The sequence below is a fragment of the Vipera ursinii genome, assembly GCF_947247035.1.
Source record: "Vipera ursinii genome assembly, chromosome: 3".
Classification (NCBI taxonomy): domain Eukaryota; kingdom Metazoa; phylum Chordata; class Lepidosauria; order Squamata; family Viperidae; genus Vipera; species Vipera ursinii.
In genome coordinates, this window is record NC_139516.1 from 86357388 (window position 1) to 86429476 (window position 72089).

General features: G+C 41.0%; 1 protein-coding gene and 1 long non-coding RNA gene across 3 annotated transcripts; both read left to right on the forward strand.

Moving 5' to 3' along the window:
- Positions 1 to 11633: 11633 nt before the first annotated feature.
- ALG14 (ALG14 UDP-N-acetylglucosaminyltransferase subunit) lies at positions 11634 to 49186 on the forward strand. Of its 2 annotated transcripts, XM_083359432.1 has the most exons (5): positions 11634 to 12546; positions 14087 to 14238; positions 22623 to 22754; positions 42336 to 42422; positions 48279 to 48472. In XM_083359432.1, the coding sequence occupies exons 1-4, from the start codon at positions 12408 to 12410 to the stop codon at positions 42381 to 42383; spliced, it is 471 nt and encodes a 156-aa protein (XP_083215558.1). In that variant the 5' UTR covers positions 11634 to 12407; the 3' UTR covers positions 42384 to 42422; positions 48279 to 48472. The 2 variants fall into 2 exon arrangements, with proteins under 2 accessions (XP_083215558.1, XP_083215557.1); XM_083359431.1 differs by lacking the exon at positions 42336 to 42422 and having other exon boundaries at positions 11833 to 12546; positions 48279 to 49186.
- Positions 49187 to 56720: 7534 nt separating this feature from the next.
- LOC310637371 lies at positions 56721 to 60326 on the forward strand. Its single transcript, XR_014491921.1, has 3 exons — positions 56721 to 57033; positions 57423 to 57573; positions 59409 to 60326. It is a non-coding gene; the product is annotated as an uncharacterized lncRNA (long non-coding RNA).
- The last annotated feature ends 11763 nt before the right edge of the window (positions 60327 to 72089 follow it).

The following is a 72089-nucleotide window of genomic DNA, read 5'->3' on the forward strand; positions in this document are numbered from 1 at the left end:
AGAGAAAACTTTTATAAAATGTTTTATAGGTGGCATTTAGATCCCAAAAAGTTAGCAAGTATGTATCCGGATTACCAGCCTAAATGTTGGAGGTGTGGTGGCGAAGACGCAACGTATTTTCACATATGGTGGACCTGTAAAAAGGTTAAAGCATTTTGGATTAAAATCTGGTGGAATATGCAGAAGATATTTAAGAAAAGGATAAAGTTTTGTCCGCAATTGTTTTTATTGGGCATTATTACTGATACTACTGTTGTGGACTCTAAGTTGATGTTGAACTTAATTACGGCAGCAAGACTTTTAATAGGGCAATACTGGAAGAAGGAAGAACTGCCGACTATAGAGGAATGGACTTAAAAAGTTTCTAACCTGGCGGAAATGGCAAAGATTTCGGCGTATTTGAAAGACCATTCGCAACAACGATATATCGTGGAGTGGAAAAAATGGATTGATTACATCCAGAATAAATATGGGACTAAAAAGTTTCATTTAGCATTTGAATAAGTATTGGTGGGACATTTATATTGCTTGTAGTCATTTTATATGAGCTAAAGTGCGATAGACCTAATAGTTTATTGTTGTTAGCATATGGTAGTTTATGATTGTTTTTTACTTTTATACCTTGTATTTAGCTCTGGGAAGTCGGGGAGGGGGGAAGGGGAGGGGGGAGGGTTGGGTTGGGTTGGGAAGGGGGGGAGGGGGTGGGGAGGGGTTGTTTTGTTAAAGATAAAATGTATTGAAAAACTTTTCAATTAAAAAAAAAGGAACAGGAAACAACCTCAAGAGCCCCAGAAGGTATAAAAACCCACCACTCCCAGCAACATGTGGTCAGCTTTCCTAGTGCCACATTGCTGTCTGGCTCTGCCCTTCAATAAACTACAACCTTCTTTCTAAAGCAGTCTCCATTTTGTTTATTCCCAGCTTGGACTGGATCCTGAAGAAGATTTTTCTTTCAACAGAACCCTAAAAAATAAATCACTATTCCTGAGAACAGAGCCAAAAATTAAGAGTAGCGCTACAATAGGAAAGAGTGATCAATCCTTACTAAGCTGTCGCTCTAATAGAGATTCTTTTTTTCCTTGCACTGCTACTTGCATGAGAAAACTATTATTCCTACTGCCAAGACAGCCTTTCTTTCTGAATGTAGATAAAGATATGAAATCATTTATTGTGAACATAGCAGTGGAAAAAGAGTAAATTTCATCCTCCTCAGTCTTAATACCTCTTCCCTTCCTTAAAGTGACAAGCTACACTTAAAAAAATAACCTGCATGATGTGTGTCTCTAGAATATTGTTGTTGTTGTTGTTAGTTAAGAAGTCATGTGCGACCCATCACGACCCCATGGACAAAGTTCCTCCAGGCCTTCCTGTCCTCTACCATCTTCTGGAGTCCATTTAAGCTCACACCTACTGCTTCAGTGACTCCATCCAGCCACCTCATTCTCTGTCGTCCCCTTCTTCTCTTGCCCTCAACCTTTCCCAGCATTAGGCTCTTCTCCAGTGAGTCCATCCTTCTCATTAGATGGCCAAAGTATTTGAGTTTCAACTTCTGGCCTTCTAAAGAGCAGTCAGGGTTGATTGACTGGTTTGATTGCCTTGCAGTCCAAGGGACTCACAGGAGTCTTCTCCAGCATCATAGTTCAAAAGCCTCAATTCTTTGGCACTCAGTCTTTCTTATGGTCCAACTTTCACAGCCATACATTGCAAATGGGAAGACTATAGCCTTGACTATACACACTTTTGTTGGCAGGGTGATGTCTCTGCTTTTTAGTGTGCTGTCTAGATTTGCCATGGCTTTCCTCCCCAGGAGCAAGCGTCTTTTAATTTCTTGGCTGCAGTCCCCGTCTGCAGTGACCTTGGAGCCCAGGAAAATAAAATCTGTCACTACCTCCATTTCCTCCCCATCTATTTGCCAGGAATTGAGAGGGCCGGATGCCATGATCTTGGTTTTCTTAATGTTAAGTTTCAAGCCCACTTTTGCACTCTCCTTCTTTACCAGCAACAAGAGGTTTAGTTCCTCTTCACTTTCTGCCATTAGAGTGGTATCATCTGCATATCTTAGGTTGTTGATATTTCTCCCGGCAATCTTAATTCCAACTTTTGATTCATCTAGCCCTACCTTTCTCATGATGTGCTCTGCATATAAGTTAAACAGGCAGGGCGAAAGTATACAGCCTTGCCGGACTCCTTTCCCAATTTTGAACCAATCAGTGGTTCCGTGTCCAGTTCTCACTGTTGCTTTTTGACCCACATATAGGTTTCTCAAGAGACAAATAAGATGGTCTGGTACACCCATCTCTTTAAGAACTGGCCACAATTTGTTGTGATCCACACAATCAAATGCTTTAGCATAGTCAATGAAGCAGAAGTAGATGTTTTTCTGGAACTCCCTAGCTTTCTCCATGATCCAGCATATGTTGGCAATTTGATCTCTAGTTCCTCTGCCTCTTCGAAATCCTGCGTGTACTTCTGGTAGTTCTCGATCCACATACTGCTGGAGTCTAGCTTGTAGGATTTTAAGCATAGCATGAGAAATGAGTGCAATGGTGCGATAGTTTGAACATTCTTTGCCACTGCCTTTCTTTGGAATTTGAATGTAAACTGATCTTTTCCAATCCTGTGGCCACTGTTGAGTTCTCCTAATTTGCTGGCAAATTGAGTGTAGCACTTTTACTGCATCGTCTTTTAAGATTTTGAATAGCTCTGCTGAAATACTGTCACTTCCAATAGCTTTCTAGTTGCTCAGCTTTCCTAAGGCCCACTTCACTTCATATTCTAGGATGTCTGGCTCAAGGTCAGTGACCACCTCATCGTGGTTATCAGGGATGTTAAGCTCGTTCTTGTACAGTTCTTCTGTGTAATTTTGCCACCTCTTCTTAATCTCTTCTGCCTCTGTTAGGTCCCTGCCATTTTGGTCCTTTATCGTGCCCATTTTTGCATGAAACGTTCCCTTAATCTCTCCAATTTTCTTGAAGAGATCTCTGGTCCTCCCTGTTCTATTGTTTTCTTCTATTTCTTTGCACTGTTCATTTAAGAAGGCATTCTTATCTCTTCTAGCTATTCTCTGGAATTCTGCATTCAATTGGGTGTATCTTTCTTTTTCTCCCTTGCCTTTCACTTCCCTCCTTTCCTCAGCTATTTGCAAAGCTTTCTCAGACAGCCATTTTGCTTTCTTGCATTTCTTTTTCTTTGGGATGGTTTTAGTTGCTACCTCTTGAATAATGTTGCAAACCTCTGTCCATAGGTCTTTAGGCACTCTATCAGATCTAATTCCTTAAATCTATTTGTCACCTCTACTGTATATTTGTCAGGGATATGATTTAGTTCATACCTGAGTGGCCTAGTGCTTTTCCCTACCTTCTTCAGTTTAAGCCTAAATTTTGCAACGAGAAGCTCATGGTCTGAGCCACAGTCAGCTCCTGGTCTTGTTTTTACTGACTATATAGAGCTTCTCCATCTTTGGCTGCAGAGCACATAGTCAATCTGATTTCTGTGTTGACCATCTGGTTATGTCCATGTGTAGAGCCATCTCTTGGGTTGTTGAAAAAGAGTGTTTGCTATGACCATCGTATTCTCTTGATAAAATTCTATCAGCCTGTGCCCTGCTTCATTTTGTACTCCAAGGCCAAACTTGCCTGTTATTCTGGTTATCTTTTGTTTCCTACTTTAGCATTCCAATCCCCCATGATGGACATCATTTTTTGATGTTAGTTCTATAAGGTGCTGTAGGGCTTCATAAAACTGGTCAATTTCATCCTCTTCAGCACTGGTTGTTGGGGCATAGACTTGGACTACTGTGATATTGAATGGTTTGCCTTGGATTCAAACTGAGATCATTCTGTCATTTTGGGGATTGTATCCCAGTATTGCTTTTCCTACTCTTTTATTGACTATGAAGGCTACTCCATTTCTTCTAAGGGATTCTTGCCCACAGTAGTATACCTGATGGTCATCTGAATTAAATTCACTCACTCTTGTCCATTTTAGTTCGCTGATTCCTAAGATGTCGATGTTCAGTCTTGTCATCTCTTGTTTGACCACGTCCAGCTTTCTTTGATTCATGGATCTTACATTCCAGGTTTCTATGGAGAAAAAATCTTTACAGCATCGGACTTTCCTTTTACCACCACACTGATCCACAGCTGAGCGTCCTTTTGGCTTTGGTCCAGTTGCTTCATTCTTTCTGGCGCTACTAGTACTAGCCCTCTGCTTTTCCCCAATAGCATATTGGATGCCTTCCGACCTGAGGGGCTCATCTTCCAGCGTCATATCGTTTTGCCTTTTGGTACTGTCCATGGGGCTTTCATGGCAAAGATACTGGAGTGGGTTACCATTTCCTTCTCCAGTGGATCACGTTTTGTCAGAACTCTCTACTATGACCTGTCCGTCTTGGGTGGCCCTGCACGGCATAGCTCATAGCTTCATTGAATTAGGCAAGCCCCTTCGCCATGAGAAGGCAGTAATCCATGAAGGGGGTCTCTAGAATACAGGTCCCCAAACTCTTCAGCTCATCAACCCCAACAAGAAGCTTCAGATTGTTCACCAACCCCCAAACATTCATTACAGGAAAATATTTAACAAGCACTAATTCATAGAATTATGAATAACAATAATAACAACCGATAGTCCAATCAACTCTTGGTGGTCCAATCACTTTGGAGAACCCCGCTCAAGAGAGAGGAGGAAAGGGCATTGGAAGTTGCCAGGACAGCTTAACGTTGGAAACAGAAAAGAGTGAAAAAACACTCAAGTTGCATGAATATGAAACAGCCTAAGTGTGATTACTGTACTGCTTTGTGATATCAACTGTGATAATATATTTAATTTGAGAAATACTGTACATCTGCTTGCAAAAGGCTCTCCCTGAATATTTATAAGCAGTCCTTTTTTTGTAAAAGAAAAAGGTGCCGGAACTCACACATGTCATACAACTCGCCTTGCCTACCCTACAAGGTTCCATCCAAAAAAGGTGCCGGAACTCCGTTTTGAGTGTTCTATGAGAAAAAAGCCCTGTTTATAAGTATGCTGGGAGGATTAGCTATAGGCACATACCTCCCAGTCAAGCAAAGAGACAAAGGCAACGGATCTTCTTCAAGTAGAGTCACACCAGGTTGTCATACCAGCTGACTACTTTAGACTATTCAATCAGCATGGGCAGCCCTGATACAAAGGCAGCCTTCCAGGAAGCCTGTGCTTGAGAGTTCACAACCATCTCAGGCAGCAGACTTGTTGCAAAGGTTGAGATCTGAGAAGGGGAAAGGAGGTGTTGATCCAGCCACTCACAGCCAGGAATGGAAAATGTTTGAAGCTAAGATCTAAGAACCCAACCGGAGGTGAACCTACAGGACATTTTGGGGGCTTTTGCAAGATTTTATATATCTATATATATATATCTATATATATATATATCTATATCTATATATCTATATCTATATATCTATATATCTATATATCTATCTATATCTATATCTATATCTATATCTATATCTATATCTATCTATCTATCTATCTATCATCTATCTATCTATCTATCTATCTATCTATCTATCTATATATGAGAGGCAATACACACAAGAAGACAGTTTTCTTACAGTTTTGGGAATCCTGCTTTTAGCTTTTTTTTCTTTTCTTTTTTTGGTATCTGAACATAATTGAGCTTGTACTATATATGCTAAGCTTCTAGGACTGAACTCAGCTTCCTCCCTGGAATCAAAGAGGCCAAGGCCTGAGAAGACAACTATATCAGAATGCCTTCGTAGCTTTGGGATCTCAACCCAGGATGGTTCCTAGGAGCAAAAATAAAAATAAAAATAAATTCCAGGCATCTCCAAATATTCCAAAAAGGGCATAGTGATCAGTAGTCAGGTTTTTTTAAGTAAAAACTAAAAGACAGGACAGGTGGTTTGTAGCAAGGTTGAGACATCAGGAGCTTGCAGTATAAGAAAAATGGATATGAGAGTATGCCAGTACTCAGAAAAGTATTTTCTGACTAAAAAAATAAATTACATTTTCCACTCAAAAGGCAGAATTAGACAAAACCTGACCATCTGACAAGCAGAGTCAATGGGGAAGCCAGATTCATTTAACAACTGTGTTATTAACTTAATATCTCCAATGATTCATTTAACAACTGTGACAAGAAAGGTTATAAAATGGGCAAAACACACTTAACATTTGTCTTGCTTAGCAACAAAATTTTGGGCTTAATTGTGGTCATACATTGAGGACTACCTGTACTATTTTTCCTGAACATTATGTAGGATTGGACTACATCAGTGTTTGTAGTTTGACAACTCAGTTTGACAACTCTCGTTAAAACAATTGAAAAAAAGGAAAAACAAACGAGATCTGTTTGAGAGATAAAATCAGAGAACAATATAGTCCCAGGTTCATGAATGTTAAATGGTTTATAATTAGGCTTGATTGCTAGGCACAAACACTCTGGTACCAGAAAAAATTAAATCCACCAGATGGTCAGTAAGTGAGAGCCGCATTTTAATTACCAAAGAGGTTGGATGTGGTTGGTACATTTATAGCACAGATAAGGAAAGAAGCAAAGCAGTAGGGGCCAGGCCTTAGGGCTGAGACAGAAAAGCAGGAGCAGAGGAACTGGCTGAAAGCACAGCGTACTCGTATTTCTCTGCAAATAACATGCCAGGTTTGAAGGAACAGATCACTTTGAAGATGTGGATCATTCTCATCCATCATTTATCAATGCTGCCTGCTGTCAGGGAGCTGTGGGTACTGTTAAACCCCCATATTGTTAAAACTACTGTTGCTCTGTCTATCACAATCGAAAGAAATCTGTGGAAAGGGATCAAAGTTAATGCAATGGGCAGGGAGGGGACTTTCTTCAGACAGGAACTACATTTAGAAGCATCAATCACATGCTGCATATTCAGTTTGATCAAACACGTTAACTAGCAGGGGTACTAAGGTAGCTTTTAATCAATCTGAAGGAGGAAAAAGAGAAAAGTATCAAAAGCTGCCTGCAATTAGTGCAGGTTTGAGTCCCACCAGGCTCAAGGTTGACTCAGCCTTCCATCCTTCTGAGGTAGGTAAAATGAGGACCCAGATTGTTGGGGGCAATAAGCTGACTTTGTAATAATGCCACTTGGAGGGGGGGGGCGAAAGCCCTAATAATAAGCAGGCATATACATAGAATGAAGGCTATTGCTAAGCACATTGATTTGTGCTTCTTAGATTGTAAGCCGCCCTGAGTCTTCGGAGAAGGGCGGGATATAAATGGGATTAAAAAAAAAGAAAAGAAACCTTGGTTGGATGCTGGTTTTCCTTTTAATGACATTCTAATATCCATAGATCACACCACGTCTGAGCATGTACAGACAGATTCGTGGCAAAGCCTACCTACGTAGCGCTATAGGCAGTTGCACTGTCAACAGACAAAATGAAGAAAAGTTGAGATAGTGGATAAATAATAACATTCCCCTATTTTAAGATCTGAAACATTGCTACTGGCATCATAAACTGCTTAATAATAGATTTCTATAAAAATTGAGCCTACCCATGGTTACTCTTATCATAGTGAGTAGGATTTCAATATAGTTTGCATAGGTCTGCAGTTCAAAGCATACAATTTATGAAGATATGAGATCTGAAATGCTCAATACATATCAACAGGTATATTAACACACTGCACAGTTTTCAACTCTTGTAAGCATCACTAGTGACTCTAGAATCTAAATTATGAACAAAGAATTCATGTCTCTTCACAAAGACAAAATAGCTCCCCCACCTTCATGCTCTGTTGGATTAAAATGCCTGAAATTTGCACTCAATCTTGGACCATGTTGAGTAGCCATTATAGAAGTTTTAATGCAACTCATCTGTAAACTACTAGATATGGGAGGAAGACAATTCAACAATTTTAGTTTGGGGAAAATAATAGAGACAGTAGCCGTAGAAAAAGAGAGAATGATTTGAAAGCAGTAACAGCCACCCAGAGTTGCCCCAAACAGCGAGATGGGTGGTATATAAATTTAATGAATGATAACAGTAAATAATAATAACATACACCCTGCAACAAATGAATGGAACATGCATTTTTAAATAACATTTTTACCACTTTATATTAATTTTGTGCATAAAAATCTACTGGCAAATTCGGCCCTTAAATAATCATGTAGACCAGGGCTTTTCAACCGGTGGTACGTGTACCACATGTGGTACTTTGCCACAAGGCAGGTGGTACATGATTGCTAGCCAAGTGTAGCAGGGGAGGGGAATGTGCCTAAGGAGCCAAAGCTGAGGGAATGGGAGCTGCAGCTGCAAGACTGGCTGGGCTCAGCTGATTGGCGCTTCCAGAAGCAGCTAGAGCTGGAGGTGAACTGAAAAAAAAGGGGGGAGGGGAGAGAGGAGAGGCTATAAAAGAACGTAGTTTGGGTGGGGGAAGGGGGAAAAAGACAACAGGAAAGGTTTAATCCCTTTAAACAAATGTAATTAGTTTTGCCCCCTTTAATTGAGTCTGTCTGTGGCTTTTAGAAAGTTTTCTTTGAAGGTAAACTGTCTTAATTTAAAGCTAAAGCTTTTTGCAATTGTCGCAGCCTTTCTGTCTGGAGGATTACAACTGAGGCAGCTGAAAGAGAAAAAAAAACCCAGAATTTGTGTTTCTTTATTTTCTTGCTTTGCACTTGATTACTGTGTCTTTAAGGGTACAGGGAAGGGATTTTTTTTGGGGGGGGGGGTTGCATTCTTACTACACTGTGGAAGAGCTCACAAGGGCCAACCAGCTAGCTCAGGAGTCTACCAACTTAGCAACTTTAAGACCTGTGGACTTCAACTCCCGAATTCCTCAACCAGCCATGAGGGCTGAGGAATTCTGGGAGTTGAAGTCCACAAGTCTTAAAAGTGCCAATTTTGAAGACCCCTGAGCTAGCTGGTAGTGGTGCATATTAATAAACATGGATAACATAGGAGCTGTGACCAAGGGGGCCTTCTCCCGGGTTCGACTAGTGCGCCAACTACGACCTTATCTGGACCTGGATGCCTTACGTACAGTCACCCATGCCCTTGTGACCTCTCACCTAGACTACTGTAACGCTCTCTACATGGGGCTGCCCTTGAGATCCACTCGGAAGCTTCAACTGGTGCAAAGTGCAGCGGCACGGACACTTTTGGGGGCCTCCCGATACTCCCATATCACACCTCTCCTCCGTGAGCTGCACTGGCTTCCGGTTGCCTTCCGAGTGAAATTCAAGGTGCTAACAATGACATACAAAGCCCTACATGGCATGGGTCCGGACTACCTACGGGAGCACCTTCTGCCAATGTCAACACCCCACCGTCCTGTGCGCTCCCACAGAGAGGGCCTCCTCAGGGTGCCACCGCTCAAGGAATGTCGGCTGGTGGCCCCCAGGGGGAGGGCATTCTCAGTGGGTGCGCCAGCCCTCTGGAACTGCTTGCCAACTGAAATCCGGATGGCCCCCGACCTCCGCACCTTCCGGCGCGACTTACAAACTTACCTGTTCCAGCAGTCCGGCCTGGCCTGATAGCTCTAATTGGGGTCCCAGTTTGTTTTGACTATTGTTTTTCAGTATTGTTTCAATCTGTATACCTACCTTACTCTGTACACCGCCCCGAGTCCCTCGGGAGAAGGGCGGTTTATAAAAACAAACAAACAAACAAACAAACAAACAAATAAATAAATAAATAAATTCATCATACATTTGTCAGTGCAAAGGGAAAGTGATTCAGCAAAGGGACAGCCACTGAAGAAATTAAAACTGGTACTTTTTCTTTTTTTCTACAGTTTGTAATAGTTTACTAGATTATAGAATAAAATACAAAAATACAAAAGCAAATAGTAGCACACAGTGGGGAGGGAGAAGGGGGGAGAAGCGAAAAAGAACAGAGTTCCCCTGTTGCAGTAGAAGGAAGCATTAACACTGAACCTCAACTTTTTACTTTTCCATAATATTATAAACTAGCCATTTCTATAACAACAAATGAATCTAATCAGTAAAACCCAAAATCCCCCCCCCCCTTTTTTTTAGTCATCAAGTTTTTGACACTGCTAAGCACTGGTGGTACTCGAATATTGTCATGTCCTAAAAGTGGTACAATCTGTGAAAAGGTTGAAAAGCCCTGTAGACAAGCAAAAGTATCCTCTTTCGGTAGCAGTGCTCTTTGTGCTACACCAGGGGTAGGCAACCTCGGTTCTTTTATGACTCATGGACTTCAACTCCCAGAATTCCTGAGCTATGCTGACTCAGGAATTCTGGGAGTTGAAGTCCATGAGTCATAAAAGAGCCGAGGTTGCCTACCCCTATGCTACACCAACAGAAACTGGAACTTAAAGTCAGCCTGAAAGCCTATTTCTAATTTTCTAGTCCCTATTTTTTCAAGATTATTGAGAGAAGGTACAAATTAAGCCTCACCCAGCATTTCAGACTCAGTTAAGGATTTTCAACTGAAAAGTATAAATTACAGGTTCAGGGAAAAGGTACATTTGTTCTTTGAGCCAAGGGTGGCCCTGAACCTTGAAATAGAAGACTGAGAGAAAAAAGTAGAGCAGTCCAAACAAAAGCTAGGCTTAATTAAAACAATATTTCAATGCATTAATTACAATGGAATGTATTTAATTTTAATTAAATTTATTTAAAAGATTTAATTCTCTCATATTTAATAATATCTGGGTTGTGTAACTTAAACATAACAATTCAATAGCAAGTGTTGGAGAGCTCTGGGGCCACACCTGAGGCTTTTGAGGCGGGTCATGTAGCTTCGTAGCATCAGTTATGGGACCCTGTTTTAAAGCTTAGAATGCTGTACTAAGATAAAAGTATATAGTTATGGATCATTACATCATTATACAATCATCATTTGGCTATGGAAGATAGTATAACATGACTCTCTCTCTCTCTCTCTCTCTCTCTCTCTCTCTCTCTCTCTCTCTCTCTCTCTCTCATTACAATATGATAACTCCTCTCACTAACCTGGCTAAGAATAAAAATCCAACCTAACACACCAAAAAACAGTGGTAAGAACTACATTTCAGTCATATAGTTTAAATTACTTCATTTGAAATGTTCATATGTCTAGCAAAGCTTTCACTGATCAGCTATTAAGATGTATTAAAATGTCTGCTTTCATACCTCTGTATGTTGTGGATTTTTGTGAAGAAGAGATACTAAGTAGAGATGTTCTGAACACCATAAAGCACTTCCTGTTCTAGATAATCCAGATAATTTTGTAATTGCAAGCACCACTGCTGAAAGATTTGGAGTGGCCCAAAAGTTCTGGGGTTGGATTGCTCTGTTTTATATATTCAGAGGAAGGTTGTTCCTTAAACATATTTGAATTTATTACTGATTTATTTTAATGTCTAAACAAAAAGAAGAAAAATATTAACCAGACCAAATTTTGATCAGATTTTCCACAAACTTGATAGAAAGCCAATTTATGGAGAGGAAGTGAACGCATGTCTTCCATCCAGGCTTTTAGATCAGATACATTTTTTATCAATATAAAATCAGGGCTTTTTTTCTCATAGAATGCACAGAATGGAGTTCCAGTACCTTTTTTGGATGGAACCTTGTAGGTTAGGCAAGGCGTGTTGTATGACATGTGTGAGTTCCGGCACCTTTTTCTTTTACAAAAAAGCACTGTATAAAATAATATTTTAGTGGCATCCCAAACATCAGGGTCTACTTTATAGCAAATCACAATGGTGCCAAAAATAACACACCTGGAGTGACATTATGATTCAATTGCTACACATGTATTTGGAACACGGTGTTTGACACAAGTATGTTATTTATGATATTTGTGCAATATCATGATGAACTTTCATCACTGGCACCTTGGCATTATATTTTTAAAAAGAAGTCTATGTATCCACAATCCATTTCATGTAACTTGTAAATTACAAATAATTTGGGATACAACAAAATATGCAGTGTTTAATATATGTCAATATTGCCTAGCAAAAAAACAAAACGACACACTAGGAAGGTTCAACTCTCTTACATTTCTAGTAAATGCACCTTCTTCAGTCTTATGTTCTTAACTAGGGTTTTTTTAAAAAAAAATATTCCATTAAAATACCACAGAACACAAAAGTGGTCATTGCCATTCTCATCATAAGCTAACAGAAAAGCACATCTGTCGTGCACCTTAAAAAAAAAACCCAAAACCCTAAGGTCTGCTGTCTATTTATTAATTTAGGAAATATTTTCTTTTTCTTTTTTTGGGGGGGGGGGAAACAAGCATTGCAGCTACATACAATCAACGCTTGCAAAAACAAAAACAAAAAACGAGAACGGCGACGAAAACACTCCGCTGGACGAGCAGCAGAATGTTTCTGCAGTATTTTGAACTGCTTCGGCTCCCGTAATTCCCCTCCTGCTTCCTACTACTGTAGAATTTTATCGAATGACAGCCTGGATATGGAATGGTCGTTTTGGGCAAAGCTGGGCGTCTCGATCATCTGTTTCCCTTTGCTGATTCTTTTCGTCCTGCGGTTTGTGAAGCGACGCCCTGTCTCTCTTAATGCTGATGTCAAACTCCTGGTGGTTGCCGGTTCTGGTAAGACAAAAAAGCTAGAAACAGTCAATTAACACAGGGTAGGCTGTGGCCATCCGCACTACATTACCCAGAAAGCAAAGCAGCCGCTACAGAAAGGAGGCGTTCTTGCTGCTGATTACTGTGCTTGCTGAGACATGCTGGACGTTGTAGTTTCTTTGAAGAAAAGTTGCTTGGAATTGGGTGATGTGTTTAGAGAGGATTCAGGGGGTTCTCCGCCTAATATTGTAGAGGCACAATATCACAGTTACATTCGTGATTTTAATTCTTAATTCCAATCGTAAAGCTTAATTCTTCCTTGACAATAATTGTTAATAGCGTGAGATTAGCGTGAACCGGGGTAATCTGAACCTGGATGTCCCCAGTTTTAGACCAGCCCTGGTTCTTTGGTGTAGTCTGATGGAAATATTACAACGGCATCTTAGTAGAAGTATCTCTACCTGCCTAAGTATTTGAAAAAGAATGTTTAATATAGCCACTTCTGTTGTAAAAGAGAGCAGAGTGAATCCCAGTCTGCTTTTTCTTTGCTCTGCAGCCAAAATTATAAAAACAGTAAAGCCCCTGAAAACGGTTACCGTTGCCTTTCCCTTGAGGTTGGGAAGCAGGAAAACCCATAAGGAAAAGACAGCCTACCTCTACTCTCTTACATTGAGACAGGGAGAATTTTTAGCAAAACAGTGTTCTGGCTGGTATTTGGTCCTCTTCTTAATGGGGAGGGGAAAAAAAGCTGCTAGCTCTTTCACACTTGCTAGTAAAATTCACACCCCATATCAAAAATATGGTTTGTTTGATTTTCATTCAGGATAGCTAAACCCAGATGTTGCCCTTTGTAAACCATGGTTGATGGTTTTGTTTGTCACACTAAGCCAACATAATTTACTCAAACTAATTAAAACAAACGACAGCTTAGCACTACGCTGGCATTCACTTGCGCTGTCTCTGCAAAACAAATTACGGCTTAGTACTACATGGCCATTCGCTTGCCCTGCCTCTTTGAATTGACTAGTGTTCTATACCACTTAGTAAGTTGATGGTGAGCAAAGGAAAATCTACTTTGCCATCTCTTCCTTTCTCTCCCCCGTACCCCCACAGTGAAATAAAACAGGAAAGGTGGTCAACTTCTCCATTTCCTGTGGTGCAGATATTCTTGGCCCAGTCATCCTGCTCCATTAGCCCAAAACAACATGTTAGTAAACAGAATTGGAGTGGAAAGGGACAGGTGAGTAACTGGAGACAGTGGCAACTATTACTTGCTTGGTCTTGTTTTTCTAGACATTGTAGTAAAACACAAACTAACCAACAACATAGTTTAGCTTGTACAAGCCCTTGTGGTTAGTTTACAGTTCAGTGGTCAAGCAAAAGAAAGAATTGGGTTATTAAGGAAACTGTATTTAAGTCAATTGTGAATAAGTATGGTTTGTAAAATCCAGCCTACAAAAGGGGTGAGCTTGTTTGGAGGTAAATCGACAGAATGATGAAATCAAATTCTCACGCTAAAGTCAGTGTAACTTACAGAGGTTAACTCTGATTGTGTATTTTTCAGGAGGACACACTACAGAAATCTTAAGGCTGCTTAATAGCCTCTCCAAGAAATATTCTCCCAGGCATTATGTTTTGGCCGATTCAGATAAGATGAGTGAAGAAAAAATCTGTTCTTTTGAACAAAAGAGAGCTGCTAAATACCCCAATTCCTCGGTGAGTTTTTATACCTATTTTTCTAATTGCTCATATTTTATTAAATATTAATGTCACATTTCTTGCTAAAATACTGTAAGTTTTCCCAATTTGCACTAAAGTTCCATCCCTAAATTTTTCACTTTTCTCATTATCTTGGGGGCCTTCCATGCAGGCCAGAGAAAGCTTCACTAAGCACTAACTCCAGAGGAAGGGACCCGGCTTTGAGATAATCTTGAAGCATCTGTATCCTCCAAACATAAAATAACACTGTACATCTGTCTTTAAAGAACAGGGATGTCCAGCCTTGGCAACCTTAAGACTTGTGAATGATGGATTCCCCCCCCCCCCGCCCATGGCTGATTGAAGAATTCTGGAGTTGAAGTTCACAGGTCTTAAAGTTACCAATGTTGGACTTTTGGCTCTGTCGTATACCTCTAATCTGTTCTGTCTGCATGCATTGGGATAGGATATGTCTGATCTCTAGGCCAAATGGAGTGAGGTTTCTTATTTCTTCTGAAGTTCATGAGAACAGATCATTTTCTTGAAAAGGTTGCTAAGACAAATCCTTTTCTCAAGGATCCCCTTTATTCTTCCACCTTTCACTGTGCAGTGAAGCTTCCAAACAGCAACAGTCAATACTCATGGGAGCTATTTAAAATACTCCCTAAAGCCTAGAAGATGGGAACAATTTAGAATAAGCTACAGGTGAAACTTCAGACAAACATGTTAGGGGGTTACGTGCGTGAACCTGGCTCGTGGCACGAAGCCCTGTAGCATAATTGCTTGAAAACAATGTCCCTACCCTTGTTCAGAGCTAGACTGTTTCTAGCATGGGACATGTGCCAAGGATAGATGTAGATCTTTTGCTGACTCATCAGGAAGATGTGGGAATGATCTTGGGAGACAGAGGAAGACCCACAGATGAGGTGAGCTGTATGATAAGAGCAATAGCAAAAGCGCTTGCACTTATATTCCACTTCACAGTGCTTTACACTACAGCACTCTCTAAGAGGTTTACAGAGTGAGCATATTGCCCCCAACAGTCTCATTTTACCGACCTGGGAAGGATGGAAGGCTGAGTCAGTCTTGAGTGGGTGGGGATCGAAATCCTGGCAGTCAGCAGAAATAGCTTGCAATACTGCATTCTAGCCACCGTGCCACCACAGCTCAGTCTACAGGTGGGGGGAAGGGAACTGGCCCTAGTTTTCCAGAGATTAAAAATAGAGCAAAGGTGAGATGCCTTTTCAGTCTTGCAAGATTCTGTGTAATGTAACCTTACAATAAAAATAGTGCTGATGCTTCTGGTTGTGCTTCTTGTCCAGACTACTTTATAGGACTAACAGATGTTTCACTGTCAGCTATCTAGTATAATAATTATGAAGGGGGAAAATAGTAAACAAAAGTAGAGTTATGTAAGGAGAGACCTTCAGTTCTGTCAGTCCAGTTATTCAAAATAATTTCCCGGGCTTAATACTACATAGTTCCAGTGTATATCTTTTTTTTTATCAAACTGCTGGACAAATCTTGGGTTCTCTTGAAAAATAAATAAATAAATAAAGATTCCACAAGCCTGATATATACTTGCCTTTATTCTATCAATTTTTTTTTAAAAAAAGTTAAAAGTGGCATAGCCTGAGCATCAGAACAGATTGGTTAAGCATTGGGGGTTTGCAATGTCTTGCATTGTTGAACTGACTCATGAATAATTTCCATTAATTGCTCATTGCTCTTTTATCATTATGTATTTAAGATTATTGAGATAATCCATTAAACATATTTCAGATTTCTTTTTTTCTTAAAATTTCCCAACCAAAGTGAAACACTTGCAGGAGCTTAAATTGCTCTAGTTTTGGGGGGGGGGGGTTAGGGGTGGATTGGGGAACAGGATAGAGAGACTGTAGCCATAATCTTTTATATACTTCAATTTGTTTCCCAGTGGTATTTCATTATTCATGGGGAAGGGAAGGGAACTATTGGAAGTATTCCAAACCACAAGGTTGCAACCCTATAGCCATTTCTTGGAGATAATGTCCCTTTGAACTCAGTGAGTCCAAGTAGACTATGTAGGATTATTCTCTGGCTCTGTTCAAACTTCATGATTCACAAGATATATTAGCATAATGTGCAAACCCAAAAGCACCAGAGCACCAGAACAGGAGAGTTCAGTTTCCAATCCAAAACAACCCCACATCTGTTTAGGGCTCAACTATCCTGTTCAGCCACAGAACATAAAGTGAGCCCACTCTTGCGGCGGCTTTATATAAAGACAAGGGCTTAGAATGTTTTCCCTCAAATAATGATTTTCTAGCCCTCCCAAATTCATTGTTTAATTTGTTTGGATTACTCACCCTGGAGATGCATAGAATATGCCTGCAGCATAAGCAGAAAATTACATTAGTGTCCTGGCATTATGATTTATTAGCAGTAAGATTAGTAGCCACATTTCAAAATTATGTTCTCTGGCCTGATGCTTCATAGAAGCACTAGACATTTATAATCCACCAGCATGGCTATTAGCATATGTTTAGCCTAAACTACTGTAACCTGATGAGTTCCAGATGAATTAGATTCCAACTGCTATAATCCTTTGGGCAACACGCCCTTTGGCTATTCTGGCTGAAGACTACATAAAGCCTTCAAACACATTTCAAGACTGATAGATTGAGAAACTCTTGTGTGTATTTATCTAGCAGGCCGGTGGAATAGGCCGGACAGTTCTAGTTTTGTACCTGATTCAGCACACATCCAAGCTTGTTCTCCTTACAGTTTTGCCAGCACTACTTTCTTGCTTGAATTAATATGGGACATAGCTAACTTCCAATTCTGCTTCTACGGTGAAGATAAACTGGGAGGTTTGGAAGTGGGTGGATTGAAGATCCAAAAAAAAAATCCTTTCATCTCTTTCCGTGTAGAATTATAGAAAAACATACTCTTTTCATTTCTTCCTTTTTATTTTTGTAAACTCCCTAGGGTAGCCCCATGGTGAGATAGGTGGCAAATAAATTTAACAAATAAATAAAACATCAGGAAGAAGGGTGGAGTTTAATGTTATGTGTATATTACAATCCTGAATATATGAGCCCAAAATTTAAGTTGCTAAGTGAGAAATTTGTTAAGTACCCTGTTTTATGTCTTTTCTTGCCACATTTGTTAAGTGAATCATTGCCATTGTTAATAACATGGCTGTTAAGTGATTCTAGCTTCCCCCTTGACTTTGCTTGTCAGAAGGTCACAAATGGTGATGACTCCAGGACCATGCAACCATCATAAATGTGAGTCAGTTGTCAAGCATCCAAATGCAAATCACATGATGCTGCAATGGTCATAAGTGTGAAACATGATCATAAGTCACTTTTTTCAGTGCCTTTGTAACTTCAGTCACTAAGTGAACTGTGTTGTAAGTCGAGGACAATCTGTATTCTGTCCTAACTATCTAACAAGTTCGAGGTAACAAAAGGCGAAGAACATTAAAGCTACTGTATGTTTCTATTGGACTGACTTCTAGAGCAGACATGTCAAACACAAGGCCCGGGGGCCGGATCCGGCCCGCGAAGTGGTTTCATGCGGCCCGTGAAGCCATCCTGGAAACTGAGGGAACGGCCCCCACTGTCTTGGCCCTGGCCCAGAGACCCTCCTTCTGCCAGGGACCCTCAGATCTGTCCCACTCCTGCCCAGGCCCCCATAGGCACCCTTGATGCGAACGATGTAGAGCTGGCCACGCCCACCCAGTAGGCCATACGCACTCTAGCCACGCCCACCAAGTAGGCCACGCCCACCCTGGCCATACCCACCCGGCCCCCTGAGGGCAACCGCAGTGCTGATGCGGCCCTCAATGAAATTGAGTTTGACACCCCTGTTCTAGAGTTTCCATTTTTACTGAAACACTTTTGTGTTTGCTTTCTGTTTAGCAGAGATTGTCTCTGACAATTGTCTTTTGTAGGATTTTGCACTGCATGAGACTGCTTTCCTATTGCCACCCCAGTTACTTGTCTACTCTAATTACCTGTCAAATTCTAAGGACTGTGATCCTGATGACAACTTAAATAATTGATCCTCATTACACTTCTTTCTCGGATATAAAAAAATTAATGGAGATTTTGTTCCCTTTGAGGTACTAGACTAGAGGGTTTTTTTCTCTCTCTCTTTGTTTGGAGACCTGTATTTTCCTGCACTGAAGCAGAAGAAGGTTTATCCTGCATCATCATCACCATCATCATATCATCTGAATTACATAAATAGAGGACAATGTAGGTTTCAGAATATTTAGATTATTGCTATATAAACTGAGTAATCTAGCATTTTGTGTCTGGCAGTAGTCAAGCAGTCACTGTGTGTGAGTTGGGTGGTTATATAAATTTGTTTGATAAATAAAATAATAAATTCAGGAAGACAGATGGGCATTAGTCACTTCCATAATTGCTGTTCAACAACTGATACCTAAAGCATGGTGCTTGTGATTCTAGAAAGCCACAGCGTCATCACGATTAGTAGCTGTTGATAGCAATCTAATTAATGGAAACCCAATCTAATCTTTTACGTGAAAGGAGATGAAATATGTCTTCCAAAATGGGGTTCCCCACATGTGGTGCTTATAAATACTTGCATTTCCAATCATGAACTTCAGTTAATCTGCTGCTACTTTGAGTGAGAACACAAATTGAATTAATTAAATTGCCTTTCAAATTTCATTTTAATGTATGCCGATCAGTGTACATTCAAAGTGACAATAAAGTTATTCTATTCTATTCTATTCTATTCTATTCTATTCTATTCTATTCTATTCTATTCTATTCTATTCTATTCTATTCTATTCCTATCCTATCCTATTCCTATCCTATCCTATCCTATCCTATCCTATTCTATTCCTAGTCTAGTGTATATTCTATTCTATTCTATTCTATTCTATTCTATTCTATTCTATTCTATTCTATTCTATTCTATTCTAATCCTATCTTATCCTATCCTATCCTATCCTATCCTATCCTATCCTATCCTATCCTATCCTATCCCTATCCTATCCTATCCTATCCTATCCTATCCTATCCTATCCTATCCTATCCTATCCTATTCTATTCATTTGGGCAAAAAAATCAAGGAGAGAACTCCTATTTCAGAACAGTGGACTACCCATTGTAGCGTATGAAAGATATTCAACCTAGTTGAATATCTCTCAGCTTGGTGGTTTTTCTTGCAGATATTTGTTTACTTTTTCATCACTTTGTTTTCTCTGCCTCTTTCTTATTGTCCTTTCTTATCCTGCTTGCACTGCCTGTTCCTTCTTCATGCCACTTCACTATTGGGTGTTCTTTTTGATTCTGCTTTTTAAATCTCCTTGGTGTTATTTTTTTTTCTTGACTCATAAAATTTTGGGGCCTCTCCAGTGTCATAGCACCCTCTTCTGATCATGAAATGAGTTACCGCTGTAAATAATGTGTACGCATTCTGATGAAATGTGGAAGGTGTGAATGTGTGTGGGGGAGGGGGGGAATGAAGGTGAAAAATTCTCCTGAAATGCCTTTTCAACTTCCCTATCTAGTCTTCAGTGCTGATAATTATCAATCCAAGTAGCAACTAAATCTAATCCTGTTCAGCATTTTCAGTCAACTAAAAGTTGGATGCATGCTGCCACCTGCAGTAAGTTGGAGAAAAATACATTATTTTTTTACATTACTTTTTAAACCCAAACTGAAGTGTGGAGGAGGAGTAACATGTGAAAACTACTTCACAATATGAATGCAAAAGTGTCTTGTGTTAGGAATGTGTGTGAATTATTATTTTTTTCAATTTAAAGCGATTGAGTTCTTTTTGATCTAAACCCACCCATTTTTGAGTGTAGCCTTTGGCCTGCCCTAAAAGCTAACACAGCCTCTTTTCCGTGGGAATCAATATTGAAAGCAATTTAATGACAAACAGTCAAAATATAATTGTATAAATGCAACATTCCTTTGATACAGATAGTCTTTGACTTATGACTGGTCACTTAGTGACCTTCAAAGTTATGAAGGAACCCCCACCCACCCACCCCCAATACTTACGACTCAGTTCTGAAGTTGTGACATCCAGGATCTTTCCCAATGGTCACATGATTGTATTTTGGGCACTCAACAACTCGCTCATGTTTAGAGCTGTTTACAGCGGTCTGCAGTCATGTGACTGCAATATGTGACAATTCTCCAGAAGCTGTTGTTTACTTCTGCTTTCTGGGGGGGGGGAAATGCCCCATAGTGAACAATGGGTTTGTTTAACAATCATGGTGTTTGCTTTAAGTCCATCACATTTGCTTAACAACCACCACTAAAAAAGGTCGAGTCCAGTCATGCGATGACCCACTTTCCAACCACCACAACTTACGACTGTAATTGCCAGTCTCATTTATGGTTGTAACTCAAGGACTATTTATTTTACCTCTGAAAAGAGCAAAAACATAAAATAACAATCCAAAAAAGATACATTTTATGCAAGGCTAAACATGGCTACTGTCTCCAGGACAGCTTCTGAATGTTGATGGTCCCTAAGTACCTTCTGCAGGAAAGGACAACTTAATGAGCAGGGCACCGGTAGGCATTTCCTTCTGACCAGCTGGAAATCATATAGACAGAAGACCAGAGACTGTCTCATGGGGCTATCAACTATGTCAGGGGTGTCAAACTTGCCACATATCGTGACTTTTTCCCCATTGCCAGAGCTGGGGTGGATGCAGTTTCGGCCCGCAGGCTGGCAGTTTGACACCCCTGAACTGTGTGATGATTATTCTGGAGCTTTCCTAAGCTAGATCTTGGGTAGTAAAGGATGGTTTGGTGGTTTGATCTGATACAGTTATTATATGAGGACCCAGATTGTTGGGGGCAATTAAGCTGACTTTGTAATAATGCCGCTTGGGGGGTGTATGAAAGCCCTAACAAGCAGGCATATACATAGAATGAAGGCTACTGCTAAGCTTGTAAGCCGCCCTGAGTCTTCGGAGAAGGGCGGGATATAAATGTAATAAAAAATAAAAATAAAATAAATAAATATGCTTGATTTGTTTTAGGCCTGATTGCAAAAAAGATACAAAGGGTGTGTTTGACGTGGTTTTGTTTTGTACTTATGGATATCTGCCTGAAACAAATCTAAGATATGTCTATTAAACATTAATGCCAAGTAATATTCAAAGCTTGGCAGGTACTTCTAAGAGGGTATGAACCGAAGATTTAATTTCATATCAAACCCAGAAGTGGGCTAAAGTGTAGATCAGAATCTACAAAGCTATTTGTAATAATAAGATCTTAAACTCCCAAAGTATTTTACAATAATTGCTCATAGATTTAGATTGGTAGATGCACAAACAGACATGAATATAGATGGGGAGGGAGAGAGAGGAGGTTGCTGACATGAAATTTCAAAGTAACCCAGATTAGACTTTTTTTCCTGAAAAATTGAATTCAGTTTTGAAAACAAATTCTTAAGCTCAGTGTCTGCTCAGAGATAACCAAATACAATTTCTTGATTTTAGGCGTGTATCTCTGGATGAAACAAATGTAGGAAGAAAAGGCTGAAGTCTTACTAACGTCCACCAGGTGGTGCACGTGATCTAGTGCTGTGTGATACATCTATGCCAACCTCCTCAAAAGCACTCAAAAAAGTTACTTGTTTTTAGTAACCTGGAGAGGCTGGTTGCATGATAGTTACAGGAAAGGTCACAGCCTCCATGGCCATATAGAAAATGAAATAGTGTACCAGAAAAGCAAACATAGCTTCCTGCCAAGGAAGCTGTGGGAGTTACTGTAATAGGTTTCTGAGAAACTGAATCATAAGGTTGGAAGGGACTTTGATGCAGGATATTTTTTTTAACCTGTGGAAATTAAGCAAACAGCAGGAGATACCAGTCTGATCACTCCCTATAGAGACGATGAAATGGTACCAATGATATGGTAGCTGCAAATGAGCCATTAAATATAAGATTGGTCTGTGCTTCCTAGCTCTATATTTCTCAAGGTTTTACCCAAAAGGCTTTTCCTGAATGCTGCTTTGAAGAAAGAAAAAGTCTTGGCCACAAGAAATTCAGCATGTATTGTTATTTTATTTACCTGAAAGGAAGATTTGTTTCTTTTTCCAAAGAATTTACCTTTGAATTAGAAAGGTTGTCTTAAATTAGCTGAGTTTTGGGAGGTCTGTGTTTGTGTGTGTGTGTGTGTTGGGGGGGAATCTTAAATGTGGATTCTTTCTCCTTTTAAGTTTTTTGCAGAATTATCTCTGGTGGCTCATGCTGAAATGCAACGCAAATAAAGCGGGAGCCCCGTTTAAGATAGACTGTCTTCTTTATCTGTCACTGTTTATATAGCTGAGTGCTTTACAGTACAGGAAATCATGCTTACCGTAGTACCCAAATGATTCTTATCTACAAATCTGTTAATTCTCCCCAGGAGTTACAGTTTGCCCTCCATCGCATTCCCAGAAGTCGGGAGGTCCGTCAGTCCTGGAGCTCTTCACTGCTAACCACCATTCATTCCTTATTTTATTCTCTTCCTTTGGCCTTCAGGCTCAACCCGGATGTGGTACGTAAAATCACTTGTGTAATGAAACAGTAGAATGTAGCCAGTTGCAAAAGATGCGGCTACTTGAAAATAACAGATCTTTGGTATGTTATATGTGTTTAGGACTGATTTAAATTTTTTCGCAGGATTTCCTTGACTGCTATATTTCAGGCAATGTGAACCATAGTTTGTCATGACAAGTACTAAACTTGTCTAGATCTTGGATACTGTTCTGTACCAGCCTACTACCGGCCCTGCAGAAAAGGCAGAGACAACCCCTTTACAAGAAGGCAAGAGGCTGGAACTAAGCCTGCCAAATTTATGGACACAAAAGCAAACAGAGCAAAACAAAACACGAACCATGAAATAGGAACTATTCAAACGGTTGCCTTCAGCAAACCAGCCCTCCCACACATTCCCCTTTTAAACAGTTCAGGGCGTGGCTTCTCTCTGCCTCCTTCCGAGGTGCCCCATTGCCTTCCTCTGTTTACTCCTGCTTGACTGCCTCCTGCGTCGGGCGTCCTTGAACAGGGCCAGCTGTGGGTCATCATGCACGCTGTCAGGCTCACACAGCTGGGTCAGCGTCGTAACCAGATGAGAGGACCCTGGCTTAGGGCTCTGCGGAGCCTCAAGGCTATCCTCAGCAAGCTCTCCAACACCCCCCTCCTCCTCCTCTGAATCGTCCGACCCAACTGCCGAACCCACAGGCTGACCCTGAATCACAACAGATACGTACACATTTGCTGGTACACATTTGCAGCCACCCCTGCCGCCTCCTCTTTTGTTTGCCAGTTTTTTTTATTTCCATTTATGTTTTACTATAACTCAATAGGTTATCCAAACCAGACAAACTATGGACAGACTTAACTGTACAGTGCTAGCAGTGCTAGATTTATACTAACCATTATTAATATTGACTACAATTTATGGTGTGGTTTTAATGATAAACTGAATTAATGGCAGTCAGAAGATTTGCTGTTTATCTCTTATCGCTGAAAACCTTGAAAGGGGAAAAAGGGAGCCAGGCTGTTCTATCCGGCACTAACCTGTGATTTACGATTACTTGTATAGCCACCGAATTTTCCAAATTTTATTTATTTATTTGTCAAATTTATTTGCCATCCATCTCACCGTTCAGGCAACTCTGAGAAGCTTACAACAAGGTTAAAAAAAACATTCAAATGATTATAAATATGAAAATGGATTAAAATTACAAAAATTTAACACAGGCTAAAAATAAATAACATTATCTGTTCTGTTTTCTTTTTGAAATTACTATAATAGGCTTATTTTGAAATAATAACAAATTTTAAAAAAATACAGCAAGAAAATTCTGTAGACGTCCTTATGAGAACTAGACCTTCATTTCTGTTTTAAATTTTTCATATTTAAAAAAGCATATTCAGGTATAACTTCTGTTTTGGTGACCGGCTGTTAATTGATAAGAACAGCTAATAATACTAACCTCAGATGACACATTCTGAAAAAATGGCCACTGCACAATATCCCTAAAAAATTAGGAATCTCCTTTTTTTATCCTCTTCTCCCCACCCCCTTTCCAAGTTTGGTTTTAGATCAACTGAAAGAACCCCAAATAGTAGGTTTTGCTATATTCCGTTTTACATATCTTCAAATTATAACTTATTTTTATTTATTTATTTATTTAATTAGTTTTATATACCGCCCTATTCCCGAAGGACTCAGGGCGGTTTACAGGGCAAAATTAAAAGACAAAATAAGAGTTAAAATAGAATTAAAATAAGATTAAATAACAATTAGTAGCCCAAAGTTTAAAATTTAAAAGTTTAAAAATTAAAACCCCTCAGTCCAGGCCAATTAAATCAAATAACCAAGTTTTTAGGTCCCGGCGAAACGAAAGAAGGTTGGGGGCGGTCCGGGGTTCCACAGGCAGATCGTTCCACAGGGCAGGCGTGCCCACAGAGAACGCCCTTCCCCTGGGGACCACCCGCCGGCACTCACTGACCGGCGGTACCCTAAGGAGGCCCTCCCTGTGGGAGCGCACAGGACGATGGACAGGACCACCTGTTTTCAGGAGATTCCAGGTGTTTTCTCTTCCCTGTAAATATGTCTATCCAGTGTGGAAAAGTGGGAGCAAATATACAGTGGAAATAGCCAGAGGCCAGGCCCATCCCTCTCCATGTCTCTTCAGAATTGTTTTCTCAACTATATTCTCAACTATAAAGCAAAGGAATGGTTTTTTTATAAAACCACCTCTGTTCTGTTGCTTTCCTCTCTACATATTGATTTCCACCACCCCCACCCCGTTCGTTAAAGAGGAAGTAAGATGCCTTAATTCCGATTAAAAAGACTCTATAGGAGAAAAGTACGTTAGAGCCTTGGCTTGTTACAGACATGGTTTCATTTAATTAGTATTGACTCTATTGAGTTTTCATCATAGGAGAAATTGTCTGGAAAATCATACAGAGAGCATTACTAAGACAGGCGGAAATGTTTAAAGAGAAGTAATCTAACTCGCTCATAAAACAATATTTTGCTTACTGGAGAGTACTCTAGTGGCAGATGCAAGGAATAGTGACAAAGTTTTCTCACTGGTAACAGTTTAACTTTTATGCTTTTTTTTTTCATTTGAAATAACCCTGCCAAAAAAAAAGAACAACCTCAGAACAGTTTGCCAAATGTTACATGGACTTTGCACTGAAATCTGTTTTATGATTTTAAGAGATATATAGCCACACAGTAAATCTGAATCTGTCATTGTGGTAAATCATGGGTTTATCAAATTATTTTCACTTCAGTTAGTGAGTCAATCACACCCAGGGACCTAGATTTAAATAGATACTGCACTGGTTTCTGAGCTGGATGCGCTAGAAGTCAGCCTGAGCTGCAGTTCATAATCCATAATTAAATTTCTCTTCAACTATACTCTTTCAGGAGTGGGGAACCTATAGTTTCCAGATGATCTGGCACTGTTGTTTCTAATATCCCTCACTAATAGCCAAGTTGTCTGAGTCGGCTAAGAGTTGCAGTTGAGACATATCAGGAGAATGCAGGCCGACTACTCCAAAGAACCACTCCATAGTTTAGATAGTAATTGTTGAGAGATGGGAAGAGAAACAGTGAGCAGAATCCCAAACACATCTGCTTCATTCATACTTCCCAGATTAATATATGATTAAGGGCAAGGATTGACTTCTGAATGACGCTGAAGCTACTTTTTGTCTCTTTTCCAAAAACTAGTTGCCTGATGTATTTATGATTATAAGTCACCCGGACTTACCTTGAACTAAGATGAAGTCAATTTTATAAATAAATATATAAATAATCATTTCTCCGTGGAGCAATAGAACAGTTCCTCCAGCCTTTCCACCTTTGTGGAGTAGCAGGGGGATGATTCAGCATGAGCAGTGGGCATGTGTGCCGGTCGCGTGCACACTCACACACCACTTCCAAAGCCCTGTTCCAAGCAGCTCAAGGCCTGGTAGTGGGTTGGGGCCCCCTGCAATAGAAGATAACTATAGTGAAAATTTTGACAAGGACCATAGTCCTTCCTCTTTCCAATTTATTTCAATTAATTCTAGCAAAGGGAATTTAAAATTATCCTAAAAGACTTTATGTAGCCCAAGACACATCCGCTCTTATGTGCCCACCCCCAGTCTGGAGAATTCTTTCTTTGCTTTCTCTCTTGTCCGTGAGAATTTTTCCTTTTGCCACTAGATCAGGAAATCAATGCATACATTTGCCTCTCTTGCAGAAAGCCATATCCTTCAGTTTAAAATCTTTGATTAGAAAGAAATTGTTAATTTAAAAGGTCAACTTGATCTGTCTCATGAGAGACATTAGATACTTCCTTTGAATGAGGTCTCTCTGGAGACAGATCTCATAATGGAATGAGAGAGTTAGGCAACATTTGATCATACTTTCCCCAAACAATTTGCTGTATTAACTGTGTTTTTTTTAATCTCATTATCATATAGTTTATCAGAATCAGACTAGAGTACTAGCTTTGATCTTAAAACAGCCTCTGCAGCCTCAAATATTAATCAGCTTTTGGGTGAGACTGTGTTTACAGAGCCACTAAGCATCACATTCTTGGCAGACCACCAGGTCCCGTAGGTTTGCAAGCCTTTGGAGGAGAGGAACACAAAGTCTGTGCTGAGTTGACAACATTTGTCACTGATGCCTGCCAGGGAATTCAACAATTAAATGTTTAAAATAGGAAGTTCCGAGAAAACCAACAAACAAACCCAAAAATGTGCAGCTGCCATGAACAATGTAGGATTTTTGGAATGCTTTTAAGGAGTCACTTCTAGAGATTAATAACTGATTTTGCAAATTCTTGGGTCCTCCCTAACTGCTCTTTAACTACAGCTGAGAAACCTTAGGAACCTGAGAAATGTTAGAAGGAGATAATAAATTCTCCATTACTTTCACCTTTTAGGAACTGGGGGCAGAAATTATAGCCGTGCTGGTGGGCTAAGATAATTACATAAGGATTACTACTAAAGTAGGCTGTTGCGCCACCATGTTTACGTTCCAACCATACTAGATTAGCAATATTTAATGCTATAAAGAAGATTGTACACCTAGTATTTATTTGTGTATTATTTTTTAATTTTAATTGTATTGCAAAATGGTGGCCCGGGCATTTATGTAGCTGTTTGTTCATTCTTGTGTCAAGAGTGCTAAAGTGACGTACACCAAGCTGTTTTACTAGCCCTGGTTGTCTTTTGCTGCATTCTTAACCATTGGTAACTTAATAGAAAGATGGAGGAGTGAAAGAAAGAAGATACGGACAAAAACAAACATTTCTGTTTTGCTGCCTGATGATCAAGAGACCTATCATTTTCAAACTGTCTCAGTCATTGGGATCTATCTTGGTACAGAAGATAGATCTCAGGGTTGTTGTTGTTGTTTTTTAATTTTTATTAAAAAAAACCCTCTAGACAAATCTCATCAGAATTTTACTAGAAATATGATTGGGTTTAGTTTTTGAATTAATTTCCTGTGTAGCCAAAGGTTCTTTTCTCTTCATTTCAGGAGGCACCAGGATGAAATCTCTGCTTTTGCATGAGGCAGGTGCTGCTATAATTGCAAAGTTGGGTGTTTTTTTAAGCTTAAACAGATTTTAACAAATTCCCCCCAGCCACTTTATAAATGTTAGAAAAGAAATGCCATCCATCTCCATCTGTTCCTGCCATATTTTGTTTCCTGGGAAGGGCAAATCCTAGGTGGATTTCATTTTGACTTACGTGTTCATCCTTCCATGGATGTGCTAGCAGCAAACAACCCCGTTCTCTCCAGACATGATTTGGCGTAGAATTACTTTTAATCTCTTTTCTGGAGGCAGACATAGGCTCCAGAGAGTGAAGCAAGAAGTGGAAGAACCAGTGTTGTACGAAAGATTGTGTGCTTAAAGTTTTGGCTGTCTAGATGCTTTGATGACATTTTTAATCATCTCAAGGGATCAATTCTACTTCTTCTGTGTTTCTTTCTTTTCTTTTTTCTTTTTGTCTAATTCTTCCTGTTCCATTGCTATGCCTGAGTAACAAGTTAGGCATGCATGGTGAGAGACAGAAATGCCCCAGAAGCCAAGATGGTGATATGATGATGATGATGATATAATCCTTAAACTTAATATTTAATATAATTTAAAAGGATCCTAAATATTGACTCAACTATGTTATGACAGCTTTGGAAGTTAGGTCAAACTGTAATCCCCACAAATGAATAGAGAAGTTGGATTCAGTGACACTGAAGTACTTGGCTGTAGGCCTCCACGTAGGTTTGTAATTTAGACAAGATTTAACTTCAGGACTTTCTAACTCTTAGTCTTTGTGTGCTTATTTTTTTAAATAATTTTAAAGAAATTAATTCCATTTAGAAAATGCCTTCCCTTTCCCCCCCCCCATACACAGAGACCTCATGTCCTCTTCTCTTCAAAAGGGCTTTTTAAATAGCACATGTGTATGTTTGCCACTCAATTTGCTAAAATACAAGAAAAGGTGTTCTACTTAATTCTAGTTTTCAGAGTTTCTCTTAGAAAAGTTTCAAGGTTTTTCAAAACTCTCTGCAGAGTTTGCCCACCTTATATACAGTATCAGAGAAAGTCTGGTAACACCTTTTCAGAATAACACAATTGTGCTTTTTAATCAAATTGGCTAGTCTGAAAAAGTGGTATCAGATTCCTTCTAATTTTTGGCTACTATAGATTAACACTCTCCTTCTACAATGTCTGCCTTCAGTAAGCGAAAGAGTGATATAGTAAGGATTACATGTCATCCTCTAAACTTTCATGGATTTCAGACTTGTTTACAGCCAAATGGGTAGACCTAACCAGCTGACTTGAGTCTAACAGCAATAATGATGATGATCAAGGATGCAGCCAAGTCATTCAGGCCAGATGATTACTATACATATTTAAAATATCAGATTAGGTATTATAAAATGGAATGTTGAGGGAGGCATCCCCATATTTTTATATCCTACTTTTGGAGGTAAGTAAGCTACATGCCAAATTCATGTGCTTATAATCACCATTACAGATATGTTTTATTACAGAAACATTCAGACAGCAGAACTATTTTAAAAGAGGTCTTTATTTCACTTAGCTAAGATTTTCCATTTTCTCTCCAGCTTTCAAAATGTCTTAAGTTCATGGCACTTCAGTAGCATGCTAGAACAGATAATGTGGCATTGTTCCTTTCTATTATAATTCACATTAGACAGTCCTTTCTTTTTACTGGTAAAGTAAGACCAATTTTATTGCAATATATTTTCACATTCTTGTGTCACATTTCTATTTTTTTCACATAGATACCTTAGATAGGCTGATTTTTTTAAAAAATTGAAAAAGCACAAGTAGATTATATTAGAGGAAATGCCTTGTGTAAGATTCTTCCCAGAACATCTGGACAATACTTACAATTTTGTACTTTTTCCAGATGGGGCAGGGCAAGTTGTACTTTTTTTTGAGAATTCCTCATTTGATATGTACAATTAAATCATTTTGCATTTATAAATCTTGCAACTGTAATTTTGACCATGCGTTTTTTATCTAATGCATGGATTTTCTGACCTACTTGATTTTTTCCCTTAACAAAAAAAAAACAATTTTTTTTCACTAACACGCAACATTTTGGCAGTAGTAGCCCAAGAGGTAAAGGAAAACCATCTGCCATTTCCTCCTGTTGCTTTTCCGTATGACCTTTGGCAGACCCATCACTATTTTGCCTGGGTTAGGCCAGTTAGCTGAAACCCGTGTTATGTCACTGGAGAATATCCTCAAAATAACTCATTGTGAGGATGCTGTTGTCTACACAAAATGGATTGCAATCTTTTAATCATTGTTGCTCTAAAGTTCTTCACACGGTGACACATATTGTGTGATCTGCTATGGTAGCAAGCCACTCAGGAGTTTTCCACATTTTAGAAACAAAAGCATCTGTTTCAGATGTCTTCAGGAACTTAACAATCTCAGTTTTGGCTGGAATCCAACACCTTACTTCTATTGCCTGAAATTGGGAGTCTATTAAATTAATTGCCAGTACTCTACTATGAGACAATGGCATATACCAAAATGAGAAATAAGTAAGTGGGAGCTTCATTCCACCTACCCGTATATACTTGAGTATAAGCCGACTCGAGTATAAGCCAAGACCCCTAATTTTACCCCAAAAAACTGGAAAAAGTTATTGACTCAAGTATAAGCCGAGGCTGGGAAATGCAGCAGCTGGAGGCTGGATCCCCCAAAAGACGTCTCTGCTGAGATGAGAGAACAGGGTGGCAAGCCGCCGAGAGAATGGAGCGGTGGAGTGCTCCGCCGAGAGAATGGGGCGGCTTGCTGTTCTCTCGGTGCAGCACGGCAGAGGCTGGATCTCGCGAAAGAAGTCTCTGCCGAGAGAATGGGCGGCAAGCCTCCACCACCCCATTCTCTCGGCAGCTTGCCACCCCGTTCTCTCATCTCAGCAGAGACGTCTTTCGGGAGATCCAGCCTCTGCCGTGCTGCACCGAGAAAACAGCAAGCTGCCCCATTCTCTCGGCGGAGCACTCCACCGCCCCATTCTCTCGGCGGCTTGCCACCCCGTTCTCTCATCTCGGTGGAGACTTCTTTCGGGGGATCCAGCCTCTGTCGCCCCCTTTTCTCAGCTGGGCTCTGCCGAGACGAGAGAATGGGGCGGCAAGCCGCTGAGAGAATGGGGCAGTGGAGCGCTCCGCCGAGAGAATGGGGTGCCTTGCTGTTGGCGCGGTGCGACATGGCAGAGGCTGGATCCCCCGAAAGAATGGGCAGCAAGCCTCCACTGCCCCATACTTGGCGGAGCGCTCCACCGCCTCATTCTCTCATCTCAGCAGAGACTTCTTTCGGGGGATCCAGCCTCTGTCACCCCCTTCTCTCAGCTGGGCAGCTGAGAGAAAGGGGCGGCAGAGGCTGGATCCCCCAAAAGAAGTCTCCGCTGAGAAAATGGGCACTGAGACGAGAGAATGAGGCGTTGGAGCGCTCCGCCAAGTATGGGACAGTGGACAAGCTTCCTGGGCAGCTGAGAGAAGGGGGTGGCAGAGGCTGGATCCCCCGAAAGAAGTCTTCGCCGAGAAAATGGGCGCTGAGACGAGAGAATGAGGCGTTGGAGCGCTCTGCGAAGTATGGGGCGGTGGGCAAGCTTCCACCGCCCCATACTTCGCGGAGCGCTCCACCGCCTCATTCTCTCGCTCAGCGGAGACTTCTTTCGGGGGATCCAGCCTCTGCCGCCCCCTTCTCTCAGCTGCCCAGGAAGCTTGTCCACCGCCCCATACTTCGCGTCTCAGCGCCCATTTTCTCGGCGAAGACTTCTTTTGGGGGATCCAGCCTCTGCCGCCCCCTTCTCTCAGCTTCCTGGGCAGCTGAGAGAAGGGGGCGGCAGAGGCTGGATCCCCCGAAAGAAGTCTTCGCCGAGAAAATGGGTGGCAAGCTTCCACCGCCCCATTCTCTCAGCGGAGGCTTGCAGAGGTGGCGGTGGAGCTGCGCGCGCAGCTCTCCAAACCGCCGCCGCCCGTTTGGAGAGCTGCTGCCTTCGTCCATGTTTGACGAAAGCAGCAGCTCTCCAAACTGGGGGGGTGGAAGTTCTTTTTTGTTTGTTCACTGGAGTATAAGCCGAAGTGGATTTTTTCAGCCCAAAAAGTGGGCTGAAAAATTCGGCTTATACTCAAGTATATACGGTAATTATAGAAATGATCCTGTTTTTGTAAGCAACTTTTGACCACAGAGTTGCGTAGTTCAGAAAGTAAAGGCAATTATCAGGAACAGGTTTATTCCCTTTGTGTGTATTGGAACACAACAAAAAAAGGGAGGAAAAAAAAGCAAATTGGACATAATGTCAAACAAAACTCCAAAAATGGACTGGACAAAATTATTGGCAACCTTAACTTAATATTTGGTTGCACACCCTTTGGGAAAAATAACTGAAATCAGTCGCTTCCTATAACCATCAATAAGCTTCTTACACCTCTCACCCAGAATTTTGGACCACTCTTCCTTTGCAAACTGCTCCAGGTCTCTCTTATTGGAAGGGTGCCTTTTCCCAACAGCAATTTTAAGATCTCTCCACAGGTGTTCAATGGGATTCAGATCTGGACTCATTGCTGGCCACTTCAGAACTCTCCAGCGATTTCTTGCCATCCATTTCTGGGTGCTTTTTGATGTATGTTTGGGGTCATTGTCCTGCTGGAAGACCCAAGATCTCGGACGCAAACCCAGCTTTCTGACACTGGGCTCTACAGTGTGACCCAAAATCCTTTGGTAATCCTCATATTTCATGATGCCTTGCACACATTCAAGGCACACAGTGCCAGAGGCAGCAAAACAACCCCAAAACATCATAGAACTTCAACATATTTCACTGTAGGTACTGTGTTCTTTTCTTTGTAGGCCTCATTTTGTTTTCGGTAAACAGTAGAATGATGTGCTTTACCAGAAAGCTCTATCTTGGTCTCATCTGTCCACAAGACGTTTTCCCAGAAGGATTTTGGCTTACTCAAGTACATTTTGGCAAACTGTAATCTTGCTTTTTTATGTCTCTGTGTCAGCAGTGGGGTCCTCCTGGGTCTCCTGCCATAGCGTTTCATTTCATTTCAATGTTGACGGATAGTTCGCTCTGACACTGATGCTCCCTGAGCCTGCAGGACAGCTTGCATTCCTTTGGAACTTGTTTGGGGCTGCTTATCCACCATCCGGACTATCCTGCGTTGCAACCTTTCGTCAATTTTTCTCTTCTGTCCACGACCAGGGAGATTCGCTACAGTGCCATGGGTTGCAAACTTCTTGATAACGTTGCGCACTGTGGACAAAGGCAAATCTAGATCTCTGGAGATGGACTTGTAACCTTGAGATTGTTGATATTTGTCCACAATTTTGGTTCTCAAGTCCTCAGACAGTTCTCTTCTCCTCTTTCTGTTGTCCATGCTTAGTGTGGCACACACAGACACACAATGCAAAGACTAAGTGAACTTCTCTCCTTTTTATCTGCTTTCAGGTGTAATTTTTATATTGCCCACACTTTCAGGTGTGATTTTTATATTGCCCACACCTGTTACTTGCCCCAGGTGAGTTTAAAGGAGCATCACATGCTTGCAACAATCTTGTTTATCCACAATTTTGAAAGGGTGCCAATAATTTTGTCCAGCGCATTTTTGGAGTTTTGTTTGACATTATGTCCAATTTGCTTTTTTTCCTCCCTTTTTTGTTGTGTTCCAATACACACAAAGGGAATAAACCTGTGTATAGCAAAACATGTGTTCCTGCAATACTTTTCTGTGAGAAATACTTGATTTTCTTGAAAAATTTCTGGGGTGCCAACAATTTTGGCCATGGCTATATATCTATATCTATATAGATATATATACTGCTCAAAAAAAATAAAGGGAACAGAAGATAAGACATCCTACTATTAAATACAGTACATTGTGTTGTTTAAGTGTTCCCTTTATTTTTTTGAGCAGTAGATAGATAGATAGATAGATAGATAGATAGATAGATAGATAGATAGATAGATAGAGATAGATAGATAGATAGATACATAGATAGATAGATAGATACATAGATAGATAGATAATGTATGTATATGTATATGTATGTATATGTCTTCAGGATAAAGCCCAGATATTTAATGTTGAGAGATACCACCCTTTCATAGGCAATCATATCTTACTCAGTTTATTAGTAATAATAATTTTATATTGTTTCTATTTTGGCAGGGGCCAGGATTGGATTTTTGACTATATTTTAATGCTGAACTTCTTCTGAAGCATTTAACCCAGTGCTACCATTTCAACCACCACTGTAGCAAACACAAAACATGACTAACTGCAGTTTTGTGTGTGGTTTTGGCTCATTACCTCCCAGTACTTCCCTGCTGTCCCATGCAGTTTCAACTGGTTTTGTACAGTGCTCTCCTGAAGTACAAAGAAGGGGAGGCAGTGATACAATCTCCAGAATTCAGAAAGTACACAGTGTGGCTAACAATTTTCTAAGCAAGGATATCTGATCATGTAAGAGAGAGCTGTGTGTTCTTTGTTTTGTCAATAATGGAGAGTGCATTCTTTTGAATGTTTGCTTTGGAAATATTTAGGCTTCCTTTGGCTAGATATTTTTTTAAGGGGAGGAGGTAGCAAGTGATATTTAATTTTTCTATATGTGGTCATAGTGGACCCAGCAATTGTGAACTGATTAGCCAAAAAGCAGGGAGATACAGTATAGTAGTAAGGTACCTTTCTATCTCCACAGTGCTCCCTTGGGGTCTGGGACACTGCCTTCTGCCTAGTATTCTGATGTGTGACAGGAAGAAAGATTATTAAGGCTTTATTTTTCCCATCTGACTTATAACTACATGTCCTCTGACTTCTGTACAGCTATTGAGTTTTTCCCTAAGCAATCTTAAGTTTTTACAGCCAAGCAAACCCAGTATCCATCTTGCTTCTCTTTTTATTATGCCCTAGTTTTGATTATCTTTCTGATGATGATATGAATGGATAAACCGCATTCTGAGCTGGGTCTTTCTGATGCCAGAACAATATTCTTAACCTTTGCTCAATATGGGTAGTTCTCAACTTATAACCAGTTGCTTAAAAAGCCATTTGGAGTTCTGATGAACCCAAAAATTATTTATAAGCTGTCTTTACAGAACAGCCGTGCCATGACAGCCATGACCCCTGGGGTCATGTGATTCCATTTCAGGCACTTTTCCATTTCAGCTCACATTTATAACTGGTTGCACTGTCCCATGACAACAGTCATGTGACCGTGTTTTGCCATGTTTCTTTGCTGCTTTGCAGCCCAAAACAACAAAAAACACCCATTGGATAAGCTGGATTCAGACTTATGACCATGTGATTTGCTTAAACACCATGTGATTTGCTTAATGACCACACGATTCACTTCACAACTGCAATGATTCACTTAACAACTGTCATAAAATCAAGTCTGGTCAGTGATTCAACTTATAACTGCAACAATTTACAACTAAAATTCTGCCCTCAATTGTGGTTGCAAATTGAGGACTACTTGTATGTATATTTTCTTGTAAGTATATTTAAGTCTGGAATATTTATTCAGAACTTTTTCTAACATATTCGTCTGTTCATTAATACCAATGTAGAAAATGTAACATTAGTTGTGACTTGCCTTGAACATTGTCACTTTAGTCACCTGTGTGTTTCCTGTTTGTTTCGGTAAGCATTCATATTACAGGTAGTCCTCGACTTTCAACAGTTCATTTAGTGACCGCACTGAAAAAAGTGACTGATGACCATTTGCAGCATGGTCATGTGATAAAAATTCAGATGCTTGGCAGCTGACTCGTATTTGAAGGCTCCTTGGTGCTCACCGAGCTTGCTTGTTTTCTTGCAGAGGTTTCATTACCTGGCACTGATGATGTTATCTAGTTTGGTCCTAAGTTGAGGACTACCTGTAAAGTTCCCATAGGTGCAACTGTAGGTGATCTTTCATAAAAAATAATACACTAAGAAAATCAATAAAGTTGTCCCGTAGAAAAGGCAGGCTATCCACACTGACCTAATCTTTTTGTTGCGCCTTCAATTACTCTTAAAATGGCCCATAATTTGGATGCTATTAATATGGGATTATAGTTTGCAATTGCAGAGAAGTCCTTGAGGAACCTAAACACTTGAGTGGCGCATCTTCCTAATCTTCCAGCCTTCCTGACTTCCTTTGTATGACCTTTTTCTCTCTTGTTTTTGAAGAGATAAGTTATAATTCTGTGGTTTGGTTCAAAAAGTCCTCCATTTCAAGGCAGCTCCACAGCTTGTTATACAAAGCACAGAAAGAGTATGAAACAGTAAGCCAGTGAAATCAAAAGCACGAAATGAGAGAAAAAAATGAATAGAAAGTTAAATAAATAGAAAGTTAAATAAATAGATAAGTTAAATAAATAAATAGAAAGTTAAATAAATAGAAAGTTAAAACCAGTTAGCACCAACACCATTCACTATACCTTTTTGAATCCACTTAAACCATCCATTACTTCTGTCATGTGAATACAATGATTTATATATTGCCTTTGGTTCATTAAACTTCTCTTTTTTAGGAACTCATCAACTTCATCCGGTGACACTTTTGGACTTTCCCTTTCTTTCACCCGTTCACCCTTCCTTCTTATATTTGTTTTGCACTTTGATCCTAATTTACGTTCTGCATGACCAAATCCCCTCAACCTGCTTCCTTTTTATTTTTGTATTCCATCCACATTGTTTTCGGCACCTATTCATTCTTGACCCCATCTCCTTCCTTTGCAACACTAAGTTCTGAAATAGCCCATCCCTATGGCATTCAAGTTTGCTGGATGTTTTTCCTAATTATACCCTTTTCTCAGTTCCACATAACAAAGCAGCAAAAGCACATATCTATCCCTTTTCACCGTTCTGCGTAAAACTTGCTATTGTTCTTTCCTGATTTCCTGTGAAACAGCCCGTAATCTTAGCATTTGAACTCTTCGTTACATCGTGGTCTCTGTAACATTTGCTGTAAACTATTTGAACTTGGACCCAGCACCGTAGCATCATCTGTATACCAAAAGACAACACATCTGCACATATACTAGAAGTAATCCTCAAGTTACGATGGTAATTGAGTGCGTCAATTACAGTTGTAAGTTGTGATGTGGATCATCATATGATTGGACCTGAATTTATTACCTTTTTCAGGGTGGCCGTTAAGTGAAAGACCCGATCAGTAAATGAATGCCATGGTTGTTAAGCAAAGCCATTGTTCTCTATATGGGTTAGTTTTTGCCAGACACCAGAAATAAATGCCATTTTCAGCAAATCCATCATAAATCAGTCACATGCTTATGGGGGGCAGCAAATGGCCATAAATGTGGCCCATTGCCAAGTGCCCAAAATGTAGTCACATGACTATAGAGGGGCCCAAACATAGAATCTTCAAAACCATATAATAAGTAGCTTTTTTGGGGGGGGGTCTGTCATAACTTTGAACTGTTGCTAAGTGATTGGTCATAAGTTGAGGATTATCTATATGCATACATTTCTCCATACATACATTAGACAGCCATTACATATCCTTGTCTTACTTTCTGCTCAATATTGAAGCATTTCATTGAGACTCATGCATGTTTTACTTCCATCGTATTCTGCTCTTACTGCATTCAGCAGCTGACCTCCCACTGTGTTTGTCTCAGTTTCCATAATATGCAACCATTCATTTTGCCACATGCTTTCTCTAAGTCAACTAACATAATGTTTCTTTCTCACTTACACAACTCTCTGTAACCTTCCAAAAGTAGAACTCTCATGTACACATCCATACAGCCTCCATAAAGTTGTACCGCACTTTCCTTTTCGATCCCTGCCGTCTCTTGTTCCCTTATAATGAGGACTCTACCAAAGATTTTCCCAGGAATGGTTGACAAACCGTTTCCTCCTAGGTTTCACTTTCCCAATTAACTGTAAATTGCAGCCTAATCCTAAACGTGTTTATTTTGAGCTAATTTTCTTTTTTTAAATAAATGGAATTTATTTGTACCGAACGTCAATGTCATCGGCTACTGCAGACGTAACCCAGAAATATGACTCATTCTTTTTACTTCAGCTTACTTTGTTATAAGCCCACTGCCACTATTACCTGTTATAAACTTTAATCTGCACAGTGGGATTTGTTTTTCAAGTAAGCATATTTGTAATTGAGCTCTGTGTATCAGGGGGGAAAAAATAAAATAAGATTCTTTTCTCTTTAGTGTTTATCTTTCAAAGAAAGACAGGGAGCATTTCTTTGCAGAAGTTACCGAAAGGTAACTATTATGGCAAAGCACTCTTCATCTCCTTAAATAGATGATCTTTCCACCAGAAATCTGCTGGTAAGGATGCCACCTCTGGGTGTGTATATGTGGCGGGGGGGAGGGGAGGGACTCCAGCCTTGCACTATTCCACAAATGTAAATGACCACTTTGTTCCTGGAGCCCAGACAAAGAGAGTTTGTAATAAAAAAAATTTGTAGCCATTTGATCTGTGGCCTCTGCCTTGTTTGATAGACCCTAGAATAAGGCCACCTGTAGGCCAATTTTCTTTTTGGCCTCCCCTACAAGTAATAAAAAATTAATACTGCCTAGGCATGTTACAATAAGTCTGGTCTAAATGATCAAAGTTAGTGAGGGTGGAACTGAGAGGGTAAGTCCATAACTCTCTTAGTTTCTCTTTTTTTTAATGCCTGCAAAGCCATTTATGCGCTTAGTATCCTGCCTTTATTATTTTTATAAACAACTCAAGGCAGTGAACATATTTAATATTCCTTCTTCCTCCTCCTCTTTTCCACCACCACCACAACAACCCTGTGAGGTTGGTTGGGCTGAGAGAGAGTGACTGGCCCAAAGCCATCCAGCCAGTTTTTATGGCTAAGGTAGGACTAGCTAGCCAGACACCTTAAGCACGAGGTCAGACTGGCTCTCCAGCTTGGGGCAATGGGCAAATAGTAGTCTCACTTTTGTTCTAGGATACCCACATCGTCCCCACCACTCCACACATTATCAAGACGGTCTCTCTCAGACATTTGGATCTGTGTAAGGCTGTAGGTATCCCTTAGGACAGGGGCCGCCAACCTTGGCAACTTTAAGACTTGTGGACTTCAACTCCCAGAATTGCTCAGCCAGCTTGGCTGGCTGAGGAATTCTGGGAGTTGAAGTTCACAAGTCTTAAAAGTTGCCAAGGTTGGGGTCCTCTGCCTTAGGACATTTCAAAATGGCTGGTCACACAGTCAGTATGGGAAAAGTCTTCGTGGCCTTAGCGCAGCCAACGGCAATGGGTGGGCTGAAGCTGTTTGCAAACCCTGTTTATAATGGAAATAGGATTTGACCAGTAAGCCACGAGCAAAGAGAGAGGACTGGTTCTGCTACTTTTTTCAGTTTTTTTCTGTCCTCTTCGGTGCAAGGATCAGATGTTAAATGAACACCTATTGCTCGACATAGTTGATGGGTTAGTCATAAACACCTGCAGCGCAAAGCAGGTTTTTTTTAGGAGTCCCGTCTTCCTCCCAAGCATCATCATCGCACCTTCTTTAAAAATATAAAAATACCAGTCTACCTATCTGCTGGAGCATCTTTGCAAGGCTGCTAGAAAAACTCGTTTTTCTGCATCCCCAAAGAGGGTGAGAACTTTTGATGTCTCTCCAGAGTTGCTAGGATACCCCCTTGTTATGATAAATTGATTACCTCGGTGTTGCTGGTGTGGAGGCAACAGAAGCAGACATCCTGTCCCTCTCCTTGTTCTTGAAGCTGCTAGACTCTCCAGAGTTTACAAGAGGGCACGGCAGAACTAGCAGGCGTCTGGGAAAAGGAGAATATGAGGCAGTGGGGCATACGTGCAGTAGTGAGACCAGTTGAATTGCTGGTGCTCGGGCGAGTCTGTGTTTTTTATTGATTTTATTTATTAGATTTTTTTTCCCCTGCCTTCATTACTTTGTAAGTTACCCAAGGCGGTGGATATACATATTACTCCTTCGTCCTCCTATTTTTCCCCACAACAACCACAACCCTGTGAGGTAGGTTTGATGGAGAGAGAGAATGACTGGCCCAAAGTCACCAGCCGGCTGGTATACAGTAGGGCAGGGATAGGCAACCTTGGCTCTTTTATGACTCGTGGACTTCAACTCCCAGAATCCCTGAGCTGGCTCAAGAATTCTGGGAGTTAAAGTCTACGAGTCATAAAAGAACCAAGGTTGCCTACCCCTGGGGTAGGGTGAAGGGACAGGCATCCTAAGCTAATTCTTCTAATCTCTAGTCACATGAGAAGTTTAATTTGACTGAAATGATAAGTTTGGGCCCTCCCATCTTCTGATTTTTCTTAATGAAGTTATTTTTTTATTTCTTGAGTTATTGCATCAGCTCATCGGTGCAAGATTGTCTCACATCCTGCAATTTTGTGCATATGCGTAGTTTATTACTGTCTGTATGTTATTATTATTATATTATTATTATTATTATTATTATTATTATTATTATTATTATTATTATTGATCTTCTTGTGGGCAGTTTGGCTTCCACCCAACCACAGGTGTGTATAGATACAGCACTTATCTCAGAATGGTATTGTGTCTGGCAGAGTGGCCTACAGCACTCATCCAGAGCTTTGTGCAGACGAAAAAGTGCTTTGTGGCTGTGAGGAGGTGCAAATAAAGCACAGGGCTTGTTAAAACAGCCAGGCCTTTGCCCAGGATTGCACAGCTGCCTTGTGAGTCCAGAACAAGATGCATTTCCAGACAGGTGCGACACACATGTCCCTATGTACTCCAAAGCACTTCCCTCCCCCCTTCAAATTTGTAGTTAAATTTAATTTGCATATCCCCTATAAATACATTTATATTCAGTATTACTCAAGAACAATTTTAATTAACAGGGCAAAAACACACAGACATGCACATACCACAACATCTTCATAGAGCCGGTTTGGTCTAGTGCAGGGGTAGGCAACCTTGGCTCTTTTATGACTCGCTATGCTGGCTCAGGAATTCTGGGAGTTGAAGTCCACAAGTCATAAAAGAGCCAAGGTTGCCTACCCCTGGTCTAGTAGTTAAGGCATCAGGCTAGAAAGCAGGAGACCAAGAGTTCAAGTCCCGCCTTAGCCATGAAAGACAGCTGCGTGATCTTGGGCCGGTCACTCTCTTTTTCTCTCAGCCCAATCTGCCTCACAAGGCTAAGGAAAATAGGAGGAGGAGGGTATGTTGAGTATGTTTGCTGCCTTGAGTTACTTGCAAAAATAATAAGGGTGGGATTCAAATAAATAAATAAAATTGTGAGCTACCGGTAGTGAGGACTCTGAGCACAGCTAAAATATCAAAAGCAGGAAACAACTCAGCGGAAAGTCACAGACAATGAAACATTCTTTGCCGAAAATATTAGATCTATGTTTACTAACTGGGAATTAAGGCCAGTGGTGATTTTGCTTTTACACTGAGGTACTCAAGATTCTTGCCTGTGTATTGATTTAAATGCATGCTATACCACATTTAAATGTACAGCTTAAACGCGGCTTAATAGATCTTGAGCTGCTATAATGGGGTTTTAGAAAATATTGGGGGGGGGGGAAACCAAAAACCATAGAGCACATACAAACACACCCCTTTCCCAAAGTCCAAGAAAAGTTTGGCCAGACTCGTATAAATATCCTAAGACCCACTAAAACTAGATATGCATAACTAATAGTAGGACTACATTTTAAGCAAACCTTAGCTGAATTCACCCCTAGCGCTGTAGTTATTTTGCCACGCTGATTCCTTCTCGGAAGGGAAGGGGGGGGGGAAACCTTGTAAATTGAGCTGTGTCCTGTAGGCAAAGAGGGAATACAGAGACGTTTGTTAGGTGCCTTTGTCACTTGCTGCCAGAATTCAGGCAATTAGTTGGCTACAAAGAGGCTCTGGCACAGAATGTGGAAATAGATTGTTGTTGCGCTCCCAGGATTTTGCTCACAAAGACCAGCCTCTCTAATAGATTCCCTACTCCAATGAAGAAGACCTCAAGGCTTCCTTCAGCAAAATGGCAGGTCATTCAAGACAAGTCTTTGCTGGAAGGATTTGGGAACAATGTCATTTTCCAGTTTCATTTCACTCGGGAACATCTAGAGATCTTCAATTTGTAATTAAAACACACTGGTGTTTTTTTTCATCACCACGATGTATTTGATGTTTTCCTCCACGTTTAGCCTATTTGGCTGACATTTAATCCCTGCAAGGCTGGAAGCTCTGATTTCTTCACTGGAACCAGTAAATGTCAGATGAATACATTTACTATATTCAATAGACTGAAGCCGCTTTCATCTGGAGAGTGTTGAAGTTCATAATCTGCCATGGTTGGGGGCAAGGAATGAGGAAAGAAAAATGATGGTTGATACTTTTCTCCGGTCTTCCAGGCAAAGATTAGTATACTGTACACTAAAGAGCTCTTTTGGTTTTTAGGAACCACTTTAGATGTGCATTTATTTGTACAAAGTTCTGCTCTATCTTAAGGAGAGCGAAGGAGGTTGGTACACCTAATTAATTATTTTGGAATTTTAGATGGCCCAACCCTTGTGCATGTTTTTTTCTCAGATAAATTCCCTAAGGTATTCACCAAGGTTTCCTCCCCTCCCCTGCAGTGTTTTGGATTGAATTTTGAATGTTCACACTTGTGGCCTATGCTGTGAATCACAAAGAACACAGGGCTTCAAGAGAAGACCTTCTTGGTAATGTATACTGCAGTATACTCTGTGTGCAGATGTTTTCACAATTTGTGTATCCTCCATGCAGACTTCGTCAGCAGCCTGAGCCTTAAAATGCATTTTAGGAAATCAGAATCTGCAATTCAGAATTAGGATCTGGATACAGTCAGTGTTTTCACCAGAAGTCTAGCTCAGCTTGAGGGAGACATACCATGGGTATAGAAGCTTTATAATAAAAAAAAATAGGAACATTGCCTGGTAAATTTAGTTACCAGTAATTTAAATTTGTATCAATCTTCAGACTGGTTATTCTGAAGATCAAAGGATATTCTTTTGTATTTAAACACTCCCTGGACTTGTCACTACAGGTGAGTGTTACAAGAAGGATTCCTTTCTGTGTGAGAGCGAGAATACGTTTTCCTAGGTAGCCCCTTCCACCTGCAATTTCTACATCTATGTTTACAGTGTGTCACTTTATTACTTGGGGTGCCTTGTTGGTCTGTTTAAAAGATTTTCAGCTTTGAAAAGGAGAAAATTTTAGTCATTTGGAAAAATATTCAGATGAGGTCCTGGAAAGTGGCAGTGGATTTTTGGGATATGAATTGCTAGAGCCACTATTTTTTCTCTATGTATGTATACATATACATTCAAAAGGTCCATTCAAAAAGCCTTGACAAATACTTAAACATACATTTGCCTTGCCTTCCAGCTAATAAAAAGGGAGAAAGAACCCGTGGCTCAGGAAGTTAAAACACTGCCTGATATATATAATCAGCCCAGGTTCGAATCTCAGATAAAGGGTATGACTAACTGATGAGAACATAAAGAGTTCGAAATGATCATCTTAGCCTCCCAAATTCTTTATTAGCAATTTGAATAATTTGCACAAATAATGAGCTGTCATAAGTTGACTAGTTCCTGTGGATAAGCCCTGAGTCGGGCCAAAACAGGAATGAAAGAGTTAATTAGCAAGGTCCATTCAAAAAGCCTTGACAAATACTTAAACATACATATACATACATACATATATATATGTAGGGACGTGATGGCTCAGAGGTCGGCAGTTTGGCGGGTCGAATCCCAAGTGCCGCGTAACAGAGTGAGCGCCTGTTACTCGTCCCAGCTTCTGCCAACCTAGCAGTTCGAAAGCACGTAAAAATGCAAGTAGAAAAATAGGGACCACTACGGTGGGAAGGTAACAGCTTTCCGTGCGCCTTTGGCGTCTAGTCATGCCGGCCACATGACCACAGAGACGTCCTCGGACAAGCGCTGGCTCTTCGTCTTTGAAACGGAGATGAGCACCGGCCCCTAGAGTTGGAAACGACTAGCACGCATGTGCAGGGGAACCCTTACCGTGTGTGTGTGTGTGTGTGTGTGTGTGTGTGTGTGTGTAGATAGATAGATAGGTAGGTAGGTAGGTAGATAGATAGATAGATAGATAGATAGATAGATAGATAGATAGATAGATAGATAGACAGACAGACAGATAGATAGATGGATGATAGATAGATATAAAGATATATATTGCTTATACGCTGGCAACTAAAGATGGGGTAGGAATAGTTAGTATACTTGCAGAACAAGATTTGTCTCGTGTTTTGTGAGATTCAGTCCAGGTGTTGCCAGTTTCTGTTTCCTAGGATAGACTGAAAGGTCATTCTGTGGTAAGTTATATTTAGGAGAAAAATGTGGCATAGAAAGGGTAAATAGCACAAAGAATTCTGAGATAATGCTCTGTTGAGTTAAAAGTAGCCTATTAAAATAATTAATTATTCTGAGCCTACAGAATAATAATTATTGCTGTAGAATTCAAGAAATGTTCCCATTTCTTTCCATTAGAGATTGTTATACAAGAGACTAAAGTAGACTTAAACCAGACCCCTGCTGTTTTTTTTTCTTTTTAGCTATTTATCTCCCCCATGAACTATGAATGTAATTTTCTAAGGCCAAATTATAACAACTTCATGGATGACTCATGCTAACCACATTCCCAGTTCCTCTTCTTCCCACAGAAATCTTGGATGGTCCCAACGCACCCTGTTCTTCCCCCTGCTTTTGTCTGAAAACATTGTAGGAGGAGAGAAGTGTTAGACTGTGGTGGGGGGAAAAAATCAGGCATCTGGGAATATTTTTCCTAACTAAAAAAGATATATTAAAAAGCATAAGCTGCATCATCGGATGAAAAAAGCTGCCTTTCAATACGTTTAATGTCAGCAAGCAACCAGATCCAATCGTGAAAGGTCCAGGTCAGCAACTTTGTTGTGTTCTAAGATACATTACACAAGAATCTTCCCAGACTGCTTGCCTTCCCTTGGGAACAACCAAATAAAGTTTCATGCAATTTGGCAGGGGGGGGTCAGGATTATGCCTCTCTTCACTGCTGAAAGACTCAAAGCTATTTCCCTGCTTGACCCCCCTTCCTCCTTGCCTGGTTGGGAGTTTTCCAACAGTTGGAAAAGGTGCTACCAGACTTCTGCTGAGGTTCTGGTTTTTTTCTGTTTGTTTGCTTGTTTTTCCAGAAATTCATATTGAGAGACACATTCTTCTTATGTGTAAAAAGTTTTAGGAAGGCTTGGGTTAAAAAAAAAAGGTGGGGAAACATGACGTCCAGCAAATCTTCAGAATTTATGACAGAGCCAACTGCATATTAAGGGAAGTGGATTTAGTAGCAGACATTGTTTTCCATATTAATCTGTTCACCCAAAACTGCCCCCCAAACTCTTCACTGAGTACATAATAACCTTGACCATCTGCCGTGAAATCATGCAGTGGGATTAGAAAAGATTGGCCACAGCTCTGTTGCTTATCTTTGTACAGCACTTAATAATGATTTTATTACTTTTATTGTGTGCCCCCACCCGCTTCCCTTTTTCCCACATCCAGCACCTTCCTCCTTCAATCTAAGTCCACAATGTCTTTCTTTTTATAAGGGAACAGAATAGGATTTCTTTGCCTATCCCAAATTCCTTACATTTCATTTTATGTTTCTTTCAGTAAAAAAAAGGGGCAGCTTAATTTATATCTTTCTTTTAAGGGGACGTATACTGGGTAGAAAGGGACGCGGTGGCTCAGTGGGTTAGGACGCTGAGCTTGTCGACCAGAAGGTCGGCAGTTTGGCAGGTCGAATCCCGAGTGCCGCGTAACAGAGTTACGCCTGTTACTCGTCCTAGCTTCTGCCAACCTATCAGTTCGAAAGCACGTAAAAATGCAAGTAGAAAAATAGGGACCACTACGGTGGGAAGGTAATAGCGTTACGTGCGCCTTTGGCGTCTAGTCATGCTGGCCACATGACCACGGAGACGTCCTCAGACAAGCGCTGGCTCTTCGGCTTTGAAACGGAGATGAGCACCGGCCCCTAGAGTCGGAAACGACTACCATGCATGTGCGGGGGAACCTTTACTTATACTGGGTAGACCTTGATTTCCAACCACAATTGGGAATCAGAATTTCTGTTGCTAAGCAAAGAGGTTATTAAGTGAGTTATGCCTGATTTTATAACTTTTTTCCCCATGGTTGTTAAGTGAATTACTGCAGTTGTTAAGTGAATCCCAATTCCTCCATTGACTTTACTTGTCAGAAACAAGCTGGGAAGGTTGCAAATGGTGACCATAGGACCCCAGGAGGCTGAAAACATTGTAAATAAATGCCGGCTGCCAAGCACCCAAATTTTGATCATGTGATCGTTGGGATGCTATGACAGTTGTACTGTAAGTTCGAGGACTGGCCATAAGTCACTTTTTGCAGTGTGGTTGTAACTTTGAACGGCTGCTAAACAAATGTTTGCAAGACAAGGACTATCTCTACTCAGAAACTACTCATCAGGGATCAGGATGCAACTGAGATTGTTTTAACTAAAGGGGATTTAAACATGACGTGTCCCCGAGTGAATGCGAACCTCAGAAATGGCTTCCACACATGCCCCAGAAAGGAGATTAGAATTTACTCAGGGAGTAGACAACCATCCCGTGAAAAACATTCATGGAGAACTCGGCGGGTGGGAAAGAGCAGCAAAAGGGAGAGGTAACACTCATTGGAGAGCTATTCCTGTTGGGGGAGAATGGCATTCAAAAGCAGCCCCATGAAGGGACAACACCATGAAAATATGAAAACAGTCACAAAGCACTCAGTAGGGGAACTAACAGTCAGTGGGAAATAGCATTGAAAGGACACGCGGCTCTCATTGGGAAATAGCGTTTAAAACAATGAGCAGTATTGAGGGGATGGAAGTGGACAGGCCCTGCGGGGGGCTTGGTAACAGTGGAACAGCCTGTACGGTGCACTTTTAATAGGAAGGGAGAGTCCAATATATGTTCTGTATTGCTGTAGAGAGGAAAGGAGAGAGACAAGTATGAATTATGGAGATGCCAGAGAAAGGAGAGTTTCAGATGTCTTAAGGTGGGGGGAATTGGGAGCTCAGAAGAGGGGGAAAGAAATGGGGACTGGGGACCTTGTTAAATGTAACAGATGAGGGGTAGTGGGGGAAGACACCCATAAGAAAGGACAGATAGTTAGAAAAGAGGAAGGACAGGTGTTCCTTTCATAGCAAAAGGATTTTGAGAACATGGCCTCCAGACATTTGCAAGAGGAAGAGAAGGAAGGTCTTTTATCACTAAGTACTTATTTCTTAGCCTGAGCCAACTTAGTACTCTCCTTGCCTTCCCGAGCTCACAGGATCTATGAATTTGGATTAATCAGGGGAGTAGGTATTGGTAAAGGTAAAGGTTCCCCCGCACATGCGTGCTAGTCGTTTCCGACTCTAGGGGCCGGTGCTCATCTCCGTTTCAAAGCCGAAGAGCCAGCACTTGTCCGAGGACGTCTCCGTGGTCATGTGGCCAGCATGACTAGACGCCAAAGGCGCACGGAACGCTGTTACCTTCCCACCGTAGTGGTCCCTATTTTTCTACTTGCATTTTTACGTGCTTTCGAACTGCTAGGTTGGCAGAAGCTGGGACGAGTAACAGGCGCCCACTTTGTTACGCAGCACTCGGGATTCGACCCACCAAACTGCCGACCTTCTGATCGACAGGCTCAGCGTCCTAACCCACTGTGCCACTGCGTCCCTTATAGGTATTGGTACACTGCTGCTTTGTCCCACCTGGGTCCAACTGATGAGTCAAAAATCAGCTACTTCTTCCAGGCTGTGAAGCCCAATTAAGCTGAATCCGCCCTAGGAACCTGGAAAGGTTGTACTTCTGAAGTGTAAGGGAGTATAGGGAGGAGGAAGTTTGGCTTTGGAAGGCTCAATGACCAGCTTGAAGATGAAGCTGCTTGTCCAACTCATTGGGAGATCCAGCAGGCCTCTGCCCATTGTGACCAGTCTCAGGTCCAGGCAATTTAAGGAGTGTGAACGCCAGGCTACTCAGAGACTTCCCTGCAATAAGTCAAAGTTGCAAGGAGGAAACAAACTCAAGACCTTGCCACCCAGTTTCTACATTCATCTCAAGTGACCTCAACTGAAGCATGAGGTTTGTCTCTTCCTGGTTGTCCAAAAAGCTGGGTTTTTAAAACTGTGTTTCCCAATATGAGTTATTCAGAAGGGCAGTGAGTCATCTCCTATACTTAAGCCAAAGTATATAAAAGGCATCCCAGTTCTGATTGGCTTACAAAGCTGCTTGGGCCTGTTTATTCAAGATGATGAACATCGATTAAATCTTTGATCCAGTCACTTTTTCATCATAATGCTAAAGTGCGTCTTTCCAACGTTTAAGCTTTATTCCTATGTCAACATTACTTTTTTACCTTTTCTTTGCATTTTGTGTTAAATCATGGATTCATTTGATAGTCCTTTCAAAGGTACTGTGCATATCTACTGTACATACTTGTTGCTAACATATTTTTAAGATTTCTGGAAGGTTTGATGGGCTCTATTTTTCTTTTTAGGTGCTGTGCAATGGTCCAGGAACATGCGTCCCCATATGTCTATCTGCTTTTTTACTCAAAATGCTCGGACTAAAGAAAATAACCATTGTGTATGTCGAGAGCATCTGCCGTGTTGAAAACCTATCTCTGTCAGGAAAAATTCTTTACCACTTTTCAGATTACTTCATTGTCCAGTGGCCAGCTCTAAAAGAAAAATATCCCCAATCTCTCTATTTTGGGAGAATAGTGTGACATGCTACGAACAAATACAACTAGTGCCAGTATGACCTCTAAACATTTTTTGGACTCTGAATTTCTTTCCAATATTTCCTAGTACAGTAGTTCACAAAATCAAGCTAGACCTGATGGTAAATCAAACCGACTGTATGTGGGTGTCATCCAAGGTCCAGATTTAACACAAAATACAAGGTCACCCCCCAAAAAATCTTGACTGCTATATATATTTATTTATTTTTGTACTCTAGTATAATTGCTTTTAATTCTTTTTATTATTGCCATCCAGAGTCCCTTGTCTGAGATGGGTGCTGTAGAAATTAAACAAGGATGAATTGATTAATATGACACCAGTACTGATGTGTTGTGACGTGGCATTAAAATATGTAAACAAAGCTTGTTATATGATATGAACCAAAGTAGAATCCCAGAATCGAGAAATTACATTTAAATTCTCATTTTTTACTCAACTAAACATTTTTTCACAAACTACAAAGGTTTGACAACAATAGTTAAGATGGCAATATACAGTCCCATTCAGCTTTAGATTAAAAAGTCAGTTGAGAAGATGCTAGTTGTTCCTCCAACTATCTCTATTTCCTCATAGAGATTCTCCCTGCCAATTATCCCTTATTCCCTCCAGAATAGAACTGTGTTTTAAGATATAGCTCATAAAACCTCATTTCAGAGAAGAGAGGGAGGGGGGGAGGGAGGGAGGGAGGGGGAGAGAGAGAGAGAGAGAGAGAGAGAGAGATGCACCCAAGAACTTTTGAAGCAGTTCCATTGGGATGTTTTTGATCTCACACACACACCCCATAGCCTAGATTTGCCACCGAGAAACTACTACTAAGGAATTTCAAACCTTGTAAGACGTTATGACAAGTGTCTTAATTTGAATGGCGATTATGTTGAAAAGTAATGTTGTAGTTTTCTAATGTGTATAATAAAAAGTTCTGTATATACGACTGTCATTGATAACCAAACGGAGGTTTACTTCCCCTTGTAGGTAGGTAGGTAGGTAGGTAGATAGATAGATAGATAGATAGATAGATAGATAGATAGATAGATAGATAGATAGATAGATAGATAGATAGATGATAGATAGATAGAGTTGTGATTCAGCATCAGCCTGTGCTTCTGACAGCTGAGTCGGATGATTCTGAAGAGGAAGAGGAGGAGGAGGGGTTTCGAGAGCCTTTGGTGTCAGAGGAAGGGTCTGATGCACTGCAGAACTCTCAGCCTGGCTCCTCCTGTCTGAGGTATTAGAAGAAGACGATCCACAGCTGGCTCTGTTCAGGGACAGAGGGGCACTTTCCTGACAGTGCCAAGAGGCTGAGCCGAGTGGCACGAATCTGAAGAGAAGCGCAACGCTGCCTAGCCTGCCCAAGGTAGCCTGCCCAAGGTAGGCAGGGTCATATGGTGGCCATTTCCAGGCGATGGTGCATTTCTTCATTCCTCACAAAGGGTGATACCTCCCCAGCGTGCGCCCAGGGGGCAGTGCCGACGCGACATGGGCCGTTCCCTCACTGTTTCCAGATGGCCTTGTGGAGCTAAGACTGAATGTATTTCAGCATAGATGACCACCGCGAAATTGTACATTGGCTTCCAGCTGGCCTGGGCCAGGGCCAAGGCAGCGGGGGCCGTTCCCTCACTGTTTACAGGATGGCTTCACGGGCCACATGAAACCACTTCACGGGCTGGATCCAGCCTCCGGGCCTTGTGTTTGACATGTCTGCGCTATCCTTTTCTTTTCACCTTTTGGCCTAACAGAGTAGTCCTGTGATTTAAAGTGCAGTTCTTAAAGCCTTGTCTTGAATTGTTAAGAAATAAAGAGTACTGGGTGTCACAAACAGATGCATCATTTGTTGTCAAGAAAGGCAGATTTTCCAACCTTGGCATTAAATCTTTTTAACTGTGTTAAATTTCAGACAAGATACTTTCATCAGATAAGCGACAAGTTTTTTTTTAAATATTCTTGGTAGCCCCATGTGTAAATAATTAAATGATGGCTAACAGTGCCAAAAGAGGAGTGGGAACGAGAGAGAAATGAAAGAAAAATACTACTATGTCAGCAAACATGAGTTTTGTGTGTTTAGGTTTTGTTTGTTTAATACTTCCAGAGATGTGGGTTAGTAATTGAAATTCTTTCCCTTAAATCAGAAATGGTATTAAATTATCAAACACTATTAAGAATAATAGATTTCAGGGGAGACTGGATTTTCTGAAATGTGTTATAGTTGTCTGAGATTGTCAGGCAAATTCTAGTCCAATATTACTCTGTGTATATAGTACACTAAAAATCCACTATTCTGAGTATAAAGCACTGAAAACATGTCAATCATCGGTATACAGCATTACATAAGTGGATAGATTTTAGCAGAAACACAAACATTGGAGAAAATAACAGAAAGAAAAACATGTGTTATATATGATCCATCTATGAAGCCAAACAATAGCCTAAGGTTTGTATATACAAGAGTTTGCTACTCTTACTTCCTTCTCTAATTCTTTTGACTGAGCTAGAAAGACAAGTTTCAAAGAGTGTCAGCACTTTACCCATATGATAAAAATCAAGATGTGTACTAAAAAAAATACACGCTTTTCTAGCATGCCAACTTAATGCTGTTGGATGTTGGTGTGAAATTGGCAGGAGAAAGAACACTTGCAGAAGGCTTTCCTTAGTTTGATTGCAAAATAAGTTTAATGTCCAGTGAGGTCTGCCTCAGGTTTTTTTTTTTTTTTTTGAGCAGCTCCATTTTCATTTTAACCGAAAATGTGGAAATTGACATAATTATGATGGCACCCATAGCAATCAGATTTGGCTTGGCAAAGTCTTCTGATGACACTGACTTTTTAAAAATGAAAAATAACAAGACATATATTTCTGAATCTTGTAGAGAGGGGTAACCGAACAGCTGAACGGAATTCAGTTAGGGCCAGTAGTGTAAATGAATCCCTTTCCAAGTGTGTCTTACAGAGCAGTAAGACCGAAGCAAGCGACTCAATAATCTCCATATATTGTGGACTTCAACCCCCATTGGTTCTCCACTAGCATGGTCAGTGGGCTGTTTCATCTGTAGTTCACCCTGGTCTGCGTTGTATTGCATATCCCTAACCCCTATGTTAAGGGACGCGGTGGCTCAGTGGGTTAGGACGCTGAGCTTGTCGATCAGATGGTCGGCAGTTTGGCAGGTTGAATCCTGAGTGCCGCGTAACAGAGTAAGCGCCTGTTACTCGTCCCAGCTTCTGCCAACCTAGCAGTTCGAAAGCACGTAAAAATGCAAGTAGAAAAATAGGGACCACTACGGTGGGAAGGTAACAGCATTCCGTGCGCCTCTGACGTCTAGTCATGCCGGCCACATGACCACGGAGATGTCCTCGGACAAGCGCTGGCTCTTCGGCTTTGAAACGGAGATGAGCACCGGCCCCTAGAGTTGGAAATGACTAGCACGCATGTGCGGGGGAACCTTTACCTTTACCTTAACCCCTATATTATCCCTACACAACATATATGCATAGACTTTGGGTTCCCCCCCCTTCCATTCAATTACTGCAGTTGTCTTGGAACCATATAATTTTCTTAGTAGGGTTTTTCAAATGTGGTTTGCCACTGCCTCCTTCCTAGGGCTGAGTATGTGTGAGCGGCCCAAGGTCACCCAGCTGGCTTTGTGCCCAACACGAGACTAGAACTCAAATCTAGCCTGATGCCTTAACCACCACACCAAACTGGCCCTTTTATTACGTGGTAACCAGAACTCAAATTAGACTCATGGGATTTTTAAAAATCTTTTTAACCATTGAGTTCACAGAATTGTATGCATTGCACATGTATCCCAGTGCAATGCATACATCTGCCCAAATGTGTTTCCTCTTTCAATAGAATTTTATTTTCAAATCTGTGTTTATAGAATTTTAGTTTTATTCCAATAACGTTCTAAAAATTTGAAATTAGCATTGAATTTTGGTGAACACTATGAGGCTCTGATAATTTTAAATAAAATATTTGACGTTTTTCCATCTTTCCTTTTTAAACTAAGTTACCTAGTTCTCTTTCAATCCCAGCTTATCTTCACAACAATCTCGTGAGGTAGGTAAGGCAGAAGGATGGTAATTAATTGTGATGAATGAGCCAGGATTTAAACCTCTCTTAGCCTCAGTCTAATCCATAAACACAAATAATTTTCAGGGCTGTAAATCTGGGTAAATATCACTTACCGGTAACTTTATCTCTCCAATAAATTTTCCTATCTCAGCTCAGTTTTTTTCCACTGCCAATTTTTGGCTTTGGTGGGCAGTTTGTTGAGATGTCAGATAAATATTAATTAATAGTTTAGTTGGACCAGAACCATTTTTGCAGTGTGCTTCCCTAATGAATTCTTTGTGAAAATTAAAGGATTTTCTTGAAAGCAGTTCTGTGGAATATCTATCTGTGAAAGGCTAAATATCCATGGGAATGACCTGACCCCTAGTTTTGACTCATGTGTCCTAGCTTTCTGCCTAGTGACTCAGATGAAGGTTACAATATCAGGACTTTTTGTAGAACTGTATATTGTTTAGTAAATAAGGAAGATCATCCACTGATTGTTATGACTAAACCTTTTTCAGTTCCTAGGAGCGTTCACTTATGAGGCAAATTTACTGCTACTTAATGTAGTTGCAGTTTAAAAAATTGCTCTCCCATACAACCTTTTTCTGCTCAATGCCCTCCAGATCAGCTGGACCAATATTTTCATCATCCCAAATCAGTATGGCAATTGGATATAGCAGGGGTGTCAAACTGCTGGCCCCACAGGCCGGATGCATCATAGCGAAACCGCGCCAACCCCATTGCTGGCAATGGAAAAAAAGTTGTGATACCTTATGACATGTCACGTAATGTTGCGAGTTTAACACCCCTGGGACATAGTATTTTTAAGTTTTTCACGTGACCGAGGGACCATGACACACTATGACAGCTGCAATTTTGTAGACTGATCGTTAAGTTCCCCTCTTTTAGCACCAACATAATCTGGAAAAGTTACTGAATGTATTGTCATAATTTGAGGACTATCTGTAGTTCTATCAGGAAATATTTCAACCTTGGATCCCCTTCTCCAAATCTTCTACCCATTGATTCTTGCCCTACTCTTGGGTGTTACAGACAATAAATTCACAATCTCTTCCCTATGACAACCCTTTAAGTCAGGGGTCTTCAAACTTGGCCCTTTATAATTTGTGGACTTCAACTCCCAGAATTCCTCAGCCAGGCATACTGGCTGAGAATTCTGGGAGTTGAAGTCCATAAGTCATAAAAGGACCAAGTTTGACGACCCCTGCTTTAAGTACTGGGAGATGGGTATAATTTCCCTTGGCCTTATGATTAGGGTTAGGGTTAGGCTAAAACTATCCAATTCTTTTAACTGTTCTTTATAAAAGTTTGTCTCCAGATCCACCACCATCATTGTTGGTCTTCCCTGCATTATTTCCAGTTCCTCGGCTTCCTTCTTGTATTTTGGTAATCAAAACCGGATACAGTAATCCAAGTGCAATCTGATCATTGGAGCATAAAAGCAGAATTACCATTTTCTGTGATCTTGATAGTACACCTCTGCTAATACAGCCTAAGTTTATGTTGGCCCTTTGGGCAGTTGTGATACACTGCTGGCTCACCTGTGATCTACCAGGACACCCAGATTCTTTCAACAAGTACTATTGAGAACCAGGTGTCACGTAACCAGATGCAACTTTACATCTGATTTTTCCTATCTAAACAGAGAGCCCTGCTTTTTTTTGCCCACAGAATGCAATATTCAAATCTTCCAAGTTCATTTTGAACCTTGGTCTTATCTTCTGAAGTTTTAGCCTTCTTTCCGTTTTGGGCCATCTGCAAATTCACTCCTAGCCAAACACATCCTTCTTTTCATTCCTAGCCTATAACTGAAGGCAGCTGATCTTATTTTTTTCTGTTCCATGTAGAAGACGTGACACCTATCTTTTTCTAACACAAAACTTTATGTATGGTCTACCGTATTTTCCGGCGTATAAGACGACCCCCCAACTTTTGAGAAGATTTTCAAGATTTTTTGTCTTATACGCCGGAAAATACTTACATGCCAGTTGCCAAGTGTCTGACCATCTGATGCAGATGGTGCAAAGCCCTGCCGGTTCCCGCCCGACAGCCCCGCCGGTGTCGGGGAAGGGCGTGAGGTGCCTGCCACAGCTCCGCGAGGACTCCTTAGCAGCTGGGGAGCGCGCGCGTGCGCAGGACTGCCCTGCCGGCTCCTGCCTGATGCCGGACGGCTCCGCCGGTGCTGCCTCGAGAGGGAAGGGCGTGACGCGCCTGCCACGGCTCCCCAAGGACTCCTTAGCAGCCGGGGAGCGCGCGCGTGTGCAGGACTGCCCTGCCGGCTCCCGCCCGATGCCAGCCTGCCCTGCTTCCTCCACAGTGAGAGGGGAGGGCGTGCCTTCCTGGGCTTGCTAACTTGCAGCCACGCCGGAGCCGAAAGGGGCTTTTCCTTCCACCCACCCTTTGGAATAAACACAAGAGCTGCGTTTACACGACGCGCTCTTCCAGGCCAGACTCTGCAAACGGCATGCCAAAAGCCGCAACCACTGCGGGAACTCCGAGTCCCCACCTTTCAGCAGCCTGCACGGCCGAGCGCAATCTGCTTATGCTCAGATGCTGCTTGGGCGAGGGGGAGGGGCTTCCTGCCGCTCCCGGGGTCTGGCGTTTGCAAGGGGGAGGGGAAGGGGCTTAGGGGCTCTTGGGGGTGGGAAAGGAGAGTCACATTGGAGGGGGGACTGGACTAAGGAGGCTTGAAGTTGCTTTGCAAGAACGGGGGCGCTCAATTGATTTATGTACTATTTTCCGGCGTATAAGACAACTGGGCGTATAAGACGACCCCCCAACTTTTGAGAAGATTTTCATGGGTTAAAAAGTCGTCTTATATGCCGGAAAATACGGTATGTCACTTTACAGCAATGATGACAAGAATGGTATCTTCTCAGCACCTATTCACTCTTTTTGGTGCAGTTTCTTTCCAGTTCCTTACTTATTTATTTCCATTTACTGTACATGGCCACCCATTTCAGATTCATGATCCTGGGCAGCTAACAATATTTTAAAACAGCAAACAAACGTAAACCCTAAAATCATTGAAAAATAACGTCATAGATATAATCCACACCCGAGATTGAAAACCAGCAACACAAATCAGCACAACTATTGGATGGAGTCTGACACACATCTGGTTCCTGAGGCCTAGTGACTTCCCTCCACGGTCACTTTGTTTTGTCCTGCTGGGCTGATCTGACACTAGAAGAGAGCAGAAATCCCATATTGCTAGAGAAAACGGTAGGACAGGGACCCTAAAGCAAATAAAACATTGTGACAGACAGCTAAACCGCTGCTCTAGCTATCTATCAAAACTTGCCTCCTCCCCCAATCCCAGTCCACATTAAGGGGAGTGATTGATTTTTTCCCCCCAGCAGCTGGGAATTCCACCAATCCCTGCACCATAACTTTTCCTGCAAGTTAACTTGCCGGCCTCATTACCAAAGCAGAGTACAGACATAAGTAAATTTAGGCTGGCCTATCTTATGTTATCTCGTGGACTGAAATAAACCTTAACTGTCTGAAATGTGTTTTAAATAGGGTGGATTCTTCTTCTTTTTTTTACTAAAGGACAATTTACATTTCTGACAAGGCAATGAACAGGAGATACTGGTCTAGTTAGCCAAGCTCACATCAAGGCTTGTTTGAAATCAGCCACTGATTTACCTGATTGCAGAATATCATCTTGCTTGGAATGCTGGCCAGTACTTCCTGGCTCTGCACCAGGTTATCTGCATCACTGCTTGATTAGAACTGGTATTTCAGAGGTTTCACAAATTTGGGAGTCTGTGGGAAATCCTTTTCAATTGGCATGCATTCTGACCTAATGCCACTCTCAGGGCTTCTGAATTAAAGCCAGTATTTTCTTCCCCATCTCTAAGACTTCAGCAGCCTAACCCTATATTCAACTGGTCTCCTGCTTTAGATGCCCAATCTCGCCTGCAGCTACTGAGAAAGAAAAAAAAGGTTGGTTGCAGAAAGTGCTGATACTGCATTTATTTCCCCACCATTCTACCTCAGTGTGAATTTTATATTTCATGGAGTAATAGCGACTTTTAACTTGTCATATGTGCTGCTCTGATTTTTCAGCCAATGGCCAGACAAATGGACAAAGTTCATCCTGAAAGTACAGATGGAAGAGGCAGTTCTAACAATTTATTTCATTCCTTCTTCTCTGGAATATATAGTTGTTTCAGGATTAGACTGCCTAAGCAAGGCAGCCTTTGATCTTTCTGCTCTCCCACTGCGAGGGAGCAGCAACTGACTGGAGATGTTTTCTACCATTTTGTGGCCACAGAAGTGATGGTGATGGCCCATCAGTTGCACACTGTTGAGAAAGGATTGAGGAATGCCAGGGTGGATTGAACCCAAAGCAAAACCAGGAGGTGTGAATTCTGCAAACCACAGGATCTCCAAGATGATGGTTCCCCAAGGGCCACATGGGTGCAGGTGAGTTGTGAGAAAGCAGTTGGGACTACGGCTCTAAACTTTTCAACTTTATTGTCCTCACTTCATTAAAGTAGTAAAAGAAGGGACCAAGTCTGACGATCTTTTCTTGCATCTTCCTCTTTCTTCACTGCAAAGGAAAAGTTGGAAACCAGGCATGCATGCACTTCACAATTGCCACAAGAAATGTTGGAGGAGATGAAAGAGATTACATAAAAATTTTATTTATTTTATTTTATTTTATTGCATTTATATACCGCCCTTTCCCTGAGGACTCAGGGCGGTTTACAGGGAGTTAAAAATCAACCATACAAAAGTTAAAAACCAATTTAAAAAATATTAAATCAACCCTGTACTATTAAAAACCCCAATTAAAATAAATTTCTCCTCAGCCTGGGCCCGAGAGCTCAAAGAGCCAGGTCTTCAGGCCCCGGCGGAATGATCGGAGGTCGGGGGCAGTCCTCAGCTCCACCGGCAGCTGGTTCCAGAGGTTCCAGATCCTTGAACAACTTGGAGGCAGGGTGGTGTAGAAACACAGTGCAGGTATGAGATACTGGCTTAGTACATTATATGGAAATATATTTTTCACCTTCTATAATCACACTCCATCAATGGGTGTAGTCTATGCAACCTGATTGTCCCTAGCAGGACTGCCCAGGGCACGTTTTTTTTAAAAAAAAAAATTCATAAAGTCAAAAGCAGACTTTGATCAGCACTTCAGTTTCATAGGCAGGTACCTTACTCACAATTCTGTAAACAGGTTTTTTTTGGAATTAAAGGAAATGCCTGGGACTTGTTTCAGCGTGTTTAACATTTGCTCTTGAAGATCTCTGATATTTCAGCACGTTAGCATTTTACCTAAAACTGAGAGAATGTTTCACTATCAGTGAGATAGTAAAGCTTTACAAACAGAACCAGCTGTTTCACATCAAGAAGTGGCCAGGGCCATCAATAATCTAAAGTAATAGTTTGTGCAAATACACCAACAGATTGTAACTCACGAGAGAAATTACCTTAACCTAGCTTTGATTAGGATGACCCAGTTGCTGCTGAAACCACAAATCACAAGAGGACTTCTGGCTTTACACCAACAAAAGGTCATAATGTTAATTTCTGTTAAAACTCCAGAGGAGATCTTGGAGCTCTTCAAATATTGCTGAAATAGCACTCCTCGCATCTCACCATTAGCTGTACTCTCTGGCTGCTATCGAGAGCTCTAAACGGTGACAATTGATAAACGCTAACTATTCAGGTTGCATAAAATATTATTTCCTTTGAATATTTTGTAAAAATTAGCATTCATCCATTATTTTCCAAGTCTGGATCTGTATTTGGTCAAAAAGTACAAAGGTGCTGTGGTTATTTTAACTGAAAATGCATTCCATTGCTGAAGAAGAATAGAGCTATTGTGATATATGACAGGAATAGTCAATAAAGTAAATAGCTTGGTATTAATTGAACTTAGGAAGCACGTGTTAACCTCTGAAATTAACTGAATGGCCTTGGTGGCTTAATTAGCAAACTCACCAGAGTTTGCTTCTTAGCATGATTAACCAACCATTTACCAAACAAGCCATTTTGATTCTGATTGTTGCCTTCCTCACAGCCATATACTGTATCACAACTGACAGCAAATATAAGAATCCAGTAGAGTCCAAGGCATAGGCAATCTAACAGATCAATTAAAACACCTTTTGTTTTGCTGTAAAAAAATCCCCACTTTTGGCTCCCTCTGCAACTTCTCATGCAGGTGTCACACCACTTCATTCTTCAACAAACCAAGACGTTCTGCTTGAAACCTTGTTTTTCTCTGTCTTGTTCTCAGAGGTAAAACAAGGTCCTTCTAGATCAGGGGTCTTCAAACTTGGCCCTTTTATGACTTGTGGACTTCAACTCCCAGAATTCCTCAGCCAGCTTGCCTGGCTGAGGAATTCTGGGAGTTGAAGTCCACAAATCATAAAAGGGCCAAGTTCGAAGACCCCTGTTCTAGATCTTAGATTTAATATTCTCCCTACAGAGCAGAGGGGATTTAGATAATCAGATATATTACTTCAGCCATGGAAAGTCTTCTCTCTGTGATTTACAACTACTTCTTTAAACAGTGTTAGAACAACACAAAATAAAAATGGCAGGAAGGAAGGACTTGAGCTTGCAGTAGGATCTCAGGAATAAAATAGTTAACTTCTGCTGTTCTGATGTAAAACACATAGCTTTTTTTCACAGCTCACTCAGTACCAATGGCTTCTAAACAATGATATGTTAAACTGTACTATGGTTTTCATATAGCAATAAAAATATAGTATCGTCTCTCAGTACCTGCATGCCCATGTGGGCCATCTGATGATACAGTTGCTAATTTCTTTGTCATTTCCTTTAAGGTGGTCACTTGGAAGACAGGATTCACCGTGGGCACCCTAGGCTCTGAGGTCCAGTTCTCAAGGCACCAATTTTGCTCCTCCAGACAATAAACAATATCAGCAACTAGCTTCCAAACAGAATCTCGATCCAATAAACTGGGGTTTGTTCTTTTTTTTACAAGGCAAATAAGAGATTATTCTGCAGCAACCATGGCATGGCTTATTCAGTGCCATTTCTTTATCTTAATAAATACTTCACATGTGCTAAACTATCCCAGCTTACATCACTGTTTCAAAGTCTCAAAAAGAAAGATGCTTCAAAGTAATTGATCATGAAAAATCATCTCAAGACATTGATTCTGTCTTCAGGAACCTCTGTTCTGTGAATAGCTAAATAATAGAGCTATTTTGGACTAAATATACCAAGAAAGCCAGATTTGGTTCTTCGGGATTTTGTTGAAAATGAATTCAGAAAGCAAAGATGTATTTATTAGAAACTGGGTGCTTTCCAGTGAGTCTTTTATCATAACACTAACCTGTGCCTAAGACACAGAATGCTATGAGGGACCATAACCCAGATGATGTCATGTCATTCTCTGCTGACAGCAGCCCGCCCTCCTCCTCTGAATTTTTCCCACCATTTTTGCTGTCATTTTTCTTCTCAGGAGGAAAAAGATACAAAAGATTGATTAACCACAGACTGTTTTTGACTAGTGCTATGTTATGAGCTATGAACAGTTGCCACCATTTTAATGCAATGAGCCTTTGTTTCCCTAGTGATTTATAGTGTCCCATGATGGCTTAAAACCATCTCTTAGTCATTACTGGGGCAACATGAATTATACAGTATACTATTTTTATGGTAAACCCTCCAGAGTCACACAGCTGAGATTGCTATAGAAATGTGAATGATATAATGATGTAAAAATTCAATGTGATATAATGCACTACAATAAATATAATAGTAGTTCTCAACTTACAACCATTCAGTGACTGTTCAAACTTACAACAGCACAGAAAAAAGTTATTTATGACCAGTTTCCACACTTATGACCATTGCAGCATCCCCACGGTTACATGATCAAAATTCAGGTGCTTGGCAACTGGCATGTACTTATGCTGTTGCACTGTCCCAGGGTCATATGATCCCCTTTGTAACCTTCACAACTGGCTTCTGACAAGCAAAGTCAATGGGGGAAGCCAGATTCACTTAATGACTATGTGATTCACTTAACAACAGTAATGATTCACTTAACAAAAATAGCAAATAGGATTGTAAAATGGGACAGAACTCACTTAACAACTGCCTCGCTTAACACAAATGTTGGGTTCAATTGTGATGGTAAATTGAGAATAGCCTGTAATAATATAATTAATACAATACAATATATAAAATGTAATGTAATTAATGCAATATAAGTAATACAATATAAAATATATCATATTATATAATAATATGGTATGGTAATATATTTTAATGATTTACTGCCTTCACATCGGCTAGGGGAAATTATAAAACATTCCTGGTGAGGAAATACTCAAATGGTGGAACACTGGCTATTTTAATCTAGATTTTTTATCATAAAGGTAAAGGTAAAGGTTCCCCCGCACATGTGTGCTAGTCGTTTCCGACTCTAGGGGCCGGTGCTCATCTCTGTTTCAAAGCCGAAGAGCCAGCGCTTGTCCAAGGACCTCTCTGTGGTCATGTGGCCGGCATGACTAGACGCCAAAGGCACACGGAACGCTGTTACCTTCCCACCATAGTGGTCCCTATTTTTCTACTTGCATTTTTACGTGCTTTCGAACTGCTAGGTTGGCAGAAGCTGGGACGAGTAACAGGCGCTCACTCTGCTACACGGCACTCGGGATTTGACCCGCCAAACTGCCGACCTTCTGATCGACAAGCTTAGCGTCTTAACCCACTGAGCCACCGCGTCCCTATTTTTTATCATAGCTGACCCTAATTTTGATATTTCCATTACTTTTAAAGTACTCAAAGCATTTTCTTATTCAGGCTAGATTAATTCAGCACTTGCCTTTATTTTCTTTCAGGGGAGTAACTTCTGACTAAAAACACATATGACTGTAAAAAAAAAATAGGATTATATAGATAAGACTATCCACATCCATTGCCTTGAAATACAGGAAACACTAAGAGGAACAACTCCTTCACAAGGCTCTATTTGTGCTTTGCCTAAATAAACTAACTGTTATCAAGACAGATAATGAAAGTACTCTAAATTGTATTTTAAGGGCAGCTTTCTTGATAAGACATTCAAGGACTTGAACAAGGGCTGTCACACAATCTCTTCACAACAATCCAAGTTCTGCAAGGAATATTCAGCTTATATTCAACCCCAGTCTTGTCTTGAAAATCCTAAATTCCACCACTGTGTCTGAATGGTATTAAACGACTGCAAAATTATAATCTGCTTCGTGACAAGCCTTCAAGGACAAAAAGAGAGCTGGGAGAATTCCTCTCTGACATTATTTTTTATGTGTTATGAATAGATTTTCATACTTCTCTTGTTTTACTGTTAATTTCTTAATGGAGATATATTGAGATAAGTGAACTGCTACATGTAGAGAATCAATTAATTAAATGACAATTGGGTGGAGAGCTTTTAACAAAACATGTGTGGTATACGTTTCATCATTCCCCTTTTAATTAATATTAGGGACTTACTGCTTTCTCCGCAACATCCCCAGAGCCATTTCAGTAGCCCAATAAGCTGAAACATACGGTAACTTAATTTCTTCTCCCAAAGGGAGAAAAACTGAACACAGTTTTTTTCTTTAGAATAGAACTCAGGTTTTACTTTAAACATTAAAGTAATGATTGTTCCAATGCACTTAAGAATTACAAACAGAAAAAAAACTGATTAAAAATGGTCACAAGTATCATACAAATTTTCTGAGTCTCATTCAAGGCCAATGTTCCAATTAGTCATTAAAAAAAAGCTTAACTGTATCTGCCTAGACCAGACATGTCAAACACAAGGCCCGGGGGCCGGATCCGGCCCGCGAAGTGGTTTCATGTGGCCCGCGAAGCCATCCTGGAAACAGTGAGGGAACGGCCCCCACTGCCTTGGCCCTGGCCCAGAGACCCTCCTTCCGCCAGAGACCCTCAGATCTGTCCCACTCCTGCCCAGGCCCCCATAGGCACCCTTGATGCGAACGATGTAGAGTTGGCCACGCCCACCCAGTAGGCCATACACACTCTAGCCACGCCCACCCAGTAGGCCACGCCCACCCAGGCCATACCCACCTGCCCCCCCTGAGGGCAACCGCAATGCTAATGCGGCCCTCAATGAAATTGAGTTTGACACCCCTGGCTTAGACAAATGCTTTTCTTATTTTATCAAGCCTAAAACAACTATTCATTATAAGCAGATATACTATGTTTGAGCCCATTAAAAAGCCAAGTCACTTTCAGTTGATTTTTTTAATAGTTCAGTTTTTATTGCCTGTGCTTTTCCGGATTCCTACCAACCTTTTGTTCTTTCATCCTATAGAACTGCTAGCAGACATTACTAGACTCTATTGTAAATAATGATTTTTAGAGAAGCTAGCACTGCAGAATTTGCATTCTGTTATAAATTAATCCAGCTATGGCAAATGCTTAGTGGCTGACCTTGGTATGTAAGATAAATAAAGGTTAATCACTGGATTATCTGATTTTGGCAAAAATCAGCATAAAACGAAACCACAAACAAATTTCATTACTGTACTGAAACAGCCCACAGCATATCAGTGTGTGCAGCACTATCAGTCCCTAATTATAGTGCCAAGAAGAAGTAATTTAGATAGCCAAACTGAAGCTTTCCATTTTTCCTTAAGTAAAAGTTTGGATAGGAAAGTCTTATTCAGTATAAATGCAGTCTGTTGTTTGGTTAAGTAAACTAAGTAATAGGACCAAACTATTGCTGCTTGGCAATAATATCTAATGCAGCATCCAGAAATATATCAATTCAATCTGCCTTTGCTCCCTCATAAGAAAAAGGTTCCAGTCACAAATTAACCCGAGAAAAGAAAATATTAGTGGAGCGTGAACAGCTGCAGTACTCCCAATGTCAACTCTAATGTATACAGGGAGTGCAGAATTATTAGGCAAGTTGTATTTTTGAGGATTAATTTTATTATTGAACAACAACCATGTTCTCAATGAACCCAAAAAACTCATTAATATCAAAGCTGAATATTTTTGGAAGTAGTTTTTAGTTTGTTTTTAGTTATAGCTATTTTAGGGGGATATCTGTGTGTGCAGGTGACTATTACTGTGCATAATTATTAGGCAACTTAACAAAAAACAAATATATACCCATTTCAATTATTTATTTTTACCAGTGAAACCAATATAACATCTCAACATTCACAAATATACATTTCTGACATTCAAAAACATAACAAAAACAAATCAGTGACCAATATAGCCCCTTTCTTTGCAAGGACACTCAAAAGCCTGCCATCCATGGATTCTGTCAGTGTTTTGATCTGTTCACCATCAACATTGCGTGCAGCAGCAACCACAGCCTCCCAGACACTGTTCAGAGAGGTGTACTGTTTTCCCTCCTTGTAAATCTCACATTTGATGATGGACCACAGGTTCTCAATGGGGTTCAGATCAGGTGAACAAGGAGGCCATGTCATTAGATTTCCTTCTTTTATACCCTTTCTTGCCAGCCACGCTGTGGAGTACTTGGACGCGTGTGATGGAGCATTGTCCTGCATGAAAATCATGTTTTTCTTGAAGGATGCAGACTTCTTCCTGTACCACTGCTTGAAGAAGGTGTCTTCCAGAAACTGGCAGTAGGACTGGGAGTTGAGCTTGACTCCATCCTCAACCCGAAAAGGCCCCACAAGCTCATCTTTGATGATTCCAGCCCAAACCAGTACTCCACCTCCACCTTGCTGGCGTCTGAGTCGGACTGGAGCTCTCTGCCCTTTACCAATCCAGCCACGGGCCCATCCATCTGGCCCATCAAGACTCACTCTCATTTCATCAGTCCATAAAACCTTAGAAAAATCAGTCTTGAGATATTTCTTGGCCCAGTCTTGACGTTTCAGCTTGTGTGTCTTGTTCAGTGGTGGTCGTCTTTCAGCCTTTCTTACCTTGGCCATGTCTCTGAGTATTGCACACCTTGTGCTTTTGGGCACTCCAGTGATGTTGCAGCTCTGAAATATGGCCAAACTGGTGGCAAGTGGCATCTTGGCAGCTGCACGCTTGACTTTTCTCAGTTCATGGGCAGTTATTTTGCGCCTTGGTTTCTCCACACGCTTCTTGCGACCCTGTTGACTATTTTGAATGAAACGCTTGATTGTTCGATGATCACGCTTCAGAAGCTTTGCAATTTTAAGAGTGCTGCATCCCTCTGCAAGATATCTCACTATTTTTGACTTTTCTGAGCCTGTCAAGTCCTTCTTTTGATCCATTTTGCCAAAGGAAAGGAAGTTGCCTAATAATTATGCACACCTGATACAGGGTGTTGATGTCATTAGACCACACCCCTTCTCATTACAGAGATGCACATCACCTAATATGCTTAATTGGTAGTAGGCTTTCAAGCCTATACAGCTTGGAGTAAGACAACATGCATAAAGAGGATGATGTGGTCAAAATACTCATTTGCCTAATAATTCTGCACTCCCTGTACTGTTTGTGCCTCACCTGGAAGTGGCTACAGCATTCATCTTTAAAAAACAAAATAAGAAATCCTTCCAAATTAGAAAGTAGAATTTTCTATTGACTTAGCAATTAATATTTCCTGCTCTATCATAATACTGTCCAGCTACTACTGTACTAAAGTTTGCAAATGATACAACAAACATTGGTCTCATTCAAGACAATGATGAGCCTTGCACATAGACGAGAGATAACTGGCCTTGTGGGGCAGCCAGAACAATCTGGAGCTGAACACTCTTAAAACTGTAGAGATGATAGTAGTTTTTAGAAGGAGCTGTCCTAATTCTACCACCTCTTACAATATTAGGCAACACGGTATCAACAGCAGAGGCTTTCAGGTTTCTAGGTTCTATTATCTCCAAGGGCTTGAAATGGTCATTAGAACCATCATTAAAAAGGAACAACAAAGAATGTTCTTCCTGTGTCAAAAGCTCAAGGATCTGCTGATATAGAAGGTGGGCTTTGTTAGGCTCGACCCCGGTGCCCCCGAGTCCTTCCGTGACGGGGCCCTGCTGATCGCCGGCTCCGAGAGCGGCGGCGGCAAACGTGGCTCGATCCTCAGCAAGCCAGGTTTGCCGCTTCCTGCCCAATGCTGCTGCCATGAGGCCGCGGAACAAGCCGGGTGGAGGTAAGGAACTGAGTCGGGGCGGCGGGAGAAGGGCGCTCTGTGAGGGTTGGGTCCCACGCATGTAGGACAGCTACCTCACTTTCCGTGCTGTGCTGGGGCTGTGCTGGGCTGTGCGTGGAGCCTCCATGCTGCTTCTTCCCCTGCGGACATCGGGAGCACCCACCCTGACTAACCTCTGTCCCGGGGCAGCTGCTGTCATCCCGCACTCTCCAACCCATCGCTGGCCAGCCTGGCACGCTGAGCTCGAGCCTCGGGCAGATGGAGGCCAGAGGGGAGTGAGAGCTGCGGCTGCCTGGCTCCTCCACCTGAGGATGCGTGTGGGGAGAGGCACCACTCAGCTCGGCGGGATATAAATGGAATTTTTTTAAAAAAAAGCTGTGGTCTGGCTGCAGAAGGAGGGTGGAGGAGCAGGGCTGGCTGGGGATAAGTACAGCATGGCCCATGGGGTGGGGGAATCTGACCAGCCCCAGCCTGGAGAGGGAAGAGGCTGAGGGAGCACGAATAGAGGCATCCCGGTGCACCTGGCTGGCTGGCGACAGGTTGGAGAATGCCGGACAGCAGCAGCTGCCCCAGGACAAGGGATAGGCAGGGTGGGCACTCCCGATGTCCACGGGGGAAGAAGCGGCGAGGAGGCTCTGCACCCAGCCCAGTCCAGCCTAGCCCCGACACGGCAAGCCAGGCAGCAGCTCCACCTGCGTTCCCTGCCAGGCAAGCGGAGCCGTGGCATCTGCGGCAGAAGAGTGCAGACAGGCAGCGGAAGGCACGAGGAGCCCCAATCCCAGCACAGCCCCTCCCCACTCTCCTCCTCCCCCTTTGGAAGAGCTGTGGGGCTCAGGAGCCTCCCCCCATGTCCCCCCACCTCCTCCAGGGAAGAAAACCATGGCAGGACATTCTTCTGTTTTAACTTTTTTCCCTTGTTGCTTTTTTGAGTTTTCATCCTGCTTTCACGAGACGGCAGTGTTTGGGAGGGGGTGTAGCTCCCCCCTTCACCCTCAAGCCATCAGCTGAGCAAGACGCTTTACTGCCCACTGCCTCCCACCAGAGACCCCCTGGATCTCCCCCAACCCTGCCTGGTCCCCACAGGCATTCCTCCCCAACATCGAGCTGGCCACACCCACCACACCCACCCAGTCTGCCATGACCTCTGTAGCCATGCCCACCCAGCAGGCCACACCCACTCAGAGGGACATGCCTACCTGGTGGGTCATGCCCACCCGGCGATACATAAGTGGGTTTTGGGTTGCAGTTTGGGCACTCGGTCTCTAAACGTTCGCCACCACTGATCTATTTCAACTTCTCCCCTCAGGATCCTGCTATCGAGTAGAGCAGGGGTCCACAACCCCTGATCTGTGGATTGGTACCAGGCTGTAGCATGCCAGCAACTGGTCCGCACAAACAAGCAAAGCCCCATCCGCAGGATGCAGGTAGCACACAAAACCACGCACCCTCCGGTCCGTGGGAAAACCTCTCTCCACAGAACCGGTCCCTGGTGCCCAAAAGGTTGGAGACCTCTGATTCCAAAACAACCTGACTTATAGTTGCCCCCCCCCCACATGCCATCACTCTGCTGAACACTTAATTATCACAGCATTGTCTCATTTCTCATCTTTTCTTGTCTTCTCATCTTTCCTACTAGCTTTTCCTATTGGTTTCTTAGAATTGTTATTTGGAACATGATTAATGGTTATAACTATGATTTATGATCTATGACCTATTACTTGCTCTTCATATGTACGCTGTGAGCTTATGGAAGTGGATCATCATGGGACTAACCCAATTTTATGTCTTTTTACAGTGGTTGTTAACCAAATCCACTGTTTGCTAAAGCTGTTTTTGTCAAAACCCAGAAATAAACACTGGTTTTCAGCAAAACTGTTGTAAATTATGGTCGCATGACTATGGGACACTGCAAAGGGCATAAATGCAGGCCAGTGGTCAAGCACACAAAATGCGGTCACATGACTGCAGGGTGGGGAGCAACCACTGTAGCTCCAGAACTGGGTCAGAAATACTTTTTTGAGGGGTCCATCATAACTTCAAACATTTTCTAAGCATAATTAAATTCGTCAAAGTCCTAATCTTCATGACATTCTGCACTACAAAATTAATTTGTCCACTGTGCTGTAGGAAAAAGAAAACAAAAATGCAAAAAGCACAATCAATGTTAATCAGAGGAGCTCGGCAATAGAACAGATCCAAGGTATCACTGGCTTTCAGCAAGGCAGCCACCTTAAGGAAAGTGCAGCACAATCAGCAATTAATATTGTGGCATCTTTAAAAAAACTGATTACACACAAACCTTTGTGGACTATATTGGAGTAGGATGTTCAGATCACTCTATGTATTGTCTTGCTTTGCCAGCCTTAAAACCACTGAACATTTGAAGACTACAGCCATGGTCTGCAAATGGGATTCTCTCACATGGTATTTATTTATTATTTATTATTAGTTGAATTTATATACTGCCCTATTCCCGAAGGACTCAGTGCGGTTCACAGCGCAAGTTAAAAAACAATACAAAAGAGAGAATAAAATAAAATAAAATTAATACAGCTCACAATTAAGATAACATTAAAAATTTAAATTTAAATTTAATTTAATTTAATTAAATTAATATAACTTAAAATCCCTCAGTCCAGGCCAGACAATTCAAACAACCAAGTTTTTAAATCTCGGCGAAACGAGCGAAGGTCGGGGGCAGTCCGAAGCTCCATCGGCAGTTCGTTCCAGAGGGCGGGCGCACTCACAGAGAATGCCCTCCCCCTGGGAATCACCCACCGGCAATCTCTGACCAGCGGAACCCTAAGGAGGCCCTCCCTATGGGTGCGCACAGGACGATGGGAAGCTGATGCTGGCAGCAGGTGCTCCCTAAGGTAATCCGGACCCATGCCATTTAGGGCTTTATAGGTCATCACCTATAGTAAATAGTAAATAGTCTGTGTGAACTTCATAAGCTGTGGTAGTATTGTTTTGTATTTTTGTAAAAATGCCTTCGGCTACAGGCATAGTAAAATTACTTGATGTGTCTACAATCAATTTAGTCTATTATCCTGAGATCTGGGTCTAGCAGAAAAATATATTTAGATTGATTTGTTCTATACACCATTTGTTTTGCTTTCTTAGCTCCATAGCATTCTCCATCCCCAAAATTCAGAATCCTCAATATTTCTCTATCATACAAAAAAAGAATTACTTTTATTGATACATTCTCCCTTTCCCTTCCATTTATATCCCCAGCCACTAGTCAGAGTTTAAATATCTGAACTTTGCACCAATCATTAGTAATTGTGGTTATTTTTATTTGAGTCCTAAAAATCATACCTGGAAGTCTAAATCAGGAATAGTTCCCTGCTTTAATTAAGCTTATATTGTGAATACATGCTATCAATTGCACCATTAAGCATGTTCTTCCATTTTTATCTACCAGTCTGATGTTTAAGTATCACCTTTTCAATGTTGTGCTAGGTTTATTCTTGCTGCAACCAACATATATCTTAGTTAATTGTAGTATTTTATGGAATTATAACTAACAGAAAAGTCTGTGGTTTCAGTTCAAATATTTTTATTTTAACTTATGTTTTTCTTTCTAATACTTTTGGATTTTTTACCCATGACCACAAGGTATGGTAAAATATTCCTTCATTGTTATGGCACTTCCAACATTGTTGTTCTTTGCTTCATTTATTTTAGCAATCATAAATGATTTTATATACCATCTGTAGTACATTTTATATTATTTTCCCCTAAATTGTAGCTGGAGCAAATGTTCTTGATTTTTTTCCAATTACTTTTGATTAGTCCACTGTAATTATTTCTCTCAAATTTTGCATCACAAACTTATCATACAGCATTTAACTTGTTCTGTCTCTGGGTCATATTCAGCAACAATTTATAAATCATTATTCTAATATAATGTTTTGTTTTGTTTTGTATAAGCATTTCAAAGCCAGTTTGGTGAGTTCAAGTCCCGCCTTAACCATGAAAGCCAAATGGCTGACTTTGGGCCAGTCATTCTCTCTCAGCCCAACCCACTCACAGGGTTGTTGTGGGGAAAATAGGAGGAAAGTGGCATGGGATATACATTCAGCAGCTTTCTTGTAAAAATGATAAAGCCAGGGTATAAATACATAAATAATAAAAATTCTGCCATTTTTCTTAAAGTCCCTTCTTTTTTTGAGATTTTTTAATTTTTCCAGCTCGTAAATTCAATAAGCATGGCAAACTGCTACTTTCATTGTGCAGTTCCTGCACAACAGTCTAATCTGTTTCTTAAATCCAAATATATCATGTTATCATAAGTACCGGTACTTGAATCTTTTTTACTTAAAATTATCCTTTAAAACCATTTGTTGGTGAGGTTAGGGGTGAAATTTTTGACTTAATTCTTGCTTTTAAAAAACTTCATTTTTAATAGGCTCTATCTTACTGCATGTACTTTCAAATTCTTCTCTTCGTTTCTTCCTACCACAGAATCTATGAAGTCAATTAGTTTGAGCTGCCCCTTCTTTTATTAAATATTCAATTTTTTGGAGATTTTATCTGTTCTCTGGAGTACAATCTTGGATTGAAGAACTCTAGTCAGGGGTCCTCAACCTTGACAACTTTAAGACTTGTGTACTTCAACTCCCAGAATTCCTCAGCCACCAAAGGTGGCTGAGGAATTCTGGGAGTTGAATTCCACAAGTCTTAAAGTTGCCAAGGTCGAAGACCCCTGCTCTAGTCCACCTTTTTTTTAATCCTGTAGAATTTTATGTCTTTCTTTTGTTGGGTTTCCCCCCCACTTCTCCATACGAATCTATTGCTTGTTCTTTAGCAATCCTGAAAGGTTTTTTTTTTTTTTTTATTGAAAAGTTTTACAATACAATTTTCCATTAAAAACCCCCATCCCCCTCCACCCTCCCCTCCCTACCTCCCCCCTACCTCTTCCCTCCCCCCTTCCCTCCCCCCTTCCCCCCTCCCTCTTCCCTCCCCTCCCTCCCCCCCACCCCCCTCCCCCCCCCGGACTTCCCAGAGCTAAATACAAGGTATATATATATAAAAGCAATCATAAGCAACCATATACTAACAACCATAAATTCTAAAATCCATCACTCTCTAACTTATATAAGAACAAACAAAACTTAACATTATTAAATATATATAAAAAAAAATAGGAAAAAAAAAGAAAGAACACGAAAGAAGACTTATTCGAATGCTAGATAAAACTTCTTAACCCTATACTTATTCTGGATAAACTCAATCCACTTTCTCCATTCCATAATATAACGTTCTTGCGAGTGATCTTTCAAATAAGCCGATATCTTCGCCATCTCTGCCAGGTCGGAAACCTTTAAAGTCCATTCTTCTATAGTCGGCAGCTCCTCTTTCTTCCAATATTGTCCTATCAAAAGTCTTGCTGCCGTGACTAAATTCAGCATCAACTTGGAGTCCACCACTGTAGCATCAACAATTATTCCCAACAAAAAAAATTGCGGACAAAACTTTATCCTCCTTTTAAAGATCTTCTGTATATTCCACCAAATTTTAATCCAAAAGGCCTTAACCTTTTTACATGTCCACCATATGTGAAAATATGTTGCATCTTCAACCCCGCACCTCCAACACTTAGGCTGATAATTCGGATACATACTTGCAAGCTTTTTAGGATCTAAATGCCATCTATAAAACATCTTATAAAAATTCTCTCTTAAATTTTGAGCTTGAGTAAATTTCACATTCCTCACCCAGATCTTCTCCCACATATCCATTGTGATAACTTCCTGGATATTTTGGGCCCATTTTATCATACAGTCCTTAACAAGCTCTGTTTCTGAATCAATCTCTATCAATGCAAGATATATCCGTTTAATGTGTGCAGGTCCCTGATTTCTAATTTGCTTTATCAGATTTTCATCAATCGTTGCAAATCCAATTTTCTGGTCTTCTTTCCACCTGGCCCGTAACTGAGTATATTGAAACCATGTTTGAACAACCTTCTCTTCTCGCAAGAAGCTATATGATTTCAAGCACCAAACATTCCTTTCCAAACTTAAAATTTCCTTGTAGGTAGTCTCATCGTGTTTGAAACCAGCATGTATATTTTCTATTGCGTGTTTTGGAATTGCCCACAATGGTATCTTACAACTTAGCTTATGTCTATACTTCTTCCAAACTCTCAGCAATGCCTGTCTTAAAATATGCGTCCTAAACACAGTACCTACCTTCTTATCATACAACAAATATGCATGCCAGCCAAACAACAAATCATGGCCCTCAAGATTTAATAACCTCGATTGCGTCAAATTGATCCAATCACTTATTCCTACTAATGCAGCAGCTTCATAATATAATTTAAAATTAGGCAATTTAAGGCCACCTCTCTCACGAATATCCTGCATAATCTTAAGTTTAA

What these genes read in the sequence shown, in the direction of transcription:
- ALG14 (XM_083359431.1), top strand. Translation starts at nt 12,408, where the DNA reads ATGGAATGGTCGTTTTGGGCAAAGCTGGGCGTCTCGATCATCTGTTTC. An exon ending in CCTGGTGGTTGCCGGTTCTG is followed by an intron (nt 12,547 to 14,086) that starts GTAAGACAAAAA and finishes TGTATTTTTCAG; the next exon opens with GAGGACACACTACAGAAATC. An exon ending in TCAGGCTCAACCCGGATGTG is followed by an intron (nt 22,755 to 48,278) that starts GTACGTAAAATC and finishes TTTTCTTTTTAG; the next exon opens with GTGCTGTGCAATGGTCCAGG.